Source organism: Camellia sinensis, chromosome 3 (assembly GCF_055761805.1).
Source record: "Camellia sinensis isolate YWXY chromosome 3, ASM5576180v1, whole genome shotgun sequence".
NCBI lineage: Eukaryota > Viridiplantae > Streptophyta > Magnoliopsida > Ericales > Theaceae > Camellia > Camellia sinensis.
Window position 1 is genome coordinate 46,333,647 of NC_138963.1, and position 72,089 is coordinate 46,405,735.

A 72,089-nucleotide genomic window follows, 5' to 3' on the forward strand; every position below is an offset into this window, starting at 1 on the left:
CAAAATCAAAACCTATTTGGATAAGGATTCAAAATCAAATTTAATGGTCATGCCACATGGGCGCCCATTACTAACATTTTTGGTGTGGCTGCTGGGATTGATTGATTAGATTCTGGAAGCACGTGATTTATCCACGAGGTTTTAGATCACAAAAGGTATGATCTGTTGAGACTTTGACCTTGCTCATTAGACTGTGGATAAAATGCTTTATTAGAAGCATATTAATTTGCTCATTGTAAAATTCAATGCGCTGGTTGGGCGCATCTGCGCTAGTTGGGCGCATTAAGAATGAACGCAAATTGGTCACCAAAAATATCTTTAGAGAGGTTATTGCGCAAGAGGTAGTGATCTTAAATCATTTCATGTGAGGCGCACATGGTGGATTCCGTTGTATATACTTATCGCAAGAGGTGCTGATATGGCTTATGTTTGGAATCCATAATTGCGCAAGCTGTGGTCATTTTTTTTAAATCGATCACTTATTTTGAGATGATGGGATGTTGACACTATTATGGTTTGTGTCATAATGATTAGCAGATGATGATGTCAGCAGGCAAGATTGGCTCACTCACACGAGCAATCGCCCTTGGCGCTTGGGAGCGAGCAAGGATGAGACTGGTGGTTTATTTTATTCGGAGCCAAGAGAGGCTTAAATCATCCACTATGTATGTCGCCTTGGTTATAACCAAGATGAGGTCGTGTTAAGGACCAAACATGGATGTTAGTACCCACTTTCCATGTTGTGCCTGTTATGATTAGCCAGATTCGAGATCTCATTTGACGCCTAGAAGGCGAGCAAATAGAGAATTCGGGTTAGGCGCTAGAAAGCGACTAGACTAATATCTGTACGGTGTATCGAGTATGACGTCACTCTTTATGGAAGAGTTACTCCACCGTAACATATATTCATACTATATGTGCTTAGCGACCGAGTAATGAGGTGAGAGAATGGATCCCTGCTTCCTCACCGTGTGAGTCTTACGAGTCATTATTGATATGACTTTCATTTATGTACCCTTTTGTGACTTTTGACTATGTCATAAGGTAAGGGGTTGATGTTCTGCTACTTTGGTATGTTGCCTGCGGTCATGCATGATTCGGCCTTAAGGGACATCACTGGGAAAGCGGTCAATCCTAAACTAAATGGCATGAGTGCAAAGGGAAGATCATCTAGTATTACACCACTGTTGTATATTCACTGCCGGCAACTCACATCGCTCTGTATGAGAGGCGAATTGAGTGTGAATATATTGCAAGAATTGAGAGGGTCAAACATGCTCTTTTTGAGGGATTAGAGATGTTTTTTGGACCGGTGTAATTAGATGGGTCTGGGGTATATGAGACACTATTTCTTTTCTTTTTGGGTTGATGTCTCTATGCTGGCTCATTTTGAGTTTCTAGTATAGAGCTCCCACATGCAGGTGTTCTCAGCAGTCGCACGGTGCAGTGGCTAGTATGAGATTGTTCGTTTTTGGGGAGATTGAGATATAGATGTGGCAGTGTCATGCCAACTCATGTGCGAGTGGGAGATGTTAGTAATGGGCGCCCATGTGGCATGACCATTAAATTTGATTTTGAATCCTTATCCAAATAGGTTTTGATTTTGAAATCAAACCTATTTAGGATAACCACTCTTGAAACAGACCTTATCAGTTTGAACTGATATAGATAGATATAATATATATTAGATATTATCTGTATCTTAACTGATATGGATAGATATTATAATATATTAAAATATTTGTTATATGGTTATGGGTAATCCAAGAGAAACAACGTTGAGTCTGTTTCAACCCATATTCTGACTCTCTCCCAAGAAACAACGATCAAGTCAGTTGCACTGTGGTTTGTGTGGGTGATATTCACCATTGTAATATCACCCCACTGCTGGGATTGATTTATCAGACTCTGGAAGCACGTGATTTATCCACGAGGTTCTATCATCGAAAGGTATGATATGATTATTTTATCCGCTGCATAATTGTTTGTTTTTATTTACATTTAGTAATGGGCGCCCATGTGGCATGACCATTAAATTTGATTTTGAATCCTTATCCAAATAGGTTTTGATTTTGAAATCAAACCTATTTAGGATAACCACTCTTGAAACAGACCTTATCAGTTTGAACTGATATAGATAGATATAATATATATTAGATATTATCTGTATCTTAACTGATATGGATAGATATTATAATATATTAAAATATTTGTTATATGGTTATGGGTAATCCAAGAGAAACAACGTTGAGTCTGTTTCAACCCATATTCTGACTCTCTCCCAAGAAACAACGATCAAGTCAGTTGCACTGTGGTTTGTGTGGGTGATATTCACCATTGTAATATCACCCCACTGCTGGGATTGATTGATTAGATTCTGGAAGCACGTGATTTATCCACGAGGTTTTAGATCACAAAAGGTATGATCTGTTGATTTTATTCCGCTGCATGTTTTGTGTTATGATTTACATTGGTATCAAATTTAATGGTCATGCCACATGGGCGCCCATTACTAACACAGACCTTCCAGAATAGCTAATTATGACCTTTTTTTTTTTTTTTTAAATTATGATCTATTGTGATCTTAATTATAATTTGATTATGATTTTGATTATACATATTGTAGTATTATTTATGATTTATTGCGATATTAATTATGTTATTATTTTAGTTATGATCTAAGAACTAAGAACTCTTTGATTATACATTATGTGGTGTTTAGTTATAACTCTTTTTTGTTTTTTTTTTTGTTTTTTTTGTTTTTTTTTTTTGTTATGACTCCCATGAGATTGAATTATAACATTTCTGAGAATCAATCTCAAAAATATTATAATTTACATATAATACCCACCTCTTTGAGCATTACCCCCAAAAAAATATATAAAATGAAGTGACATATGGACGTACAATATTTATTATTTTTTTCAAATGCGGTCATATTTTTCAGCAATTATATTTTTTCATCGATCATATTTCTTCAACAACTATATTTTAAAAGTTGTATATTCTAATCCCACATTTCCCATTATAAATGAGACCATCTCCCCTCATTTAACTAGATTAGATAAGACCACTCAATAATATTGTTAAATATAATAGTTATATATTTTTTTATCATACACATCATATTATATTAATTATCATATTTAAATTTCTCTTCTCCTATATAAATAAGGCTTATATACACAAATATTAAATATATACATAATATAATATTATCTTTATCTCTCTTTTGAAACATGATATCAGAGTTATAGGTTAAACTCTTAGTGTTCTTTGTTTACTGACAGGTGACAACCTTATCTTGGCCACCCTCGGATCTCGACTCGATTCACTGCCATATTTTTCTATCAGTATCGTTTCATAATAATCTCCTCCTTTCTCCGTTAATTTCTCTATATTCCCCTATTACTAGCCAAAGTTCCGCTACATCTCCCAACTCCGGCCATAGCCGCCATCTCATACCGTTGCCCACAAACCCATTGCCATCTCAATATCATACTACATATTTTATTATTATTTTTTCATTACCTTCAACTGCAAATCCAATCGAACCACTAATTTTCTATTTTTCTCCTTAGTTTATCACATAAGTTTTGTTCTCCACTTTCATATTTTTACACATTATTTATTTATTTTTTTATTCCAACCATCACATGGGTTTGCTTCCACTAACCTATCCGAATTTTTTTATTATATATACGTAATATTAAATATATACATAATATAATATTTTCCTTCTCGATATTATAACAAATATAAATAGATTAAAAAAAATTTGAGAACAGCTAAACTGGCACCTACTTTGCAGAAAAAAGAAATAATATTTATCACCATATTTGTTTCATCCACTTGCTTCATTTTCTATAGGTATACCTCAATTCGAGGCTGAATTAGTCTTAAGTCAAGAAATCAAAATTTTCACCTCATGTTTTTTACATGCCGAAAATTTTAGGCTCTGTTTGGTTGTTAATTGAAATCAATTTTCAACACGTGAGCTCGCGCATGACGTTTGGATACGACGTTAAAAAATTGATTCCGCGTGTTAATTCAAATTACATTTTGAAAATCTGTTTGGTATCTCGTACTTCAGTTCTCCGATTTCAATGTGTCTGTCTTTTTCCTCTTTTGCGATAACTATTCAACTCTTACTAATCTGGTAAATAAATTCTTCATCTATTATGTGCAAATGATTTCAGACGAGTCGAAATTAGTTCTCAAATCTTTTTGTTTAAATTTGTAGCTGACTATTTTTTTTTTTTTTTTTTTTTTAGATGTTTTCTGATTTTCCTGAACTGTTTCAACCTTTTGCCCGTTAATCTGGTAAATCAATCTTCATCTGTTATGTATAAATGATTTCAGAGAAATTGAAATCAGTTCCCAAATGATTTCTGAGAATTTGTAGATGAGTTTTTTTTATTTCAGATCTGTTGGTATTTTAAATTGTGAACTGTTGAACCTTTGCACGAAGAGATACCTGGGACACCCGACCGGTCGTCCCCCGGGTCATCCGGCCGGTCGACCTACCGGTCATCCCCTGTGGCCAGCTTGCTTTTAACTGTTTGAACCTAGAACTATTTGAACCTTTGCACAAAGAGACCCCGTACCTGAAAAAAAATTGATAATGTTTTGTAAGATTTACGTTATGATTTGTATTTTAAAATATTAAACTTAGTGTATTTATGTTAATTTTTATTAATATGTATTCTCAAAAGTTGTTGACTTTAACAAAATTTAAAAAAAAAATTAAATATGTATTTTATAAGATGTTTGTACAGGCGTAAAAAATGAATTGATAGAAAAATTAATTGGCACAAAATAATTGATATAGGTTTATTTTAAAATGAAAAAATTATTTGAAAAAAAAAATTATTCAAAAAAATTACTAAAAAAAATTTAATTGACAAAAAAATCAATTTTTAATTTCAGTATTTTAAAAATAGTTTGGTTATTATTGTTGATAAAAAATATGGATATTGATAAATGCGTTGTGTGTTTAATAATAAATTATTGGTTGAATTAAGTTTTGAAAATTATTTTCAAAACACATCACCAAACAAATTTTCATATTTCACATGTCACATCAAATTTTTAAAACTTAATTCAAAATACATCTTCAAAACACAATTCAACACTCTATTTAAAAATCATAACCAAACAAATTTTCTACACTCAAATCATAATTTTACAACTCACAAACTAAAAATGCAACTCATACTCTCAAATCACATTTACAAAACACAACCAAACGTAAGCTTAAGTTCTATCAAAATTTTCAACTTTGAACGTTGCATTACAATACACCTGAGAAATTATATAAAAATGAATTTTTTTAATTAAATATTTAAGTAATATGTCATAGTAGTGCGCCGGTGGTCCCATGCGCTGGGTCCACCATGAAATTGAGACGACTCCATCCGTTGAACATGTTGATTACGTTAAAAATTATTCAAATAAACAATAGCAAAAACTTTTTTGAAAAATGTTTTACATCACTAATTTAATACTATTAATATATCACTAATTTAATACTATTAATATATCACTAATGAGGTGACATTATATGGACCCTGTCGTTTATGTGATGGTTTGACTTTATTTTATTTTTTGTTTTTGTTTTTATTTTTTTTTTCCTTACACTGTCAACTTATTAGAGCTAATATTAGTGTTACAATTTTAATAATCTATATCACCACTGAACTTTTTTAATAATAAAGACTTCAATCTAAGTTTGCATAATAGCAATTTTACACTAGATGATAAATTTAAAATAAATATTAAATTAGTGCACAACATTATGGCCTCGTTTGTTTTCAGAGATAGAATGGAGGAGATTAATAGTAAGAGAATTGATAGTGAGGAATTGTTAAATTATTTTTATACAAAATAATAAAACAAATAAAAAAATTAAACATTATATTTAAAAAAAATAAAAAAAATTCTAATCCCCTCACTATTTTTCTAATACCATCTCTACCTCCTCCTTACTAATCCCCCTTCCAAAGAGACTACTAATATCAAGGGATTAATAGTTCCCTCCCCATCTCTCAAAACAAACACCCCAATTAATAATCTCAATCCCCTCCCTATAACTCCAAACAAACGGGCATATGGGGTTATTGAAGCAGGGGAGACGTTTTAGCGGGTTTTTCGCAGTAGTAAAATGGAAAGAACCAGTTTGTGGTAGACGCTCTCAGGCAAATAAACCCTCTGCACTTATATATACTAATAATAATAATAATAATATTAAAATGATCATATATTTGGGTATCATAATTAAATACAAAATTATTTTGGGAAAATTATAAAAAAATTCCGAGATTTGAGTATTGTAACAAAATAAATCATGAATTATTAATTTTATTAATTTAAATCCTAATCTTTTGATTTGTTTTAAATCTAAACAATTCATCTATTTTTGTTTAGTAAAATTAACATAAAAAATATTTTAGTCATTAAACTCAATATAGGTACACATAGAATGTCTAAAATATTATTTTTCATTGATTTTTATGACTAAAATATCATTTTTTCTGGGATAAATTACAAATAAACTCCATGAGGTTTGATTAAACTACAAATCGCCTCCTGTGGTTCTGGAAATTACATTCACTTCCTGAGGTTTCTAATTTTCTAACAAATCGCCCATTTTATTAATAAATTATTAAGTTAATTAATAGTTTTTAATAATGTTATAAATATGTTTCAATCAATAATTTAGGTAATTTTATTATTGTTTAGGAGAGTGATTATGAATTTCTTTTTTTTAGTTAATTTTGTTAAATAATTTTTTTTAACAATTTGTAATTTTTCAAACTACAGCAGACAATCTGTACTTTAAGGAAACTTCAGTGGGTGTATTTGTAATTTACCCTTTTTTCCGTGAATTTTACTTAATGAAAATAGGCAAATAGTTTATATTAAAAATAAATTAAAATTTTAAGATTTAAATTGATAAAATTTAAAACTCAAGGTTTAATTTGTTATAAAGGTTAAACTCTAGGATTTTTTTTTGGTAATTTTTTCAATTATTTTTGATTTGTTATTTAACTTCAAAAATTTAAAATCATTATATGATAATAGTTTGAAAAATATTATCTTAATCTTGAATACGTTCTAAGCATGATAGTTTTTGTTTTCAAAATTAATTACTCTAGAAGATATTTCTAAAGTAAAGAAAACACTCGAATTTATTACTGAATTATATATAAAAATATATTAGATCTATTCCCAATGGTTGCATATATTATTAATAAGGGATACACTCCTCTCCAGGCCGCCAATCGGTGTTGTTGAGAAATAGTGGGCTTTGATGTAGATCCATCTCAACGATACAAATAATTTATTGTATAGAGTTTGTCGAGTATATTATTCTTGAAAAAAATATTAATTGAATATCAATAGACATTTGATCAGATTATATTTCTGTCAATAACAAGTATGATTTTCAAAATAAATTATTGACAGACATATGATCTGATCAAGTGATTATCGATATTTGATCAAATTGATTTTTTATAGGTATGATGTACTAGATGGGTCTTAAATATTACATAGTTTGAATTATCAAAATGAGCTTAAATTAGGACCCACCATAATCTAACAACACCCTCCGATCCATTTGCAAACAGGAGAAGAACATGTCCCTATCGATAATACTTGTACTTTGCCAAAAAAAAAAAAAAAAAAAAAACTAAAACTAAAATTGATAAAATCATACCTAATATCAACGTCACAAGAAAATTAAGTAGGCCTCGTTTGGGAACAGACTAATTTAGTAATTTTTTAGTTATTTGGCTAAAATATGAGCTAAAAAAACTTGTATGCTTGGTATGATTTTTTGATTTTTTATAAAAAGATGTGCAAAAAGTATAGAGAAAATAGAATCTTTGAATTTTTGGTATGGATTGTTAGCTTTTTGACTTTTTTAATAATTTTTTGACTTTTTAACTAATCCAGCTGCTTCCCAAATGAGGCCTAAATTAACTACAATATCAATTGGAAGGATATGTCAGAAAAACTTGCATTCAAAAACTTAATTAGTTGTTTTATATCACAAAAAGCAAGATTTATATGTATGATGTGCAAATGTATACCGGTGATGGTTTGGTAATTATTCTTTTATTTTTTTATATTTGACGTAAATATATAAGGGTTGTTTGGTAACGATTTTTTTTAATTAACTTTTTGTTTGTTTTGTTTTTTTAACTTTTTGGTTTTAGAATGACAAATTTTTTGTTGACTTTTTTGACTATTTGGCTTTTTTGATTTTTTTTTTTTTTTTTTTTTGGTCTTTTTGTGATTATTTAGTCTAGGAAATTTGCCAAACCAGGGCATAGTTGCGGATCTCACTTTTACATAATAAATATTTTAATAACACATTTTAATTACACTATTAAAATAAAATACTCTCCCTCTCTAAGGTTTTTTTTTTTTAGAATATAGAAAACATTTATATTAAAACAACAACCTACAAAAACAAGATCTCAAAGGACCATACAAACTATACAACAAACGGAAAACAATAAATAAATTCTTCAAAAAAACCAATTATGATATAAGAAAAATCACTGATTTTTTCAAAGATGTGATCTAGAAAGTAAGATCTACATTACACCAAGCAAGATTTTCTTGAAAGCCCGTTGTCCCTGTTACATCATCCCCGTCGCCACTGCTCAACTCCGCTGCCACTATCATACTTCGGACATCACTGGGAATTAGAGTTGAGAGGAAGGATACCTATAATGGTATAAGAGAAGGCTGGAGAGAGAAGAGAACTATTATGGATGTCGAAAATCTAAAAATCTATGTCAAAATCAAGAAAAAACAAAAAAAACTCAAACTCCTATTTCAGACATAAAAAAATTCAGATCCATACCTATAAATTTATATTTTAAGAGTATAAATCTACGCACAAAATTAAAATACACTTATTATTTTCTATCAGATAACACATGTTTTACAAAATTTCTAACTACCCTATTAAAAATAGGGAAATTTGGCTATAAACCCCCTTTACCTTCCTTTCATTATTAGAAGGATTAAGAAAAAAATTATACTTTCTAAACCCCCTCATAATTATAAAATCTTGCATAAAGGAAAAAATTTATTATTTAAATATTTTACCAGACTATTATACCCTCACATATACACAATCCAGATACAAAATTTATCTTCTCTCTCGTCTCTCACTTCTAACCTTAGCTTCCTCTATGGCCGGAGCTGTGTCATTCCTAAGCTCCGACGATCTCTCTCTGCATCTTCTCAACTCTCCTCCTTCAACTCTCCTTCAACTGTTCATCTTCTATCTCGTCTCTCTCTTCTAATCCTAGCTTCCTCCATGGCCGGAGCTGTGGAGAACTTGCAAATCGCACTGATACATATATATATATATATATATATATCTATATATATGTGTGTGTTTGTGTGTTTTGAGATTTGAATTCGAATATATATGTGTTTTGAGATTTGAATTCGAATATATATATATATATCTACATATTCTGATCTGTAATATATATATATATATATATATATGTGTGTGTGTGTGTGTGTGTTTGTGTGTTTTGAGATTTGAATTCGAATATATAGATTTTTGAAAGCTCAAAGTTTGAAAAATCTGTAAAATCTGAAAAATCTAAAGAACCGGGGTATGAAAAATTGAGATTTCTCTAAAATTTTCAGATTATAGGCCTGATTCAAGGATTATAGGCATGATTCAATATTTTTCAAAGTAAACATCGATTGATTCAAGGATTATAGGCCTGATTCAAAGCTCAAAGCTCAAAGTTCCATCGATTTTTCAGAGTAAACATCAAATTTCATTTGATAGAACCAGAGTAAAATTTTACTCAGGTTCTATTGCTCTGTTTTTTTCATTTGACAGAACCAGAGTAAAATTTTACTTTTATACAGAGTAAAATTTTACTTTTAACTTCAGAGTCTTACAGTTTATTTATTTTTCAGAGTAAAATTTTACTTTTATACAGAGTAAAATTTTACTTTTAGTTTCAGAGTGTAAAATTTTACTCTTATTCATAGTAAAATTTTACTTTTATACAGAGTAAAATTTTACTTTCACACAGAGTAAAATTTTACTTTTAGTTTCAGAATGTAAAATTTTACTTTTATACAGAGTAAAATTTTACTTTCATACAGAGTAAAATTTTACTCTGAAATATATAGTGAAGATGACTTAGGGGTCGTTTGGGAAAGGCTTCCGAGCTAAATTAGCCACTAAATGCCAAAAGAGGCTAATTTAGCCAGTAAAGGACAAAAGAGCCACAGTTGGTTGGCAGCAATAAACGGTCAGGGGAATTTACGAAACTACCCCTCATGAAGAGGGGCATGCGGCAGCACAAACAAAAAATAATTTTTTTTTTTCCAAAAAACACATTTTCCCAGAACAAACAAAGTTGAAAAAAAAAAATTAGAAACATTTTTTTTTTGTTTTTTGTTAAAATATTTTATAAAAATAAATTCAAACTCTATTTTATAAAAATAGTTTTAAATATTTCAATTTTTTTGTTATGTATTTGGTTATGATTTACGTGTAGAGTTGTAAAAGTACTGTGGAGTTTCAAGTTATGTGTTTAGTTATGAGTTTTAAAAATAATTTATTACTTAAGTTTTATTTTATGTGTTTGGTTATGATTTGAGTGTAGAGTTATTTTTAAATTTAAAATATTAACATTTTAAATTATTTAAATTTTTTCGATTTCAATTTTATGAATATTTATTTTAATTTTTTACTTATTCAATTTTGTAGATTATTTACATTATTTAAATATTTAAAATAAAATATTACGATTTAACATATTCTGATTTGAGTGTAGAGTTGTAAAAGTAGTATGGAATTTCGAGTAATGTGTTTGGTTATGAGTTAACTCAATAATTTATTAATTGAGTTTCATTTTATATGTTTGGTTACAACTTGAGTGTAGAGTTGTTTCTAAATTTAAAATATTAACATTTTAAATTATTTAAAATTTTTGAATATTTAAATTATTTAAATTTTGTTGTTAAAATAAATTTTTTTTTTATTTTGATATGTGTTTGATACGGCTCATTGATTTTTTTTTTTTTTTAAAAAAAGAAAACATGAAAACATAAATTACCATTCGCCACGTAATTAAATAAGGCAATAAATATAAAAATAAATAAGGCAAAAAATAAATAATTAATGTATAAAACAATAAATAAAAATAAATATGGCAAAAAAATAAATAAATAAGACAAAAATTAAATATTACGATTTAAATTTCAAATATTACGATTCTTTTTAAAATATTATGATTTAAATTTTAAAATATTACGATTTAAATTTTAAACACTTACGATTTAAATTTTTTTAATTTTAAAATTTTTTACAAAAAATTCAAACCCTATTTTATACAAATATTTTTTAAATATTTTAATTTTTTTGTTATGTATTTGGTTATGATTTGAGTGTAGAGTTATGAAAGTAGTATGGAGTTTCGAATTATGTGTTTGGTTATGAGTTTTAAAAATAATTTCTTAAAATACACAGGACAATAAAATAAAACCTCACTTTTTATTATTTTACAGAAAATGAAAACAAATTGAAATTAAAAATAGAATAAAAATAAAAACCACATGAAAAACTATTTGTAAAAAAAAAAAAAAAAAAAAAAAAAACTTAGCCTGGGTTGGTGACGTCACTGTCAGGACAGCCGCCCAAATAAAAACAAAATTTAATACCAGGGGCAGTTTAGTAATATTATATATGGACACCTCACCAAAAAGCTAAAAAGTCAAAAAAGTCAAAAAGTCCTTCCCAAACTAGACTTTTTAGCCCAGACAAAAATAGCCAAAAAAGGTAAAAAAGACAAAAAACCAATCCACTTCCCAAACGAAGGCTTAATAGGAGAGCTGATAGATATGAGAGTAATATAGTAAAAGAAACAAGTTTTAAAATATTAGGAAATTTTGAAAGTACTTATATAATTCTTATCATTTTGAAAGATAAATTAGATAATGAGGGACTATCACCAAATCCCCCTTAAAAATACTCTGAAGTCAAAAAGAGTCAAGCCGCCTTGCTTTACTACCTGTATTCTAAAGAGTATAGTCTTCACGACCTAAAGCTGTCAGATAACACTTATTATTTATATTCAGATCTATACCTATAAATTTATATTTTAAGAGTATAAATCTACGCACAAAATTAAAATACACTTATTATTTTCTATTAGATAACACATGTTTTACAAAATTTCTAACTACCCCATTAAAAACACTCTGAAGTCAAAAAGAGGCAAGCCGCCTTGCTTTACTACCTATATTCTAAAGAGTATAGTCTAAAAAATTATTCAATTTTTAGACAAGAAAATGATTAGTTAATATCAATCAATTATTTACTTAACACATCAATATTTTATAAAATGAGTTTAAAAAATGAATTTATATGTCATTTTCTACGCTAAAACGGTCAATGTGCGGATATTCTCGGCGGATTGTTTAATATAACAGTGGTTATCCCACCAAAAATTTAGGTAAATATTAGATGTCACATTCATATTATTATTTTGAGGTATTTTATTTTGAAAAGTAATATGAATTAGTGGAGGTAGTACGATTTCATAGAGTGCATCACTGATCAGGGATGTTGTTTCGATAATTTAAATTTGTTTGATTTTGTAGAGTTTATCATATGTTTTGTTTAGATAATTTAAATTATTTATTTTATTTGTGTATATTATTTATAAAAGAAAATATCGATCCAATAATTGTAGGGATACTGTTTCATAAATCTCTTTTTTCCTACTTATGTTCCATGTAGTGTACATTATTTTTTTATATTCTAATAAATCCTACGGGTGACATAGTTACCAAAATACCCCTAATAATATTTACATTTATAGTGTGAATGTTCTGTGATATGAATGTTCACACCATCAATGTGAATGTTAATATGTCAATGTGAATATTCACATTGTAAAATATGAATGTTTACATCACCAAATTGCTAACTGTTCAAAAAACATTTGTAAGGATAGTAATGTCTATAAAATATCTTAAATATGAGAATTAGTATTTGGTGGATCAAATGTCTAAATAATAGGACTTATTAGAATATAAGAATATCTCATAGACTAATTGGGATAGAAACACTTGAAAATGAATTTTATAATAAATTTTCCATAATTGTAACATATTTAATTTAATGGATGATTTATTTTTAAAAATATAATTGTTGTTCATTTTTTTGTTGTGATAATTACAATAAATCGAATAGGTTACGATTATAATCTCTCTATAATATTTTTAGAGATGATATACATGAAATTGCCAATAAAATAAACGATTCAAACTATCAAAATGAAATTTGTGATGAATTTGACAGGCCCAAGCAGTGCACTTAAGTTCAAATTATAGAGGAGAGGAAATTTACCTCCCTTCATTTTATGATGGAGGCTACAATAATATTAATTTGTCACAAATTATTGAAACTTTGACCTCTTTTAGGAAGAATATAAAAAATTAAAAATCAGCTTTTAATTTATTTTGGGTCATATAATCATCTTTAATTTTGTACACATTTTTTTTTTTATAAATAAAGTTAAAAAAAAATTACAAAGTCAACTTTTAATGAATTTTCAAGTCTTTGTTCATGATGGTCGTTTATAGAGGAGAGATGAAGTGCAGTTTTAGCGACAAATGAACTCATCACCAAAATGTTTGTAACTAAAAACATTTGTCTTTCTTCGCCCCCAATACTATATATATATATTTTTCAATAGAAATGAATATTGAAAAAAAATAAATAAATTTATAAGTATGAAAAATATTATATCATCAAACACTATTAACCCACAATAGCTAAAAATTAGGGAACTTACCGGTAAGTCCCATGCACAAAATTCAAAACCCATTTAGTCCCAAAACAAAACACTTGCATCAATTAGTCCTGTATGTTTTTAATTATTACAAAAAAAATTTATTTTATTTTTAATTTATAGACGCTCCTACATCCTACCACCACTGGACCTTCGTCAGGCAGTCACTGGAGACTTGTCAGAATTTTCAATATCACTGGGAAGTCGCCGAAGTATCATTAGAAGTTCGCCGGAGTGTTTTGAAAGACATTGGAAGTCGCCAAAATGTCCAGAACGTTTGCTGGATGTTAAGAATATCATCAGAGACTCACCGAAATATCCAGAATATTGTCGGAAAAAAAAAAGAATAAATGGAGAAATTAGAACAAAAAATATAGCGAAATGTACTAAATATTGATAAAATGAAAAAAAAAAAAACGTAACAATAACAAGCAACAACAATATGAAAAAATATATATTATTTTTCAATTTTTGTAGTATTTAAGCAAATAATCTCAAATATTGATCAAACTGAAGAGTAAATTTTGATACTGTAAAATGTTACAGTTTGAAAGCAAAAATCTTTTAAGCATTTATCCTTATTAATTAAACTGAAAAACATGTTATGAAATTGTAAAATTTTATAGTTCTAATGAATGTTATGAAACTGCAAAAATTTTCAATTTTAAAGCATGATTCATTCTAGTACTAAAAAAATTGAAACTGTAAAATTCTATAGTTTTCACCGCCTGTAACTAAAATTTGTAAACAACTTGTTCAGAATTTGAAAATTTTCTCCATTAAAACAATAAAAGAGAAGTGTGTAATATAGAAAAAGTAGAAAAATTGAGAGATCGAATAAGAGAAACATATATAGGAACATGATTGTACTCCGACAACTATTTTTAGTTTAGATCGAGTTGGATTTGATATGGATCTACTCATTTTCTTCGCTGGAAATTCATCTCCTTCGTCATTGGTAATGGTGAAGTAAGGAGTTGGTGGTCGGTGGTAAACCGCAATCGATGGTGGTCGTCAGTCATTGGTCGCCAATAACTATATATCAGGGAGAGAAAAGAAGCAAGATGCCCTGGTTCAATACTATTTTTTTTTTTTACTGACAACTACATGTTTTTATCGTCAAATTACCTAATTAGCAACTAAAATTTACTCTAAAATTCCCGCAACAAATCTCATCAGTCACCAAATTCAACTAATGACCACCAAAATACCTACTACCACCTAAAAAGTCATTGAGCCAAAAATTTTTAAAATATAAGTTTCGTGCTTTCCTGTACATAATTTAGGACACCTGCAAAATAATCCAAAACTAACACCATATCAAACATCAATATCAAATCTAAAACAAACCAGCATAATTACGAATTCTATACAATTCAAAACATTAAAACATAAGTACAAATGTAGATTCATCTGAAGCATCCAAGCCACAAACCGATACAAAACATAGTGTCAAAATATATCTAAAAACACAAAACAAAACAAAACAAAATCCTCTGATGACAACCCAAGCCATTCCTTGGAGTACTATCAAAATAACCCCCTAGCGCACCATCCAAGTTGCCCCTGGCTTACTCAGTCATCTATTGCCATCATTGTTCAGCAGCATGTCATAAATTATGTGTGTACCACGTTTGCTGGTTCAACATCCAGTCTCTACATCGGTTCAACATGACCCCACTACAACAAAAAACACATTTGGTGACCCAAAAATTTGTCGCCAAAAGTACAAATTCCGTCGCCAAAAGAATCGGCGACAAATATACAACTTGTCGCCAAAGGCCTGTCACTAAAAGTATTGGCAACGAAATCAGAAGTTGTCACTGTATGTAGACATTTAGCGACAAGCAAAATTGGTCGCCAAAAATCATATATTGTTGCTACAAATTACAATTTGTTGCTAAAAGGTTAAAATTTGAATAGGTTATGTACTTTTAGCGACAAATAAATGCGTCGCCAAAAGTACTATTTAACGACAAAATTAATTTGGTTGCTAAAAATCACGTTTTTAGCGACGAGTTAGTTTTGGTTGCTAAAAGTTCTTGGAATAACCACCAACTTTTAGTGACAAAAACAATATGTTGTCGCCAAATATATTAACAGCGACCAAAATACCACCTGTCACTAAAAATTCAGTACATAAATTTTGATTTTAATAATTTTCCTGTTCAAAATAATCCAAAATACTTGTTTTCCTGTGCACAATATATACACAAATGTAATGTAAATAATAATACACCTATGCATGACATTCATACTAATTCAAAATTAATAGCTATGAAAAATCCCAATAAACATAATTACAATTCTCTGACAATCTAAAACATGCATACCAAAGTACTTACAAACTACTAATATCAAACCCATAAATACATTACCAAATCCTATCTCAAAATATTTTCAAAATTACAACCAAATATTTTGATGTTAAACATCTAACCAACAAGTCATTTACTAAAATCCTATGTCAAAATATTTACAAAAACACAACACCAAATATTTTGATGCTAAACATTTAATCCATAAATCATTTACCAAAATCCTATGTCAAAATATTTCCAAAAACACAAAATCAAATCTTCTGATGCAGCCCAAACTATTTTCCACCATTGCCAATCTGTCACATGAAAAAAGAAAAAACAATATTAGATTGACAAAAAAAAAAAAAAACTTGATATGAACTTCACAATTTTGATTTTAATTTTGTAACGGGAAGTCCAATCGGGTGCTGTTTGCTCATACAACTCTATTTAGGCTTGAACAAGCTACCCGTGCCAAGTTCGGTGGTTTCAGTGGTCATTTTGCAATTTTGGCCCCCGAACGGGCCTTTTAAGTCTTGTGTTTTACATTTTTTCTTCTAATTTTCTAACCGGAAATCCAATCGAGGTCCCGTTTGTTCCTACAAGTCTATTTAGGTTTGAACAAGCTGTCCGTGCCAAGTTTTGGTGGTTTCGGTTGTCATTTCGCAATTACGGCTCCTGAACGAGCCATTTAAGTTTTGTGTATTACAATTTTCCTTCTAATTTTCTAACCGGAGATCCAATAGAGGTCCCGTTTGTTCCTACAAGTCTATTTAGGCTTGAAAAGGCTATCTGTGCCAAGTTTTGGTGGTTTCGGTGGTTATTTTGAAATTTCGGCCCCCGAACGGGCCTTTTAAGTCTTGTGTTTTACATTTTTCCTTCTAATTTTTTAACCAGAAATCCAATCGATGTCCCGTTTGTTCCTACAAGTCTATTTAGGCTTGAACAAGCTGTCCGTGCCAAGTTTCGGTGGTTTCGGTGGTCATTTCGCAATTTTAGCCCTCGAATGGGCCTTTTAAGTCTTGTGTTTTACAATTTTCCTTCTACCTTTCTAACCGGAGATCCAATTGAGGTCCCGTTTGTTCCTACAAGTCTACTTAGGCTTGAACAAGCTGTCTGTGCTAAGTTTCAGTGGTTTCGGTAGTCATTTCAAAATTTCGACCCCCGAACGGGCCTTTTAAGTCTTGTGTTTTACATTTTTCCTTCTAATTTTTTAACCGGAAATCCAATCGAGGTCCCGTTTGTTCCTACAAGTCTATTTAGGCTTGAAAAATCCGTCCATGCCAAGTTTTGGTGGTTCCGGTAGTCATTTCGCAATTTCGGCCCCCGAACGGGCCTTTTAAGTCTTGTGTTTTATTAGGAGCTTTAGAATAAGAGGGTTGGTCGGATTAATTTGTCCAATTCGTATCAAATTTAACCCCAAAGACTAAAACTTGCACATTTGAGTTATTTTAAATGCCCAACTCATTTAAACCCATCATAACTCATACATTAGAACCTCTAATTTGTCAAACTTGCTAATTTCAAATTACACACTTCATCTTACCAATGCCTTTGTGATGTTCACACAGAAAATGAACTGATAAACTAATAATGAGGAATGAGGTGATAAAAAAAGGCATGCCCCTGAATACCAAGTTAATTCCTTCATCATAAAAGATAAAACAATGAAAAAACACATGGAACAAGAGCAAATCATGTCCATCAATCACACAATAATTATAGAAAATAGAAATTTGTACAAAGTTTTAACAGACTTTGGCATTAAAAAATCTTTCAGAAACTAAAAATTATGAAAAATTTTAAATCAAGATGCACACAGTTTTTTTTTTTTTTTTTTGAACAAAGATGCACACAGTTTGACTATCAAGATTTTGCCACATAATTTCAGACTACACAGCAAAAAAATAAGCTTTTACACAGACTACACTCATTCTAACAACAATTTCAGGTTAAATGGTGGGAAAAGGAAACTCAACTCTGGCTAGGAAACTCAACTCAACTCAACTCAATCTTCTAATCCGAACTCTAAAACAAGCAGTAGAAATAAATGTTTCAAAAGAGTGATAAAATGGAATTCCCTCTTTGTTTCCTATGCAAATCTCCTTCAACTTATCATCAATTATATAGTCTTTGAATAATTGTTCTTGCAGGAAAAAGGAAGAGGCGTTTGGTGGTGGTATGACTGGAGAGAAGACAGGATCCACTAACCATATAATAATAGAGTATTTTGGCTGATGTGACACTTTTGTATTGGCTGTCCATAAATCCTTCATTAACGGGACAACCGTGTACAATACAATCTCTACATCTAAAGAAACTTCTCTTATAAAACAAGTGCTAAAAATCAGCAGTAGTGTGCTGAAAATATGTCGCAGAATATAGACAATCTATATGTTGAAATCAAGGAGAAGAACTAGTCAAAGATGAAGCTCATGAATGAGAATCTTGTAGTTGACTCCTTATTTATCACGTGCTAAATATGTACAGAATTTCAGTAAATTATGTATGATTAAATGTAATTCTTGTATATAAATATAGTGCATCTCAATAAAAAGGTCTCATAATTCAAGTTTTTTCAAAACTCTATTTTTAGAAATTCTTCATCCAAAACTAGATAAGAAACTGAGGAAAAGAAAAAAGTTCAAGAATAATGAGTATGTACTATTATATATCTAAAATAATATCATCTAAAGAATCTATATGAAAAAGAGTAAAAATTGAAACCCCAAAAAATATGAGAGTGCTCTATGATAATCAAAAGTTACATCAACTTGTAGTAACAAATGTTTTCACAGAGAACACTTGATGTGAATAATTAGCCATTTCAACAAATTATAAAGGCTAGCCAACTTATTTATACAATGAGAAGAAAAAAGCTTTATATATAGATAGCATTGGCTTGTTTGCTATGTGTATATTAATATATATATATATATATATATATATATATATATATATATATATATATATATATATATTATTAGGGAGTAATCAAAAAAGCCAAGAATCCAGTACAAAAATTCAAATTCTAGTTCACATCCACAACCCAGAAAATATAAAAACAGAAAACAATGAAAATGACTCTAATTAGTCACATAGTCAAAGAAATTGCTCATTCAAATTCTAGTCCACTGCAACTTTTTGTCTCTTTCAAACCAACACACAGACACGTGGTGGGTGTGAAAACACCACTTACAAAATGCACACCAAAAAACAATTACTCAAGATCACCTATAATTACTCTGATGTCTCTGAAATCATCAAAATTTCAAAATATTTACCAAAATCAAAGCTTAATGCCTAGCACAAAACATTGGTTTAACAAATGATCAAACTACCAAACTCAAACCAGATTTCACAAGAATCAAAATCTATAAGGTGATATATCGAAAAATCTGAGCGCACCTTTCCATGCCAGCAAATTTGTGCGATCGATACCCAAATTATAATATCAATCCCCAAAAAAATACAAAATCAGTTACAAAATCAGTCCGAAATTCAGAATATACCAGTCCCGAAAATCAGTTCCAAAATCAGTCCAAAAATTAGAATATATCAGTCCGAAAATCACAATATCAGTCCGAAAAATCAGAATATCAGTCCGAAAAATTAGATTGATGAAAAAGAAGAAAAAGACGAAGATGAGAGAGTGTGAGAGTGTAAGGGAAAAATCAGTCCCATTGATTGTGTTGTGTTCTGCAATGCCGAATGAAATTGATGATAAATAAGAAAGAAAGGAAGATGAGACAATGTGAGAGAGTGAGAGTGAGAGTGAGAGGGAGAAGGAGAGGGAGAGGGAAAGAGAGACGAAGAAGAGGGAAAGAGGACATACCTCTGTCTTCTGTTGTGCCGTTTCAGGTTGTGGAATGAGAAAACGAAGAAGACTCATTTTAGGTCAATCTTGTTTATTCGGTCATTAAAAAAAAAAAAAGACAGATTCAAAACGATGTCGTTTTGACAAAGAAATTTATTGGCGACAAAAATTATTATGTTGCCATAAATATCATTCACCTTTCAGCGACTATTTTAATTTCATCGCCAAAAAGTCCAAATTGGCGACAAACATTTTTGTCGCCATATATTAATTTTGTTGCCAAAACTTTTTTAGCGCTCCCGCGCAAAAAATTAAATTGGCGCCAACAATTTTTGGCGACGAATTGAGATATTTGTTGCTAATGGTGTATTTTTTGGCAACGAACACGTATATTGTCGCCAAAAACATACAATTGGCAACTAAATTTAATTTGGTTGCTAAAAAAAGCCGCCAAAAATGCTTTTTGTTGTAGTTCCCTGTAAATTGTTCTGACATTGATTCCGGTCAGTTCCTAGAACGGTTTGGCATAACCCCATAAACTATCCCGACATTTATTTCAGTTAGCTCCTACAATAGTCCGGTACGACCTTAAACTGTCCCGGCATTAGTTCTGACCAGTTTGTATAATGATCCAGCAAGACCTTAAACTATCTCGGCATTAGATCTGCCCAATTTCTACAGCGGTCCGGCACGACCTTAAACTGTCCTGATATTAGTTCCGGCCAGTTTCTGTAACGGTTTGGCACGACCTTAAACTGTCTCGGCATTAGTTTCGGTCAATTTCTGTAACGGTTTGGCACGACCTTAAGCTGTTCTGGCATTAGTTCCGACCAGTTCCTACAATGGTCCGACATGACCATAAACCGTCTCTCGGTATTAGCTCCAGTCTCTAATCTATCTTAAGTGCCCTTGCGCTTCCGTTCGGATTTTGCAATCTATTTACCTTTTATTTTATTTAGTTTTATTTCATGTTTTAGTTTCTCTCTCCAAGTTCAAGATGTTTATCCTCCTATCTTGAGTTTGAGGGGGGATGTTACTGTATATATAGTATATATTTTTAGATATATTAGGTATTGATTTTCTAGATATATTTATATTGTCATAGTTATGTTGTTTATAGGATACTTTTTCTCAGTCTATATATACAGGTCTTCTATTGTATATGATTAATTAATTGAATACAATACATATTAATTTTTCTCTCTCTACTATTCTAACAACTAGCATGTATACTCAACCAAGAAAAAAAGAAGAAGAAAAAGAAGAAGAAGAAGCCTCAATCAATGCCAAGTTCTTTTTTATTTTATTGTGGCTGATGATGCCACAAGTGGTGAAATGTTAAATTTGCACATAATATATGGTGCAACCGATAAAGGTGAAACCAAAACTTGTTGTTAATCTCCTACATGAAAGACTGAATTCATTCAAACCAACAAATCAGCATGATGTCAAATTTTTTTAATTAATCATTCTTAATTTAAGAACCATGCTGATTCAATCTCACTTTCAAATCCACATGTTAGAATGCTCTAAATTCTATGAGTATTTCAGCCTTAAAAGTGAGCCACTTCATGAACATACAAATGAATTTTATTTAATTAAGCCAAACACAAGTTAAAAATAGAGTTGCAGTGTATTTTACATAAAAAGAACGGTGTTGTGAACAGCAGAGATACAACAAGCTGCATTTTTTTTTTTTTGCAGCACATCAACTCTTTGAAGTCTTTTGACAGTCTTGACTCCAAATTAAAACTGCATTTTATTCCAGTCTCCAGTATCCGCGAGCATTAATCCTTCATTAAAAACATTAATATAATTATAAGATCCTTAGTGATCTGTTCACATTTGGTTCATTAAAAAAAAATGATAGACAGTATATTACAAATGAAGAAAACTTACATGCGAGGGACGAAGGCTCCCACTCATTGGTGAGTAAAATGTTGCTTCCCAACCTTTTTTTAACATCTGCAACAAAATCCGGCGACATGTTTGTTAAAAGTAATTCCTTCAGGGCAGGCAGGTGCTCTAATCCATCCAACTTTGTCAATTTTTTGCAACCTCTAATTTCTAACTCCGCAAGTTGGGGCATGGCACCTCCCTCCAATGTCCACTGAACTAGGTTTTCTAGCATCCACAATTTCAAGACGTGGAGTTTAGGGAAGTCCCCCGAAACACATCTCATTTCCGACCTTAGATAAGAGAAAACAAGAATCTTGAGGACGTTCAGTTGAGGCAGCAGCTTCCCTATCACCGGCATTGGATCTTCTGTGAGTTTTGACATTGACAATGTTAGGACTTTGAGATTCAGGGGAAGGTATTTAATCCCATCCTTTATCACTCCAAACAAATATAAGTTCGAAAGAGACTGATGGTCCTTCAAAGGACTCAACTCGAGGTCTAAAGGTTGACCAAATCGATCTTTTGATCTCAATCTTAAGGTTTGGAGTTTGTCAAGTCCTGATATGCACTTGGTTGTTTTCTCTGCTGATTTTGGATGGCATGATACTCCCAATTTCAGAAGGCTGGTGAACCAGTCTAAGCCGTATTCATAAGGGTCCTTAGCACCAAGCAGGAGCCCCATTAAGGTCTGAAGGTTTGTCGCTGAAGACTCTTTTGATGATGGCTTCGCAATTGACACCTCGTTCATAAAGAGATGTCGAAGGTTCTTTGCCTTCCAAATGGAACCCGGCAAAGTGGTTATATTAGTATACTTCAAATCTAAAGTCTCCAAGCATGGTAGATCCCCAATTGTTTCCGGACATGATTCTAGACCGGTCCATCGCAAGCCTAAGTATCTTAGGTTCTGTAAGTATTGGCCGAGTTTCTCGGGTAGCAAAGGTTTGTAGACACCCTCTAGGTCAAGCACTTTCATCAGGACAATACCTCTAGATCTCCTCTTACTGATTATTGTGTTAAGCAATGTACCGACTTCTCTGTTAGATGTACCTTGTTTTTGGGCTTCGAATGAAACAAACGAACATAGATGTTGAGTATGAGACTCCAAAGTAGACTTGACCCCAACATAATGATCTGCAAGCCTCCGAATAATCTGATTAGACTCATGTACATGTGAATTGCAATGGCGGATTTGAAGAAATCCTATATCCTCGGCTTTTGGCAAGAAGACATCGTAAAGAAAGCTCGGCATTCGACACGTTTTGGGGCTTCCGTCTTCTTTCCATGTCGCTATTTCAATCATGTTTCTCGACACTAGTTCTTCCAAATATGCCTTGGCCAGATCTTCAGGTTCAAGGACACTAGTCGTGGTAGTAGTTGATATTTGAATAAATCCCTCGGCAATCCACAACTGCAACAACCTCCGCATAGGAATCTCATACGCTTTAGGGAAGAGAGTCAAATAAAGGAAACACGGCTTTAACACATACGGTAGCTCATGATAGCATAAAGCTACGATAGTCAAGAGATCGACTGATTGATCATCATCCCCCAAGTACTGCGAAAGATGATCAATTACACCGGACCACTCATCATTCGGTTGTATGCTCGACAACAATCCTCCAAGCAGGACAATTGCTAGAGGCAAACCGCGACATATTCTGACAATTCCTACCTTGAAATTGTTCAAATTATCATAATTTGCCCCATTTACCACCTTCACGAACAATTCCCAACTCTCCTCATCAGATAACCTCATGAGTTTCAATGGGTGACCCCACGGGTCAACCTCGGATGCAACCTTAGAGTCGCGAGTAGTGAGGATGACTCTGCTTCCATTCGCGGCATCAGTGAAGGGACGTGCTAACATGAGCCAGACATGATTGGTGCAGATACCATCCAATACTATTAGAAACCTGAGCTCCATTAAAATCTGGAAAAGCAAAGCCGACAGTTGGTGCTCGCTCATAAGCTCCACGTCAGCCAATACGCCACATATTGGAATCTGTTTGATTATTGCAAGCAACAGATCCTTGTATGTGAAATCTTTGGCGACGTGGAGCCAAGCACGGCACTGGAAATGCTGCCGAATGTCTACTCTGTTGTAGACATTCCTTGCCAGTGCCGTCTTTCCAAGCGCTTCTTCGCTCACCAGAGAAATCACACGGAGGCTTTTCTCCTCCTCGTTGTCGGTCAATCGAGCTATTAACTCCTTCTCGACATCTCCACGTCCAACAAGTACATCGTGCTGCATTTTTTCGTGCGTTGCGAATGTTTGATTAAATTTCTTATGATCGAGGATATTGTATTGGTCTGTTTGTGTTGCCGGTCGATGTTGATGTGGGAATAATTGAGTGGATACATCTCTGAAGCTCCGTACAATTTTATTCATTTTGTAGGTGAACTGGATTTGGATCCATGGTCTCTTTTGTTGGGTGTTGAGGAGGAAAGATTCGATGATATATTCTGCAGAGTAAAGAGTGCGAAGAAGCCGAGGCCAAAGACGAAGCCGAGACTCATCGAAGCCAGTGGTATTGTTGTTTTCGGCATGGAGGAAGATCAAAATATGTTTGAGGGGTGATGCTATGGTACATTTAGATGTACCATACATTTAGTTATGAACTTATATGATTTTATATCATAACCTATACCATATTAGTCATAACTACCACCATATTAACTCATAACTTAGTTATATTCAATTATTTACTTATACCATATTACTTCATAACCAGGTCATAACTAAGTTATTAAATAATTTTTCTCTTAAATTAGGCAACCGGTGTACCCGGTTACCAAACAGAGCAAAGTCAGAGTAGTCCAACAGTCCCGAAGCCAGTTGGCCTCCCTCTCTGGCTCGTGCTCTTGCTCTTGCTCTTCTCTTCTCCTCCCTCCTTTCTTCCACCATAGTTGGAGCTTCAGCCATTGCCGAAGACCACCAGCCCCGTCGGCGTTGGGACCACCATTCTCTCAGTGTAACCTCTCACTCTCTTGACGTCAAGAACTAGAGTTTCTTCCATTCAAATCAAATATTTCCAAGAGATATTTTCTGTGGCTCATGTTTGTTTCTAACTCTAAACTTCATTTACATTAGGGCTTTTGATTTGAAAACCCTAACCCTTATTGAATATCTGATATTAAGTTTGGTTCTCAATGAAAATTAAAATCTATATCCAATAGCTGTGCCACTTTGATTTTAGAACTGAAGAATGAATATCTGATATTAATTTTTATGGATGGTTTAGATCAATGGGTGTTCCCGCCATATGGATGATTTGTCTGTGTTTATATCAGTATCTACTCTCTGTCTCCCCCATACCCTGTGTCTGCCATCTGTCTTCCTTGCTCTGTTTTTGTGTTTTTGAGTTATATGGTTTGAGTTATACGGTTTGGATTTGGATTACCCGTGTGTGCAGATTTTATTGTGTGCATATTTTATTATGTGCAGATTTTATTATGGTGTGTGCAAATTTTAGTGTGTGCAGATTTTATTTTTGAGTTATTATGGTGTGTGCAGATTTTATTGGATCTTGAATGCTTATTGAGTTATACGGTTTGCAGATTTTATGGTGTTTGCAGATTTTATTGAGCTATACGGTTTGGCTGTGATGAACTCCTTTAGCAGTTTGTTCACTCAGCTAATGTGTTTCATACTTGAACTGATAGCCACTTATAGCTTATTTCTTCCTTTCCTTTCCTTTCACTACTAGAAAAGTGACCTTTTGCTACTATATAATTGTGACCATTTGATTACCCGTCGCAAATAACCAATTCATTCCTTTTTATTTTTTATTTTTTTTACCCTTTTACCCGTTTTCCTTATATTTGCCCTAGTTCTAGAAAAATTCAAACACCGATTGTTCTCTCTCTCTCTCTCTCTCTCTCTCTCTCTCTCTCTCTCTCGTATCACAAACCTATATAGCTTTGCTCTCTCACTCGCTCTTTCACTCACCATTGTCGTCTGAGATATCCGGCGGTATGAATCTCTCTCTGTTCCTCTCTCCCAATTTCTATCTCTCTCAATCTCTCTCTCTGCGCCTATACATACATATTTACATGTATCTATGAAGTATGACTCAGATTGTGTAGTGTGAAGTTTAAATGTTAGTCGGTAAAGATTGGGTTGATGTTGATATAAATGTGTTTTGGTGAATTTGATTGAGGTTTTTGTGAATTGGATTTTGAAAATTGAATCTAATTGCTCAAGGTTGTGGAATTGTTTTAGATGGATTTGAGTTTGTCAATTTCTAATTTTTTTTTTTAATGTGAAATTAGTATTGTTCAATTGTTTTTTGTGTTAATCGAATTGTGCTATTCTGAGATCTGTGTTCATGTAGAATGTGAAATTTGAGTTTTATATGTATACACCTATGAAATATTCAGAAGATTCGAGTTATATTTGATTGATGGAGATGTTGATTTTATGACTCCTCTGTTTTGCTTTAGTGTTCTCTATAGAGGATTGATTTTGGTCCTATGTGGCAGACTCTTTTAAAATTCACATCTGAATTTTTTTTCTCTGATATTTTTTATCACAAATATTTCTGTTTTAGCTCCATGTTTATTATTATTATTTTTTTTATCACAATGCATTATTCTGATAATGCATTCTTCCATATTAACTAAGAAGGCTAGTGGAAATGTTAAAAATGTTTGTTAAAGTGTATTATATGACAAAAAGTGGAGTCCAATTTTGTATGTTAAGGGTTTGTTCATGAAGTAGTTTATATGGGTGTTCCAATGGAGATGTTAAAATGTGTTGTCGTCTTAGCCTCGGCTACTTCAACTCTGCACAACCTTTTTATTTGTGGAACATTTCCACAAAGCTTAAAAATGACTAACCAAAATAAAAACTTTTAACTTCTTTGTAAATAAATTCATAATATACTGAATTTATCCCCGTTATGGAGTTTTTTACATAATCTTTCATAACCATATCAGTTCTGGCTTGTTTTCCTCTCATCCAAAGTGTCATGATTCATGAATTGAACATTAGGCACATTTGCTTTGCAGACGATTTCTTTGTTTTTTGTTATCCGAATGATCAGTCCTTTTACATAGTTTTTAATGCTCTTCTTAAATTCAATAAATTTTCTGGCCTTCCGCCAAAAAAGAGCAAAAGCAAGATTTACATTATTGGTATTGATGATCAATCTAAGATAGTTTTTTGCAATTTAATTCGGGTTCAACTTGGTTCCCTTCCGGTCAAATACTTAGGAGTGCCCCTTATTTCTAGTTAGCTCTCAGCTGATAATTGTAAAGGTCTCATTGATAAAATTAGTTTCTTTCCTACACTGGTAGACTTCACATTATCCAATCTATTCTCTTCAGCAAGTTTTTTGGTCTATGCACTTTATCCTCCTCAAGTCAGTATGCTTGCATATAGAGCAATTGCTCAGGATTTTTGTGGACAGGGACCAACTCTTACCTTCATTCTAATAAATTCGCTTGAGGGACTCTTTGCTTGCCCAAAATAGAAGGAGGTCTTGGCATAAGAAATCTTCTAGATTGGAACCATTCTTATTTCCTCAGGCATATTTGGATCATTTACTCTAAACATCATTCAACTGTGAATTCAATTAGGGGTGTAAGCGGTTTGGTTCAAGGGAAAGTTTAGTACCAAACCGAACCTTTCAGTTTTGTTGGTTAAGGAACCAAAGCAGACCACATTCTACGGTTCAGTTTTCTCGGTTTGGTGTAGAGAAGGGAACATGAGATTTTAAAAGGGTTTTTATAAAAACTTGTACAATCACACATTGAGAATAAATGAAGTAAAATAGTGAAATTTGCTCTATAAATGTCTTCCTCCTTAATTTTTATTAGAAATTGTGTATTGTTAGTCAATTATCTTCTAATGCTCAAATTTTTTAAATATAATATTTCAGTCGTTTTAGTTTGTATGAGTGTATAAAATTTTAAAACCACAACAGATCGCACGTTATGAAAAATAGATCACAAACCAAAATTTCAATTGATCTTGAGCAGTCAGTCTAGTTTCATTGGTTTTTCTTACACCCATAAATTCAATGGTGCTATAGATATCTTATTAGAGGCAAATGCTTTTGGGCTTTTACAGTCCTTTCTGACTGCTCCTGGACTTGGAGAAAGGTTCTTAATCTTAGATCCATTGCCAGACCTTTTGTTAAGGATATCGTTGGACCTGGCTTTTCCCTCCCTCTGTAATGCCTTCCTTTCAGCCCAATTGTTCTAGAGATGATGAGGTTCAGTGCATTATTTCCTCCTCTCTTAAATACAAAGCTACAACACTTGGGATGCTATCAAGCCTCATTCCCTTTCTGTGATTTGGCATAAGATTATTTGGTTCCCTAAGTACATTCCCAGACACGGCTTTGTTTTTGGATGGCCATTAGAGGCAGGCTTAGGACTAAGGCAGGCTCAAAGATTGGGGGGAGATTGATTCACTACTTGTCTCGTTTGTCCACAAAGACGATGAGTCTCTTTCTCATATTTCTTTAATTGTTCCTTCTCTAGAGCAATTTGGGAGCAGATTTGCTGCTTTTCTAAGGCTCAACATTCTAGGGATAATTAGATATCATGGATTACTAACCAATTTAGTGGGAATTTTTTTTTCCATATAGTGAGGAAAATTGTTTAGGCTGCAACGGTATACTAAATCTGGCAAGAGAGAAATCATGGGCTTTCAAAGGATGTCATAGGCCTACATATTTGATGAATCAGATTAGTTCTAATATTAGAGTTCAATGTTCTCAGTTTGCATCTATTAAGCAATCTTACTCTAATCTACTATTGTGTAAAAACTAGTAGATTTGTGAGAGAATTTTTGCTCCAAATTAGTCTAGCTGCTTCATGTTTTTCTTGATTTTGGTATTTGAAAGGTATGCCTCCCTTGATTTTTGTATTCTTTGTTTCTTTTAATGAAATTCTCACATACCAAAAAAAAAAAAAAATATTCATAATAGGATGACCTTAAACTAATTTTAAGCTTTTAATTGACTTAAGTGCAATTAAATGGCCATTCACTTAAGTGTAAATTTTAATAATCCCTAATAAAAATGAAATGCCCAAACCAAAACTTGAAACACCTAATTCAATTCATTCAATTTGATATCACTCTGCATCACTACTTAGTGCCTTTATGATGATTGAATTGAAGCTTGATTAACGAGCCCACTTAGAAAAAAAACAAATGATATATATATATATATATATATATGAATATATATATGTTTGTATACTCACCAAAACTGACCTTAGTTCACTAGTCTGCAACAGACTGATTAACCTCGTGGGCTATGAACTCATAAACATGTAAAACACTCTTGCTTCAAGTTTTAAACCTTTCACTAAATATTTGATTCATATTTCTAGTACTCTACATAATTATGTATATTATATGATCAAAGATTTTGAAATTAGGTTTGTATTTTTTTCTCCCACGGATAAAACTATTGGACTGATTCATCTCACCTGGACTAAGATTCTAAAGCTAAAAGTTGCAATCATTCACCATGAAATGCTTATGGATTAGCTATCTCCTATAGTAGAGACTAGAGAAAAATGTGATTAGTTTTGAAATGTTCCATATGATACATGATTAGGAGTTCAACTTTCGTTGTCATTTCTTGCTATTGGTGGAGCAATCCATGTTAGCTGAAATTCTTTTAGCTCTCATTGTTGCTGATTATTTGTTTTCATTCTAGTACTTCAAAGATCTGCTATCAAATTATAGAAAGGCTTGTACTAAATAAATTCTCAAATTTGAAATGCATCAAACAGAAAGTGACCACTGCCCACTGGCATTTGGCACTGTGTAACAATTGACGTTATTGAAGTAACAGAAAGTTGAAATGATCAACTAATTTATACTTCTAACATGGATTGTCAAATTATATGGTAACAGAAAGTTGAAGTAATAGAACAATACATGTTTAGTTGATTCATTTCGCTGACATGATTATTTGATTCATTTCGCTGTCATTTCTCATCATTCCAAATTAGTAGTAGACCCGGGAGGTACGTTCATTGCAGTGCGTTGCTCTCTTTTTATTAATGTTTTAGTAATAACTCATAATGATGTATGCTTCCCTGTGAATGATGGTAGAGAGTGCTCTGGATGAGAGAAGTCATCGGAGGGCAGCACTTGAAGCATCTCTTCATGAGGTTTTATTTTAGATAATAAAATTTGTGAATGGGAAAAAAGATCACATTCCACCCATACCGAATCTTGAAGGTGTCTCCTTTCTCTATGAAATTGCTGTCTCAAGGTGAGCTGTTTTATCAATGACATTGTTCTGGTGATTATTTTTCAATACAATTGTAGTTGTTTCAATATTTAGCACCTTTCTTAAAGGGTAGCTGTCATATTTCATTTTCTCTGTTGAATTTTACAGGCTTCTACCTTCCTTGTTTCCTTTTCTTTTTTATTGTTATTTAATATATTTTCATGTATTGATGTGGTTTTATTTTTAATTTTGTTTTTTCAATGCATTTGATATGTTTATGAAAAAAGAAACATTATGCTTTTGGAGTTGTTCTTTGTGTGCATGGATTTTGCATTTGTACCAACTCAAAAAGAAGAAAAAAAGAAAAGACAAGGAAAATATCTTGTATTTCAGAGTACATGCAACCTGAACTTTGTTTTTGGCAGCTTTTTTGTTCAAAGGCAACACTTCTTACTGGAATGGTTGTGTTTATGAGTTCTCGTGAAATGAAATCGTGAGATTTTATAGTTGTGTTTGTGGGGATGGGTTTTGGACCCTAATTTTCCATGCAAGGTGTCTTCCTTAACCATACACTTTGCAAGATGCAAATTAATCTTTTGAGTTGTTGCAATGTGTTTAGTTGATTAATGCATCCAAATTTTTAGTTCTCATTATTGTAAAAAGATCACAAGATTAACAACCTTGGAATGATGGATGATAATAGTTGCAGATGTGCTACTTACTCTGCAACAGTGGCATTGCCTCATCCATCACCATTTCTTGAACTCCCCATATATATGACATAAGGCTGCATTATGATATTAATAGCTCTAGGTAGTGATTAAATACAAATTTATTCAGCATTTGTATGGTGTCTGATAGGGTTATGTGCTTGGACTATTATTTGAATGCCCCAAAGTATAGATATAAATTAGTAGAAAATTGACTTGCTCTGTTCTTTTTTTTTTTTGGCAGGATGAAAATCGGGCAGCTTGGATTTAGCCCACATACATAGCATTTAACTTTTCTAGGAACCTAAGAAGAAGATTTAAGGTACACATTCTAGAATAGTGAACACAAGCATTGAATTATTTTGCTGTTTTATTAAGTTTTCTTTATTTATTTGCAATCTCTGCCTTTTCTCCGCTTTGCTTGAGGCTTTATGTCTAAAGAAAGATCTAGAAATTGGATACTCTATGTTCTGATCTATTTCTCCTCATAATGTGTATTGATCAGGTGCAAGCTTGGATTTGAGGAACATATATCTCCATGGTTACAAATTAGAACTCGACTGGTACCTTGTACAGTGGTGAACACCAGCATTGTAAATTTTGACTTTACTAGCATTTTATCTGGATTGTATATTTTTCATAAAAGAACTTTTCCCAAGGTTTTAGTTGTAATAACTTTCACATATGGCTCCAATTTTGAGACTCAAATGGAATGCCTGATTAAACTAGAATGCTATATTGTCTAAATTCTTGTCATTGCTATTCCTAGAGTACTTAACGTTGCACTTTTATGTTTTTTTTTTTTTTTTTTTTGTTTTTGCGATTGTAACAAGATGGTCGCCAAAAATCATGTGTTGTTCTTTGTTTTTTGCGATGGCAAAATAGCGGTCACCATAAGTAGTTTAGGCGGTCGCAAAAGTATTTGCCACCCCCACATTTGCCACCCCCATTTGCCGTCGCATGGGCCGTCGCAAAAAGTCTTTTGTGACTGTTTTTTTTATTATTTGCGACGGTTTACAACGGTCGCAAAAAGTGTTTTTTTTAGTAGTGTTTCCTCTCCTATAGCTTTTGGACTAGAAGCAACATTAAGGAATCCTAATTCTTCCTAACTTCCTTATGTTGTTTTGTGAGCAGTATGTCACTTCAACTACAAAAAAAAAAAAAAAGATTAAATTTTAAGTACTTCATTATGATGAAATTCTGGGTTTAATGAATCAAAATAAAAATTAATCAAAACACTTATGGTCTGAAAATTGCCTATACGGATGACCATTGATAGGAAACTTTACAAAAATCACCTGGCAGTGCCAGTTGTGCCCAAAACTCCTTGCATTCTTGGGCCAGGGGTGCCAGGTGGTACTTTACATGTGCTGTTATTTAAATACTTTCAATGTTTGCTATCTTGATGAGCTTTTTTATGTTCTTTTGTTGATTGGTAAGAAAACTGTCTTCTATACTACTGGTTTTGTGAGTAAATTTCCAATTGAATAGAATGTAGTTTGCAGTTCAAGGTGTGGATTAAGACCTTAAAATTTTGCTACCACAATAAACTCCTTTCTAGCAAAAGTATGGTGTACAAATCTATTAAATAGAAGGAATGTGAAGTATGAAATGCATTAGATTTTTAATATCTGTTTTCATTATCAAGACTTTAGCAGATTTCCAGCAGATTTCTTATGGTGTTAACTTGAATTTCTTTTGCAGCCTTCATTATTGATATTAACAGATTTCAAATCTATAATATTAACAGGCTGCAAAAAATGTATCTCAATATTATTTCTTTCCAGCAGTTAACTTGAATATTATAGAATTTCTTTCCAGCAGAATTTCTTTTCTTTTTCTTTTCTTTTCTTTTACTTGAATTCAAACATAAAATAAGCTAAACTTCTTCTTGAATTTTTTAACTTCTGCACAGACCAATCTATACATATATGGAAAAGTATTATTAACTTCTTCTTGAATTTTTTTTTCCTCTCTCAGCTTTTGCCTTCATCAGAGCTCCCGTGGATCACTCTGACCACTCTTACCGTTGTTCACTCCGGCTGCGACATCACTTCGGCTGCTCGACATCCTGCTCGGTTAGTTTAGAAAATATTCAATAGACTACTATACTTCTATAATTAGTTCTCTATACTGGTATAAGACAGTATATAATCCTTGAAGGTAAGCTTCTATATAATTCTTGAAGCATATTGATATTAACTACCGCTGTTTGGCTCCCATTTTTTTCTTCGGTTTTTAATTTTAGTAAATTTTATATGCAAACATATATATAGGTTGCTAATATAACAGGTATGGATCCAAATTCATTAAATCTACATTTCAAGCTCCTACTTTATCATCCCAAATAGATAGATAAAAGATGTATATTCTACATTTATATCTGGAGGGATTGTAAGCACTTTGTACAAACTTCATTTCCTTCCACCATCAATCTACTTAGTGACAAGTAACAAAGGGTGTAATAGAGATTACATTTTCCCCTCCCCTTATCAGACTACATTTTCATGTCCTAAATACACTAGAAAATTGGCATTTCAAAAAAAACAAAATCAGTTCTCAATTCAATTTCCAATAAAACTGCAGAAAATTGGGTATCTTATATGATTTCACAATTCTTATTTTTCTTTTCAATCATCTTCGTAACAACAAACAAATCATTTTTGTATTGTAAAACAAAATGGTAAATGAAGGACCAACCTCAAAATGAATCAACCAATTGTTAATTCCTGCTCCAAACCCCTCATCAAGATGGTAAGCCGGGGGAGACCCATCCAAATAAACTGCACAATATCAGAATCCCAAACACATTATAGTCAAGATTGTAAAAAAAATTTAAATTGGCTTATTATGAAGAAGATTTTAACCTGCTCCTTTTGCAACAGCATTCTGAACATAAGTTATGCCAACATAGAAGCCTTCTGTTTTGAGCAATATTAGTACACAAACTAGCATTTGCAACCATTGTCCTAATCTCCCATTGGCCATTATGCACCTCTGTTAAACATACCATACCATTGAAATTCTAAGAATTATATGGAAATAACAGAGAAACCCAAAAAAAAAAATAATAATAATAATAATTAATTTAATTAAATTACAAGGAATATATTGGGAAATTTGATAGAGAATAAATTGTTTTATTGATAGAGAATAAAACCCAGATGAGTATTATAGCGATCCCAGGTTTACCCTTGTTGTATAGTGATCCGGACATGTGTCCGTGGATGTTGGTAGTTGTTTATTATCTTGTTTACATCCTTTCTTACTTTGTATTTGAGTTATAGGATGTGTTGGGCGGGTTGGTTACAGGTTGGTTGAGTTTAGAAACCAAAACTAGTTGCCCAGATTTTTGGCCTGTCCGCTCGAGCGGAGGTGTTGGCGCTCGAGCGGGGAATTCATCCATCCAGTATCTTGTTGTGCAGTGTTGTGAGCTCGAGCGTAGGGTTGGGAGCTCGAGCGGAGGCCTGGTTCTGCAAAAGTGCTGGGCGAGTGCATTTTGCGCTCGAGCGGGAGGTTGGCCGCTCGAGCGGAAGTCTGTGAGTGGCCGCTCGAGCGGGGTGTTTTACGCTCGAGCGGAGACCTGGGTTAAAGTCCCGAAATTGTGACTTTTCAAATCACTTTTTCACTCTCTCTTCTCTCTCTTACTTTTCCAAAATCACCATTGTTGAGCCTCTCACTCTAGACTCTACCTTCTCTCTAGGTTTTGATCTAGTAGGAGTGATTTACTCACCTTTGGCCTTTACAAAAAAGTTGTTGATCGTCGAGGGCTTCATTTTAATCTGAAAATCTCGGGTTTTGGAGCACGTTGGGTTTTGTCGTCTTCTCCTTTGGGACTCCGAATTTGAGGTAGGGATAACCTACTCCTCTCTATGGGTTTTGTCTTTAAATTTTGGTATTTTGAGATGTTGGGCTTGGTTTGGTAATCTTGTAAAGGTTTGGGGCTTTTGTGTAATTTTACAAAAGTTGGGGTTTTATTCATAATAAACCTAGATGCATGTTTGGCATAGAAAAATGGAATGATTGTTGAATCATTGATGAAAATGGGACCTAAGGGTTGAAATGGTAATTATGGAAAATGGCCTAATTACATTGTTTAATTAATTGGGATAATTAATTGGTGAGAAATGAGGAAATGAAATGTTGATTGAATATCCATTTGTGCATTTATTTTCTGTTTTAGAAATAACTGCTTTGGGCTATCGGTGGAGGATAGTCGAGATTGTTGTAGACAATGCATGATGATTAGGTAAACGGAAACTAATCAATGGAATGTGTCATGGAACTTGACGATTGATAGAATACATTAATTGTATGTATTGTGTGATTGTATATAGAACCAATGTGTTTATATACGTTTTGTGTAGAGGAGGAGATAGGGGATGTACTCCGCGGTTTAGGGGAAGATAGGGGATGTACCTCTAAACCGGATAGGTATTGGGAGGAGATAGGGGATGAACTCCGTAGACAGAGCTCATATGCTTGTCTAGAGAAGTGAAGATAGAGCTCATATGCTTATCTTTGGGAAGTGTGGATACAGCTTGTATGCTTATCTGTGGATATTGTTGATATACATATCTGTTGTAGAGTGTGGATACAGCTTGTATGCTTATCTGTGGATATTGTTGATATACATATCTGTTGAGAATGTGGATATAGCTTTTATGCTTATCTGAATGTGAGATATAGTTTTTATACATATCTGTGGAAATGATGATAGAGCTAGCATGCTTATCTGTTGAAAAAGGGGAAATGAAAAGTAATTGGGACTTGTAAGTCGTTGACATAAATATGTAATTTATGTGATTGTATCAGTGTTGACCAACTATCAATTGCTGATGTTTTAGTCATTGTCCATGGTTGGTTTAGTGTATTTCTACTGGGCTGTGGCTCACCCTATATGGGAATATCATTTTCAGGTACAGGAAGCATGCCACCTCCAAGGACATAGCTGGGAGGCTTGTGGCGGGCATAGTTTTGTCGTTTTACTTTGATGTATTACATGTAATTTCAAGCCAAGGGCTTAATGTGTAAACGAGTTAGAACTCTTTGTTGTAACCAAGTGTTAACTTGGAAAGCTGTAAGCCCGTAGGGCATTTTGTTATGAGGTTAAACATGTAATACTTATGTCTTAGAATTCTGATGAATGAAAGGAATGCAGTTAGTTTAAATGTAAATTCATGTCTTATCTGATGGGTTTATTGTTATTATTTTGAGGGCGTTACAACTTGGTATCAGAGCGTACCGGGTTCGAATACTTTGGGTACGTGGGAAGTGATTAGTATCACAATGGGTTTGTCTCGCTTGGTAGAGACTTAGATGTGGTATCATATGTTATGTGCTTAAGTGATAACATGCTTATGTGACTATGTGGGTATGGGATTTAATTTCTAGGATGTTGATTGGATCCTTGAGTTTCTGGGAGTCTTGTTGGAAAGGCACTTGATCAATGCTGTTTCTAACCGGAACTCTAGTAACGTCTCGGGACTATCATTATCCGGAAATGAAATTCGTAAGTGCTTATGTGTTTATGTGCTGATGTGGAGTGAATCACAGTTGTCCATGCATTAGGACGTGAGTGTTTAGTTTCGGCACATTTATGAATGTGCTAACGTTCTGTGTTGCCTTTATTAGGATGTCAGGACGAGGAAGAGGTGCTAGGCGTGGTAGACCTGCGAGGCAGGAAGTACCGTTACAGGGTGAGATTCCGGCAGTGCAGGAGGGAGTTGGGCAGGCCAATGTGGCCGAGCCAGTAGGTCAGCAGGCTATGGGTGCCTTGGCCAGAGAGATAGCAGGAGCTTTAGGTATTCTTAGAGCTGGGAATCAGGCAGCTGAGACAGGGCCTTCCTTCTTGAAGAGGGAGTTCTTTCGGTGTAATCCGGACGAGTTTATCGGGGATCCTAAAGAGCCGCTTAAGGCAGATGAATGGCTCGAACAGACAACGAAGACGTTTGAGATGCTTGGCATTGAGGACGGAGCACTGAAAGTGACCTTGGCATCTTTCCAACTGAAGGGAGATGCGGGTCAATGGTGGAAATACGAGAAAGCTCGTGTTGGTGGTACTTGGGAGGCGTTTGTGAATGCTTTTCAGGAGAGGTTTTTATCAGCAGCAGCTAGGGAGAAGCTGAGGGATCAGTTTAGCCGGCTTAATCAGCAGGGCTTGTCAGTGGCCGAGTTTGAGGCTACTTTTACCAGTCTGTCTAGGTTTGCACCTGAACTGGTGGCGTCTGAGGAACGCCGTTGCTATGAGTTTGAGCGGAAATTGAGGCGGGGCCTTAAGTTGAGAATTGGTGGGTCTTATATTCGAGAATATAGACACCTAGTGGACGCTGCAGCTCATATGGAGCTTATGATGCAGGAGGAGGATGAGGGTCAGAGAGGCTCCAAGAGGAGCCAGGATAGTCAGAGTGATGGTAGGAGGCAGAGGGGTTATAACCCTCAGCAGTCTCAGGGTGCAGTCTCTAGATCGACCTTTCCAGTGCCGAGTGTAGGCTCGGGGAGAGGTGGTCAGGGGGATTTCACTTGTTACAAGTGTGGCCAGATGGGTCACAAGGTTTCTGTTTGCCCGCAGAAGGGTGGGGGTCAGAAAGCTGCTTCTTCTTCAGCTAGACCGCAGAGTCAGAGTTTGGGCAGGGGGCAGCTCTTGACTTGTTATCAGTGTGGACAACCTGGGCACATGAGGAGGTTTTGCCCACAGTTGAGTGCCACTTCGGGAGCGTCTGGTTCTAGGCAGACGCAGGGTTTTCAGCCAGCTCAGTCTGTGCAGGCCTCGAGGGCCAATCCGGGAGCTTCGTCATCCCAGTCTGTGCAGCAGTCTTTTGCTCCGAGAGGTGAGCAGGTAGACCAGGGGCCTACGGGGCGCGTGTATGCTGTTACCGCGCAGGACTTAGTACCGGCTCCATCAGTAGTGAGAGGTACTTTTCTGTTTTGCAACTCAGTTGCTAATGTGTTGATAGACACGGGTGCATCTCATTCTTTTGTATCTGCTGCATTTGCATCTGTTTTGGAATTGGAGTTAGCACAGTTAGCATCTCCTATTTGTGTGGTATCGCCTTTGGGTGGTGAGTTGATTCTGAAACAGGGTGTTAGAGGATGTGATATAGAGGTCGCCGACTATAGGCTTCCTTTTCCGTTTGTTGTCATGCCCATGAAGGGTTTTGATGTTATTTTGGGTATGGACTGGTTATCGTCATACCGGGCTGTTATTGATTGCTACCGCCAGAGGGTTACATTATGTACCTTGAGCGGGGAGTGGTTCCATTTCTTGGGAGACCGGGTTGGTAGTGTTTTGCCACCTGGGTATGATTCGCGAGGGCGAAGTGAGCTTAGTGGTCTACTTGCTAGCTTTGAGAGTAGTAAGTGTGATGAGACACTGATTGTGTTGCCGAGGGTGGTTTGTGAGTATTCGGATGTTTTTCCCGAAGATCTTGTTAGTTTGCCACCTCACCGAGAGATAGAGTTCTCTATTGATTTAGTGCCTGGTACGGCGCCGATTTCTATGGCACCTTACCGTTTTGCTCCAGCAGAGTTGGTTGAGTTGAAAGTTCAGCTCCAGGAATTGCTCGATAAGGGCTTTGTTCGCCCTAGTGTTTCACCGTGGGGAGCACCGGCACTCTTTGTTAAAAAGAAAGATGGTGCCTTAAGATTGTGTATTGACTACAGGAAGTTGAATCGGGCTACGGTTAAGAATAAGTATCCTATGCCCCGTATAGATGATTTGTTTGACCAGTTGAAGGGTTCCCGTTGTTTCTCTAAGATAGACTTGAGATCGGGTTACCATCAGTTGAGGGTCAGGGAGGAAGATATTCCTAAGACGGCATTCCGTACGCGGTATGGCCATTATGAGTTTTTGGTGATGCCATTCGGACTTACCAATGCACCGGCAGTCTTTATGGACTTGATGAACCGGATTTTCCGGGAGTTCTTAGATCGATTTGTGGTTGTCTTTGTGGACGACATCCTTATCTATTCGTCTTCTGAGGAGGAGCACGAGGCACACTTGAGAGTGGTGCTTGAGTTACTTAGAGCCCATAGGCTGTATGCCAAGTTTGGGAAGTGTGAGTTCTGGCTGGGAGAAGTCAAATTCTTAGGCCACGTGGTATCCGGGGAAGGGGTGTCTGTTGATACATCCAAGGTTGAGGCAGTGCAAGATTGGGCACAGCCTAAGAGTGTGTTTGAGATCCGCAGTTTTCTGGGATTAGCTGGGTATTACCGTCGGTTTGTGAAAGATTTCTCCAGGTTAGCGTCACCGTTGACTAGACTGACTCGGAAGGGAGTCAAGTTTGTGTGGAGTGAGACTTGTGAAAAGTCGTTCCAAGAGTTGAAAATTAGATTGACCACCGCTCCGGTGTTGATTATTCCGGAGAGAGGGTTGGGTTATGCGGTTTATTGTGATGCCTCACGAGAGGGTTTGGGTTGTGTGTTGATGCAAGAGGGGAAAGTGGTAGCTTATGGCTCACGTCAGTTGAAAATACACGAGAAGAATTACCCCACACACGACCTAGAGTTAGCAGCTGTGATCTTTGCCTTGAAAATTTGGAGACACTACCTTTATGGTGAGAAGTTCGAGGTGTTCTCGGACCACAAGAGTTTGAAGTATCTGTTTACCCAGAGAGACTTGAATTTGAGGCAGAGGAGATGGATGGAGTTCATCGAAGACTATGATTTTGAGTTACATTATCACCCGGGAAAGGCCAATGTTGTGGCCGATGCCCTTAGTAGGAAGACCATTAGTGATGTTGCTAGTATAGCCATCCGGGAATGGGTGATGTTGGGAGCACTTGGCGAGTTTGATTTGCTACTGGGCGAATCTGTTGAGGCTGCGGCCTTGTTTTCTGTTGTTGCGCAGCCTACACTTGTGACTAGAGTGTTAGAGGCACAGAGAGCTGACCTTGAGGTAGCATCCCTCTGAGAGAAGATCTCTAGTGGGAAAGTTGAGAAGGGTTTGACGGTGTATCCCGACCTGAGTGTGAGATACCGAGACCGTTTGTTTGTATCGGAGTCTTGCCGAGAGGAAGTACTCCGAGAGTTTCATCATTCGCGCCTTGCGGTGCATCCGGGAGGTACTAAGATGTATCAGGATTTGGGTCGCCAATTTTGGTGGCGGAGTATGAAGAGAGATGTGGCTGTTTTCGTGTCGAAGTGCCTTACTTGCCAGCAAGTGAAGGCCGAGCATCAGAGGCCAGCGGGTTTGTTGCAACCCTTGCCTATTGCCGAGTGGAAGTGGGAGCATGTCACTATGGACTTCGTTGTAGGTCTTCCGAAGACTCAGCGGGGTAGTGATGCTATTTGGGTGGTTGTAGACCGGTTGACTAAGTCGGCGCACTTTATTCCTATGCGCGTGAGAGATTCGGTAGATCATCTTGCCGATTTGTATATTCGGGACGTAGTGAGATTGCACGGGGTCCCAGTGACGATCGTCTCAGATAGAGATCCTCGTTTTACTGCTAGGTTGTGGCAGAGTTTGCAGAGTGCCTTGGGCACTAAGTTGACTTTTAGTACGGCTTATCATCCTCAGACTGACGGACAGTCCGAACGTACTATTCAGATCCTCGAGGATATGCTTCGGGGTTGTGTCCTGGACTTCAGTGGGACGTGGGAGAGGCACTTGCCATTGGTAGAGTTTGCCTACAACAACAGTTTTCAGTCTAGCATCGGTATGGCACCGTTTGAGGCCTTGTATGGCCGACCGTGTAGGTCTCCAGTTTGTTGGGCCGAGGTGGGTGATGCACCTTTGTTGGGTCCGGAGTTGGTTAGGGAGACGACAGAGAAAGTTGAGCTTATCCGTAAGAGGCTTGTTACAGCCCAGAGTCGACAAAAGAGTTATGCCGACCGTAGGAGGAGGCCTTTGGCGTTTGAGGTAGGTGATCATGTCTTTCTGAAGATATCACCTAGGCGAGGTCTGATGAGGTTTGGGAAGAGTGGGAAGTTATCCCCTCGGTTTATTGGTCCTTTTGAGATCCTTGAGAGGATTGGTGAGGTTGCTTATCGATTAGCCTTACCGCCGCAGTTGTCCGGAGTGCATGACGTGTTTCATGTGAGTATGCTTCGGAAGTATGAGCCAGATCCATCACATGTGTTGGATTGGACTGATTTAGAGGTAGATGAGGATGCCTCGTATGAGGAGAGACCGGTTCGGGTCTTGGATAGGCGGGATCAGGTCCTGCGTGGTAAGACCATTCCTTTGGTGAAAGTCTTGTGGAAACATCACGGAGTGGAGGAAGCCACTTGGGAACGTGAGCTGGAAGTCCGTGAGAAATATCCGGACTTGTTTGTTGATATGTAACCTTGTGTTTAAATTTTGAACTATTGTAGAACTTAAGAGCTTTGATATATGTCTTAAGTTGTGAAACATTGAAAATGTTTTGGTTATTGGAAATATGTTTTGGGAACTTGCCTCATATGGAAGTTGAATGTAACACTATATATGTTGAATATATTGTTGAAATTGGAAAGGTAATGCGTAATGTTGATGCATGTTGGAAGTACATATGTTGTTTACATATTGTGAAATGTCTCTTGTTAAAGGGATGGGATGACCGGTAATGGGTCGAATTGTTGAATGTTAAAATGTAACATTGTTTAAAATGGAGGAAAACTTGTTTTTGAAAACTTGTGTTTAATTTCGGGGACGAAATTCTTTAAGGGGGGGAGGTTATAGCGATCCCAGGTTTACCCTTGTTGTATAGTGATCCGGACATGTGTCCGTGGATGTTGGTAGTTGTTTATTATCTTGTTTACATCCTTTCTTACTTTGTATTTGAGTTATAGGATGTGTTGGGCGGGTTGGTTACAGGTTGGTTGAGTTTAGAAACCAAAACTAGTTGCCCAGATTTTTGGCCTGTCCGCTCGAGCGGAGGTGTTGGCGCTCGAGCGGGGAATTCATCCATCCAGTATCTTGTTGTGCAGTGTTGTGAGCTCGAGCGTAGGGTTGGGAGCTCGAGCGGAGGCCTGGTTCTGCAAAAGTGCTGGGCGAGTGCATTTTGCGCTCGAGCGGGAGGTTGGCCGCTCGAGCGGAAGTCTGTGAGTGGCCGCTCGAGCGGGGTGTTTTACGCTCGAGCGGAGACCTGGGTTAAAGTCCCGAAATTGTGACTTTTCAAATCACTTTTTCACTCTCTCTTCTCTCTCTTACTTTTCCAAAATCACCATTGTTGAGCCTCTCACTCTAGACTCTACCTTCTCTCTAGGTTTTGATCTAGTAGGAGTGATTTACTCACCTTTGGCCTTTACAAAAAAGTTGTTGATCGTCGAGGGCTTCATTTTAATCTGAAAATCTCGGGTTTTGGAGCACGTTGGGTTTTGTCGTCTTCTCCTTTGGGACTCCGAATTTGAGGTAGGGATAACCTACTCCTCTCTATGGGTTTTGTCTTTAAATTTTGGTATTTTGAGATGTTGGGCTTGGTTTGGTAATCTTGTAAAGGTTTGGGGCTTTTGTGTAATTTTACAAAAGTTGGGGTTTTATTCATAATAAACCTAGATGCATGTTTGGCATAGAAAAATGGAATGATTGTTGAATCATTGATGAAAATGGGACCTAAGGGTTGAAATGGTAATTATGGAAAATGGCCTAATTACATTGTTTAATTAATTGGGATAATTAATTGGTGAGAAATGAGGAAATGAAATGTTGATTGAATATCCATTTGTGCATTTATTTTCTGTTTTAGAAATAACTGCTTTGGGCTATCGGTGGAGGATAGTCGAGATTGTTGTAGACAATGCATGATGATTAGGTAAACGGAAACTAATCAATGGAATGTGTCATGGAACTTGACGATTGATAGAATACATTAATTGTATGTATTGTGTGATTGTATATAGAACCAATGTGTTTATATACGTTTTGTGTAGAGGAGGAGATAGGGGATGTACTCCGCGGTTTAGGGGAAGATAGGGGATGTACCTCTAAACCGGATAGGTATTGGGAGGAGATAGGGGATGAACTCCGTAGACAGAGCTCATATGCTTGTCTAGAGAAGTGAAGATAGAGCTCATATGCTTATCTTTGGGAAGTGTGGATACAGCTTGTATGCTTATCTGTGGATATTGTTGATATACATATCTGTTGTAGAGTGTGGATACAGCTTGTATGCTTATCTGTGGATATTGTTGATATACATATCTGTTGAGAATGTGGATATAGCTTTTATGCTTATCTGAATGTGAGATATAGTTTTTATACATATCTGTGGAAATGATGATAGAGCTAGCATGCTTATCTGTTGAAAAAGGGGAAATGAAAAGTAATTGGGACTTGTAAGTCGTTGACATAAATATGTAATTTATGTGATTGTATCAGTGTTGACCAACTATCAATTGCTGATGTTTTAGTCATTGTCCATGGTTGGTTTAGTGTATTTCTACTGGGCTGTGGCTCACCCCATATGGGAATATCATTTTCAGGTACAGGAAGCATGCCACCTCCAAGGACATAGCTGGGAGGCTTGTGGCGGGCATAGTTTTGTCGTTTTACTTTGATGTATTACATGTAATTTCAAGCCAAGGGCTTAATGTGTAAACGAGTTAGAACTCTTTGTTGTAACCAAGTGTTAACTTGGAAAGCTGTAAGCCCGTAGGGCATTTTGTTATGAGGTTAAACATGTAATACTTATGTCTTAGAATTCTGATGAATGAAAGGAATGCGGTTAGTTTAAATGTAAATTCATGTCTTATCTGATGGGTTTATTGTTATTATTTTGAGGGCGTTACAAGTATTTCGATATAAACAAGCTTTGAAAACCCAAACCCAGTATTGATAAAACAATAGTCTTCTACAGAAATAAGAAGTGGGCTTGAATTGAATTGATACACTAGTGTCAGTATATATATATATATATATGAATTGTGTGGTGTGTTTGGTTTGGTTTTATTCTTTTTATTAACCAAAAGAGAAGAGAAGAGCCAACCGACAAGAATTGGCTCCAAACCCCGTAAAAAAACAGAGGCACCAAAAAGTGAAACCCAAAAAAAAGCTGTTGCGATGCGAGAAAGAGAATTTGCAGCACAGAGAATCTTATCGGTTTACGTGCTCCTCTTTCTAGACTCTGCAATTAATGAATTACAGGTGGATAATAGTGATTACTGTTTTTTCAGGGGTTAAACTTTCAATTTCACTAGACGTTGTAATTTTTTTATCAATAACAATCATTAAATGGAGGTATCTCATCACATCATGGGTGATGCTATGGTACATTTAGATGTACCATACATTTAGTTATGAACTTACATGATTTTATATCATAACCAATACCATATTAGTCATAACTACTATCATATGATCAAGCCCAACCATGTTTGGAAACCCCCTATGAGAGATTGTTCTAAGACGTAAGAAATCCCTAGTCAACCCATCATTGCCACCTCCACCACCGCCGCCTTCATTACTTCCCCTCATTGCCATCCCTTTGGCATTACATGGTCTAATTTATTTTTTTTATCACCCAAGTAGAGAGAGAGAGAGAGAGAGAGAGACAGCTTAATCCTCCAAGGTGATCATAAGGAACGAAAGAGCAACAAAAAGCACAACAAAAGATAATGACCTTCGATAAACCCCTCCCACTTCCAACTTAGTTACTCCCACTCTTCCTAGCAGGATTAGCAACCATCCTTGGCTTCTTTTTCTTCTTCTTCTTCTTCTTTCTTTTTTTTTTTTTTTTTTTTTTTTTTTTTTTTTTTTTTTTTTTTTTTTTAAGGTAAGTAATAATGATAAACACAAGCAAATTAATAAAGAAAATATAAAAAAATAAAAAATCATCTGGATTGAAATAGAGTGACGATAGGATTACCTCCAACATTCATGTCAAATAACACATCTGACCGCATATCGAACTAGCAAATACACACATCTTGATTTTCCATTAAATAATTAAAAAAATATCAAAATTACTTGATTCGAGAAAAACCTATTTTCATTCAAAACCCTCAAACTTCAAAGACACTAAATTATTAATTTACTTCTTATTTTTCTTTTTCTTTTCTCCCCCCCTTCTTTGTTGTTTAAGGCTTTTTCTACAAAAGCATGAAGATACATGAAACAGAAAAATGCCTTTAAAAAATTATTGTTCTTCTATTTTTGGGGTCTTTGATTTATTGATTCATTCCAAACTAGAGTTTATATGGGTTTATGTGTGGTATGTATGGTCATGCTACTACACCCCTTTTGAGATGTGTACCATATGCAAATTATAACATTTGGCCTAATTTCCAAAGGATTTACACTCTAACATGTATCCTAATTAATACGCTATATACTTATTAGAGTTCTATAAACCCTCATGTGTAATTGTAATTATTTTACATCTTTTCATCACTAATGATGCCCTTTCATATATGCTATTTTCCCACCACCTCATTAACTCTTTTACAAATAACAACTTCATTTTGGAATTTTTAAAGTTTTGACATGTTGGTTTATGTCTTTTAATTTTTTCCCCTCTCCCTTAGTTTTGTGTTTTGGTTGAAATGCTTCATTCCTTATTTTTGGCAGGTAAAAGGAGAGGCCAATACCTCTTACATCTGTGCTTATATTTCGATCGACGGAGTACACTACAGCTATTGACTTTTGGTTTGCTGGTTGTGTTGTTGCTGAACTACTTCTTCGGCAGGTACATATTTTTTCCTACAAGGTCCTCTATGCTTCAATATATTTAAATTATATGGTATGCGTGATGACCAAATTAAAAAGCAAAATATTTATGATATAACTTGTACAGTCACACCCTCATTCATCACAGTTTTTGTATTAAAAAAAAAAAACTAAGACTAAAAGTATAAGGTCAAAGTTAAAAATTGTGACCTTTAACCAATTTTGTAGTAGTGCTCATATATTAGTATTATTTATTATGAATCTAAAGTATCAATGACAGAATAAATATAAATAATAAAATCAAATAATAAGCATAGCATTAATACAAGAGAACCTCTATTCACAACCCAAGATTCAATTGTGAGTGGCAGTGGGTATAGCAGTATGCAAGGGTCCTTAGTGCATCAAATCTTTAGTTAGTGTATGTATATTACTGAATACAACTGTATCAAATCATTCTCCCATTTTCTAATTTCTTGTATTTTGTATTCTAAAAAACAAATTTCTTTCCTAAACATTTATAATTTTCAAGTGCTTTATGTGGTTCAAGCCATCCCCAAACCCATGCAGAGAATAAAAAAAAAATTAGCAAGATAAAATATGGGAAAGTGAACCACAACATAGTTAAAACCAAAGCAAGTAAAACCAGTTAATAAAGATATTCAAGCTTCTGACTGTACACCTAAAGTGAGACTTGAAGGAGCAAAGGAGCTATACATAACCATGACATCGTTTTTTATTTTTTTCTACAATAGTCCCAAAAATAAAATAAAAAACAATGTCGTTTTTATTATCAATTCATATGGTGCCAAAATATTTGGCTCCTTTTTGCGACAAAAAAATTTCCTTACCAAATTACAAATTTTGTCCAAAAAAATTAACTTCTTTAATCTATTTTTTATGGTAATGTGACCTAAGCTACTGGGGTATCATTTTTTGTTTATGATTAGAATTTTTTTTAGTGTCTTTCCTTTTTACATTGGAAACATAGTCTTTGTTAACTACATTATTATAAAACAAATCCATTCATGTGTGCATGTCGTGCATTTGATGAATGTACTATAACCTTTAAGATTTTTGTTTGTTTGTTTTTTTTCCTAATCAAAGATATTATGAGTTTATTTTTCTTGTCTTTCTTTACAAGGAATTCTGATTGAAGCCTAATGGATAAGCCGACTGATCCTCCAAAGCGCCCGATCACTCCATTCATTTTCTTTTGGTATTTCGTTAATATCTATTTGTATGTAGTTATATATTTTCCATTATATGAATTCTTATATTCATTTTCATATGTTTATAGCCAAGAACAATCAATGGAGTTAAAAAAAACCCAAATGAAAGTAGACGTGAAGGTAAGTGCAACGTATTCTTGTTGTTTGTAGTATTCCTTTTGTACTTGTAAGCTTGTATGTAATTGTTCGTATGATTTTATGCATGTAATGTAGGATATTGGGGACAAATGGAATCAACTTCCTGAAGAAGAAAAAAATAAGTATATACAAATGGGAAAGCTGCAATCTGAACAATATGCCCAATTAAAAACTGTGGTCCAATAAAAGCCTCCAAAAGTAAAAATTCAAACCCGAATTGAGCTTACATCAATTTGTAAGATTATTAGAAGGTTGGACAAAGCACAACAACAAGCAGTGAGTGATATGGGGTTTCATGGCATCCTAAGCCTTAGGTGCACGCACATAGATCATGACTTGTGTCATTGGTTAGTTCAGAACTTTGATCCTTCAACTCATTCATTGAATGTCCACGGTCTTCGAATGCTTCTCACCATAGAAGATGTTCATGAGTTGATGGGATTACCTTCCAATGGTCTACCTGTGAAGTTAACAGAGTCCGTAGATGAAATTACAAACCTATGTGATGAACTTGCGATGAAGAATAAATTTGTTCCGTTCACATCTTTGAAATCTTATCTGCTTGAAACAAAAGATGCTGGAACTGAATTTAAAAGGAAATTTGTCTTATACATCATTGGAGCCCTCTTGTGCCCCACCACAAAGGCATGCGTACACCAATCATTCATTAAAATGGTTAAAAATGTTGAGTCCATCAGTCAATTCAATTGGGCAAAGCACACCCTTGATTTTCTTGTCGACCGCATTGCTATTGCCAAGGTCAAAGAGCGGTCTACTATGTGCGGCTGTTTGCTTCTTCTAATGGTACTTCCCCTTGATGTGTAATTATTTCATCTATTATTTTTTATTGTATATTGTCTAACACACATTAAAATGACTTCTTTTTTTTATTTTTTTTCCCATGTAGTTATTTTACTTGGAACAATTTGCTCGCAAAAGGGAGTTGGTGGCTACTTCCAACTCCATTCCTCTCTTATCCTATTGGGGCAATTCAGAAATTAAGCAGGGTTTGAATCAAATTAAAGCTTTGGGAGGATATTTAAATGTTGAGGTAAATATTTACAACACATGACTTTTATAATTATAGCTCAATTTACATTACACCTGTGACATTAACAAGTTATTGTATATCTGTGAATAGGTGGCTTTGCCTAACATTGGTGAAAAGTCCAATGCAGTAACTCTTAGCCAGGGAAGAATTGACAAGAATGATGACTCCCGATTGGCTAAAGTTGAGAAACAAGTCATTGAAATTCATGCCCTTTTGGTCCAAGGCCACAAGGACACAAGGCAAGATGAGGATGAGAAACGTCTAACCAAAGTGGAGAATCAAGTTGAAAAAATTCTTGAGTTGTTAGAAAAACACATGCCAGTTGATGGAGAACAAGTTAAAACACCACCAAGCAAACTACTTGCGGAGCAGCGACTGGTCAAAATGGAGAACCAAGTTGGTCAAATTCTTGAGTTGTTAGAACGACGCATTCCAGTTGATGGTGGACATGTTAAAACACCACCAAGAAAACTACATGAGGAGCATCGAATTGACAATGAAATGGTTGGTCTCAATGATAGTGGTATCGAAAAGGTTGCAACCAATTCCCCGAAGTTTGTAGATAAGGATGAGATAAGGAATATGAATGACAAAAAACCAATGGAAACTTTGCATTTGAGAAAAACAAAACCAATCCTCACACCACCAAATGCAAAGGCAGTTGCAAAGAAACGAGCCAAATTGGTTGGTGGGAAAGCATTAAATAATGAACAACTTTCTATTCCACAAAAGGGGCGATTGCACGCAAAAAAGAGCGATACAAAGGCAGTCGAAATGAATGCTATAACAATGTCATCATCATGTAGTGTTGTTCGTGGTCCTCAGACTCGAGGGACCCAGAATTGCAAAGCCAGTCAGTGGTTGCGTACACCTTTTGTGAAATTTGATGTAAAGAAGAAAAGACCACAGTTGAAGCCATCATCAACTGACAACAACGTTGACAATAATATTCATGACAATCTCGATGAAGTAAACTAAATGATTGTGTCTCAAAACATATTTGATATATGTGTAACAAATAGTGTTTGTTTCTTACTTTTCTTTTACTTGTATCAGCTATTTGATAATTTACTTGATCAACTTGGGGGTAATGTTGTTCCTGAAATCCCAAAGGTTTGGAACTAACTATTATAGTATCTTTTGTATATGTGGTTATTTTGCGCTAACATACACTAACCATCTTCATGAACATACACTAACCAAGCTTGATTTGTTTTATGCACTATTCTTCTCAATACCTTTACAAGTCATTCGTGCCTTTGCCAGACCCATTAAATGACTATGACAGTCTCGTTCTACGATATGCATTTGATGAATCTCTTTCAGAAGGATACAATTTGACTACCTTTAACTTGTTATGTATGAAGTACTATACCTTCTAACTCACGTAGTTATCCATGTGCTAGGGAATGTCTTGTACGGATGAAACTGCACTACGTGGAAGCACAATCTGCCACGCGGAAGGAATTGTGGTCCTTGAAACCATATCAGTGGATATCCTCGTGTGTAAGACTTTTCTCCTTCTCTTATTTTATTTGCTACCATTCCATCATCCAAGTTACTTTACTTTGCCTATTCATAAATTTCATATATTTTGCACTGCAGATTATAAATCTCATTGTTGTGAAATTGACAAATAAACAAAGGAAAAAGTTTCCAAATAAGGATCACAAGTATAGCGATCCCGGTTATCCCTTTACTGTTCTGTCATTTTCCGGACGCGGTTCCGTGGAGTTGGTAGTTGTACCTATCATGTTGTCAACCTTTAAACTCTTTTGTTTGAGTTTTAGAATGTGTTGGGCTCGGTTGTTTCAGGTTGTTAGAGCTTTAGCTCCCATTGTTGTTGCCCAGTTTTTGAATGGTCCGCTCGAGCGGGTCTTCTTGCGCTCGAGCGGGGTTTTCACAGTTTCAGTATTTCGTGCTTCTACAAAACTTCTGCAGATGTGCTTTCTGCGCTCGAGCTGGTTTCTTGTGCTCGAGCGAGATTGGTAGCGCTCGAGCGGGTAGTGCCTTTTTGGTGTAAGTTCTGGGAGGGGGAAATCTACGCTCGAGCGGACTGGTTTTCACGCTCGAGCGGATGTGCTTTATTCTTGTGTCTTGGCGCTCGAGCGGGACTTTTTGCGCTCGAGCGGACCTAGTTTTTGTTCTTGACGCTCGAGCGTTGTGTTCTCCGCTCGAGCGGGAGAGTCGTATATCAGTTGACAGCTAGGCTATTTTAAATCACTTTTTACATCCACACTCTCTCTCTTACTTTTCTAAAACCCGTTTTTGAGAGCTCCTCTCTCTAGAATCTCCCTTCTCTCTAGGGTTTGATCTAGCTAGGGTGTTCTCCTTACCTTTGGTCTTTTTAAAAGTTGGGTTGATCGTTGAGGGCTATCATTTGATCCGAAAATATTGAGCTTTGGAGCACGTTGAGTTTCTTCGTCTTCTCCGTTGAGAGCCATCTTTTGAGGTAGGGATATCCTACTCCTCTTTATGGATTTTGTCTTTAAATTTTAGCATTTTGATACGTTGGGTGTTGTTGGGTAGATTTGAGAAAGTTTGGGCCTTTTGTGTAATTATACAAAAAAATTGGGGTTTCGTTTGGAATAAACCTATGTGCAAGTTGGATGATGGATTGTGGATGAAAGTGGAACTTTAGAGTTGTTTTCTTAATTAAGGTAATTTGCCCTAATTCTTTAATTTAATTAATGTATATAATTGATTAAAGGAAATAAGGAACTGAATTGGAAATGTTGAAATTGGGAATGTATGGGACTAAAGGGTGTAGTTAAATCATTTATTGCTCACCTAATTGGAAATAATTGCTTTGGGCTACCGGTGGAGGGTAGTATTGATTGTTGTAGACAATGTATGATGATTAGGTAAACTAAAACTAATCAATTGGATGTATCATAGAGCATGACGGTTGATAGAACGCATTAACTTTATGTGTTGGTTGATTGTGCATTTGGCCAATGTGTTTATATGCATTGTGTGTGGACAGTTGATAGAATATATTAACTATATGTATCGATTGATTGTGCATGTGATTCTGTGTTTATATGCATTACTTGTGTATGGGAGGAGATGGGGGATGTACTCCACGGTTTAGGAGAAGATGGAGGATGTACCTCTAAACCAGTTAATGGTTAATGGTTAAGGGAAGATGGGGGATGGACCCAGGGATGCAGCTCATATGCTCTCCCATTGAAGTGTTGATACAGCTCACATGCTTGTCATTGAAGTGTTGATACAGCTCATATGCTTATCTGTTGTAGTATTGATGTAGCTCATATGCTTATCTGTTGTAGTAGTGATATAGCTCATATGGTTATCTATTGAAAAGTTTGTTTGATTTGATATAGCACTAACATGTATATCATCATCGTTTGTGAAGTATGGAAGTAGCTTATGTGTTATTGATACAACACCAAAATGTGTATCCACCTTGAATTTCGAAAATGTTCTAGAGATGAACTATAATCTCATCAAATGTTTTGGCCAGAGTACCGAGCCTTGTTTTCAAACTCAAAGTTGAATAAGAATCGGAAAGTGAATTGTAACATAGACTTGACCGTCATGGAATTGTAATAAGATGTAAATGGATGTGTAAGTATCGACCATCCATCAGTTGCTAATCTTTTAGGCATTGTTTATAGTTGGTTTAGTATATCTCTGCTGGGCTGTGGCTCACCCTATATGGGGACATCATTTTCAGGTACAGGTAGCATGCCACCTCTAAGGACATAGCTTGGGAGGCTAGAGGCGGACATACTTTGGCTGTCTTATTTTCCTTGATTGTATTACATATAGTTTCAAGCCAAGAGCTTAAGGTGTAATTGAGTTAGCACTCTCTTTTGTAACCAAGTGTTAACTTGGAAAGCTGTAAGCCCGTAGGGCATTTGCTTTTGTGTTGTAAATATGTAACATTGTTGTAATAAAATACCCTGATGAATAGATGAATGTGGACCTTTATGTATCAATGCATGTCCCTATATGGATGGGTTTAATGTTATTATTTTGAGGGTGTGACAACAAGGTTTGGTACTTTCCGACCCATGTATCGGTAAGTATTAGCCATACCTAAAGACTTTTTTTATTTAGGCACAAGTTATTTATATGTTAAAATTGAATATGCAGCAAAAGATTTTGTGTCAACCTTCTGATGACACAATGAAAGATATAGTAGAAGATTATTTTGGAATTTACAGATACACCGGCCCCCTTCATGCTTGTGAGGAGGTAACATGATAAAATACTACTATTACCCAATTTCCAAATTTACCATGCACAATAACATTTGATCCATGTTATGTATTTATTTATTTTTTGCATGTACATTTGATGTTATATTTTTAGATTTACATGCCCTTCAACCATAGGGAAAACCACTGGTTGTGCTTGAATGTAAACATGGAAAAATGGGTTGCCTATCTATTCGACTCCAGCAGATGTATTGACACCGATGAGGATCGAAAAAATCAAGCTACATTATTGGTAATAGAATAACCATTATGATACCCCACTTGTATCCACTTTTTTGTTTCTTGATCTATGTACCTTACTACCTACCACCAACAGGTACAATCATTGCATAAGCTGCTTCAATATGCGCATGGAGAAGATTACGTTCAAGATGTTAGTTCGTTTGCATTTCAATGGTTGGAAGACATGCCACGCCAAGACAACAAGTAATACACTACATTATCGTTCTTGATTTTTAAATAAGCATTAATGTTATAATCTCTAAGTTTGTTGACTCTATTGTTACAACTACATTCATTCCTATAGCTATGATTGTGGTCTTTTCGTCATCAAATATATGCAAGGGAAACCTTTGCCTTCGGGTGTAATCAAGGTACTTACATTTATACCCAACTGTCCAGTTATCAGTATCTTATGTTTTATGAAGACTAATTTTATAATGTGTGATGTTTTTACGTACTCACTACTTTTGGCATGTAGTTTGACTATTTGCATAGGGCTCGCTTGTTACTTGATCTTGTGATATACAAGCATAATTCAGCTCCTATTGTTGGTGATATCGCGCAATATAAAGTTGGTGATGCTCTATTCTTTTTTATTTTTCATAAGTTCGTACAATCAATGACGTTATCGCATTTCTTAAACTCATGAACTTTGAGTTTATAACTCAACCTTTGTTATAAAATTATATTCTCGAGTGTGCTACCTTGTGCAGAACTCAGAGCTAGGGGTGAATTGAAATGGAAGTAGAGGCTATACGACTTTTGTGATCCTGAAAGAAGGAAAGATAGTGGATAAGGTTGTGGGAGCGAACAAAGACGACTTTGATTTTAATTGATGTATTTAAAATTTGAACATGAATTGTTTCTATTCTTGGGTATGCAATGCATTGTTTTTTTTTTTTTTTTTTTTAATTTGAACATGAATTTTGCTTTCAAGCTTTAGTTTATTTATTAATTTAATATACATCAATTATTAGTTCTTAATAATTGTTTATGACAGGTATAAATATCTATCGCTATATTTAAATGTCAAGCTTAGCACAATTAAAAAGAAAAGAAAAGGCTATGGCAGCGTTTTTTAAACGTCCCTATATCCCAGCCCCAACGGTTGGATTTTTAAAATGTATAAATATCTATGACGGCGTTTCAAAAGCGTCACTAAATATCATAGTGACGTCATAGTACCGTTAGGGTAGGACATTGGGCGGCGTTTATTTTTCATGATTTCAAAAATAAAACTAATCATTTTTACTATTATGCAAAAACAGTTTTGAAAAATTCAAATAACAACATTAAAGTTTCTTATAAAAAGTATACTTCAAAAAAAAAAAAAAAATGTGGTCCGTTTTTGTTTTTTCTATTTTCGAGAATACAAAACATTAAAATAAAACAATACCAAAGTGTTTTAGCTTGTGTCTATTCATTTTTCTCTAGGAACCATGCAAGAAAAATAATGTTTTGAAAAATTCCTATGCATTCTTCCTTGAAACCCAACTAGGTTGCAAACGAACCGAATCAAAATTTTCAATGTTTAAGCTCGTTTATTAAGAATTAGTCGAACTCGAGCTTGAGCAAGTTTTAGTCGAGCTTCAAAAATCGAACTCAAGCTCAGCTCGTTAAATATTTGTTGAACTCGAGCTCGCTCAATTACATAAACGAGCCAAGTTCAAACTCGAACTTAAAAATGAATTAAATTTAAATTAATTTACTTATTAAAATTAAAAAAATACAAAATTATTATTAAAATATATAATAATACTTATATTAATAATAAATTTCAATTCGTTAGCAACCCTAAACCCAGCCCAACCAAACCCCAGTAAGAAATTTTTGCTTCTCATTTTTTTTTTAAATTAACTTTTTTCTTTCCTTAACAAATTCAAGAACCAAAAAACGATCGAATAATGACCTTCAATTTTCTATATGCACTTGCTGTTGTGCATTTGCTTCGAAAATGAGCAAAAACACTAAACAAAATGGCTTTATAGCCTTTGCTAGTGCAACTGTGGTCTAAAATATATATTAAAACCTTACACATATATGCATCTTAAAGAATTGATCCATCAACGATATTAAAACCACACACATATATACATCTTGAAGTGTCTTTTGATGAACCTGGACGGAAGATCAACAATATTGAAAAGCAAGTTACTATTGCAAGGCAGTGTAGGATTTCTTACAACCTCGTTTGGTGAATGATAATTCCTTACAAATTCTTTCTTCAAGGAAAAAAAGAAGTGTGCATACAAAATATGAACTTCCATACAGCAAAACAAATATCCATCAACCATCATTTAAGAGTATTTATACAAAATACTAACAGATTTAAGTCCTCAAAAAAAAAAATTTAAAAAAAATCTTAGTTTAGCTTCCAATATCACCCGCTCGATCATATCAACTATTACCCACAGCAACACCTGCAGAAACAAATTATATTGTCGTTAAGGTTTGTTCACTTGAAATCTATGATTCAAATCATAACAAATTGAATTTTGATATATTGGTCATTACACACTCTTTTGTCATTTTCTGTTCGTAAATTATTTATTTCCATAATCAAGTTGTAAACATCATAATCAGTTATGACATCTAAATGTTCTAGCTAAAATCTATCTTGGCATATCAAGAAATTAGAATTAAGCAGCCACACATAAAATTTGCAAAGCAAATGTAAACAAAATGAACATAATTTGAACTGAAAAAATGCCATAAAAGTAATCACCTAGAGACGTATCCGCATCAGTGAACGCTGAATTTTGGACAACTTGTGCATCACAACTACGCAAGTCATTAACATCCTTGCTCAACTGCACTGGAGACGTATCCACATTAGTGACAAAAAGTCGTCTCTTCACAGGGTGGATCTTACATGGCCTCATATTATTCCTGGGATGCTTCGGTGTAAAAGGGGTGGGAGTACCAATTGGATCATAATCATCGTATTCCTCAAACAAATTGCTACCCACTTGTCCCGTTTTATGATCGTTTTGGGGGCAAGTTCTCCTCGTGTGGCCGACGACCCTACATTGTCAAGTAAATCACCAATCATTAAAGAGAACAAAAATGCCAAGACTACCTCACAATAAAAAAATTAAGACACAAAGCACAATATAATGTATACCTGCAACATTGGCATCGCCTTGGCTTTCGAGGTTTAGCCATGTAGGATCCCGCAGTATTCCCCTTCGTGTTCACTACTTTCGGATCCCCAACCCCAAATGGCGGTAGTGAACTTTTTCCTTCATCAACATTAGTTCCCTTGGCCATGCAAAGCTGCTTCATCCGACATGTCATAGTGAAAAATGCATTCCTAGCCTCTTCAAATCCTTCAGATGTTTGTGAGGCATAGTAACACATTTCAGTAAAAAAGGAGCAAAGAACCCCAAAGCGTGTCTCCTGTGTGAGAGTGCTAGAGAATTGGGCTTGGCAATGTTGTTCACCAACCTTTCTTGCTTGCTTTGTCCAATGATGCATCACACAACCTGGGGGAATTTTAGTCATGTGTTCACATTTCATCACAGAAATCATATGGCTGCAAGGAAGTCCAAAGAACTCAAACTTTTTGCAACTACATTTCATTATGCTAGTTGCGGGATGGTATGACACTTCCCATGTGGAACCAAATTCAGTGTACTTTGAAAATTTGTATATGCGATGATCGAACTCCTCTTTCCTTCCATCAAAAATCAACAATGCTTCCTCAATTATTTCATTACGGAACATTAAGAACAAACGTCTGGTAAAGATGGTTGCTGCATGTTTCTCTAGAGGCTGAAGTGCTGTGGTAAGACAAGGATCACTGTTGTCAGTTTTTGCCTCGGCATCCGCTTCTTTGTTCCGTAACCGATAAAGGGCCATGTCAAAACATCTAACAAATTCGAATAGTTTCAGTTTTCGTTTGAGGCACTCATTGAAAAAAGCATGCATACCCTCACAACGCTGACTGCTCTTCATTCCAGCAAAAAAATGACCACACAAATATGACTGAGCCCACATGCCTTTGTTGTTGTAGGTGTCTGATACCCACTTGTTATTTTGAAGGCCATATTTTCTAACCATCTTACTCCAAGCTTCCTCAAATGCAACCTCATTCGCATCAAGATCCATGAGATGCTTGAAATGTCCCTCGAATCCATCAACTCGAACATTTCGCTTGGCATTTCTGTGCATATGCCAATTACATAGACGATGCTTGGCACTCGGGAAGACTTTTTGTATTGCCTCACGCATGGCCATATCCCTATCTGTCAACACTGACACCGGTCTTTTGTTATCCATGGCCTCTAACAACTTCTGCAAAACCCATGTGTATGTTGCAATTGTCTCATCAACAAGCAAGCTGCATGCAAATATGGTGGTTTCAAAATGGTTATTGACCCCGGTGAAAATAACAAAAGGTTTGTTATATGCATTCATTTTATAAGTTGTATCGAAGACCAACACGTCACCAAATGCAGCATAGTCTAGGCGAGACCTTGAATCTGCCCAAAACAATTTGTCAAGCCGATTCTCTTGATCCTTGTCATACTTGTAAAAGAAGTAAGGGTCAGCATCAGCTTTTGCACATAAGTAAGCCAAAGCACACTCCGCATCACCATCCTTCATTTCTACTTTGCGCTCGGCTTGAATATAATTGTGCAAATCCTTGTGAATAAAGCCCACGTTCGCGAAAGACCCAGATTGTTGCACCAACAAATCCATTATCTGGCTTGTCTTGACACCAACATCGTGCAAAGACTTTACTTGAGCTTTGTCGGGGATCTTTACAAACCTATGCGACCGGAGAAATGGCACACATGGTGATGTTGCCAATGGATGGTTATGTTCCATGTTAAAGTGAGTGACAATGTATTTGCCTACATCCAGATTGTACCTTATGCGGAAATGAGCATCACAACCAACTCTAGTCAATGCCCTGGCAGCTCTTTTTCGATCAATACGGGCCAAGTGTTGCTTTGCTCTTTGGCCTTGCCTTGAGCATACCCATTTTCTACTAAGAACCTTTGTTGCCTGCATTGTTCGCGTGTCTTTCCTAATGCTAAATCCCACAACTTTAGCATATTGATTATAGAAATCATTGGCATCCTCTTCTGAATTGAATTGCATTTCAAGAACATCATTCTTGGTTAAACTTTGAAAAGGGTCATTTGCATGGGAACCTAATTCTTCTTTATTCCCACAAACTTCGTCATCTTCAAGCTTGCGCTCAAATTTGGTACATCCAAAAGGATCCATGATAACTACATCAAAAACAATATGAAAAGAATAACATTATCTTATAAAATGAATGAAAATTCCTAAAATCACATAAGAGAATTTTGTAAAAGAGCAAATAACAGATAGCAAATAACTAATCAAACTTATAACTTTATAGCAAAGAATTAATAAAACAAATAAAAATAAAATGAATTTTATTTCGACTATATATAATGTTAGTAATTAGAATTCACAGATTTTTTTTGACTTATCCTCCTTGTACAAGTTAAGATCTATTCTTCAATATCACGGAACGTCTTTTTTTCTTAAGACTTCAATAAAAGATTATTTTGGAAAACAAGGAATAATTCATTATGAATTAAGACCTAAGAAACTTCGGAATTCTGGACTAAATCAATGGAAAAACTAGTTAAAAGGTCATTATCAATACCATTTATCTCAAATTAGATGGTCTAGATTAATAGCAGCAAAATGGAAAAATAGAATCAATCAACGTCGTACAATTCAAAATAAACACTCTAGAGGATTCATGCTTCGTCTGTGATGGGTGGCTGTAGGCAAAAATCTCAGTACAGAATTTTCAAATGTCTATCAAAATTAATGAATTTACTTGAACCAGACTCTCTTGTGATGTATTTGCCCTAGAGTTCTTTCTTTTCAAACATGTACATTTCTCTAGTCCCTCAAAATTATGTTTATTTTTGTCGTGGGTGGGAAGCAAAAGTATCAGTTCAGAATTTCCAGACATTTACATGTCATTCAACCGAAAATGAATTCAATCTTTCTCTTGTGACATCATCTCCCTCTAAAAAAAAGACAGTACACCCGCAAATATCCTACTATCAATTAAAATAAACAAACAAAATAAAAGCACACCTGCTAGTGCCCTGCTATCAATTAAAATAAACAAATAAATAAAAAAGACAGCACAAATAAATTCAATAGCACACCCACCAATGCCCTGCTATCAATTAAAATAAACAAATAAATAAAAAAGACAGCACAAATAAATAAAATAGCACACCCGCCAGTGCCCTGCTATCAATTAAAATAAACAAATAAATAAAAAAAGATAGCACAAATAAATAAAATAGCACACCTGCCAGTGCCCTGCTATCAATTAAAATAAACAAATAAATAAAAAAAGACAGCACAAATAAATTACGTAGCACACCCGCCAGTGCCCTACTATCAATTAAAAGAAACAAATAAATAAAAAAAGACAGCACAAATAAATAAAATAGCACACCCGCCAGTGCCCTGCTATCAATTAAAATAAACAAATAAATAAAAAAAGACAGCACAAATAAATAACGTAGCACACCCGCCAGTGCCCTACTATCAATTAAAAGAAACAAATAAATAAAAAAAGACATCACAAATAAATAAAATAACACATCCGCCAGTGCCCTGCTATCAATTAAAATAAACAAATAAATAAAAAAAGACAGCACAAATAAATAAAATAGCATACCCGCCAGTGCCCTGCTATCAATTAAAAGAAACAAATAAATAAAAAAAGACAGCACAAATAAATAAAATAGCACACCCGCCAGTGCCCTGCTATCAATTAAAATAAACAAATAAATGAAAAAGACAGCACAAATAAATTCAACAGCACATCCACCAATGCCCTGCTATCAATTAAAATAAACAAATAAATAAAAAAGATAGCACAAATAAATAAAATAGCACACCCGCCAGTGCCCTGCTATCAATTAAAATAAACAAATAAATAAAAAAAGACAACACAAATAAATAAAATATCACACCCGCCAGTGCCCTGCTATCAATTAAAATAAACAAATAAATAAAAGAAGACAGCACAAATAAATAACGTAGCAAACCCGCCAGTGCCCTGCTATCAATTAAAAGAAACAAATAAATAAAAAAAGACAGCACAAATAAATAAAATAGCACACCCGCCAGTGCCCTGCTATCAATTAAAATAAACAAATAAATAAAAAAAGACAGCACAAATAAATAACGTAGCACACCCGCCAGTGCCCTGCTATCAATTAAAATAAACAAATAAATAAAAAAAGATAGCACAAATAAATAAAATAGCACACCCGCTAGTGCCCTGCTATCAATTAAAATAAACAAATAAATAAAAAAAGACAGCACAAATAAATAAAATAGCACACTCGCCAGTGCCCTGCTATCAATTAAAAGAAACAAATAAATAAAAAAAAGACAGCACAAATAAATAAAATAGCACACCCGCCAGTGCCCTGCTATCAATTAAAATAAACAAACAAATAAAAAAAGACAGCACAAATAAATAAAATAGCACACCCGCCAGTGCCCTGCTATTAATTAAAAGCAAATAAATTAAAAAACACACCTGCTAATGCAACCGCTAGAGACGAAGGGATGGAGGAGGTATAGATAAGGAAACCAGAATAAGCAGAAGCTGGATTAGCAGAACCAGACAAGGCCAACAGTTGAGGCCGCACCAAAACTAAGGCAAACAAAACACCTCAAGTAGCAGCAACACCAGAATGGCAGTTCAAAACAACAGAGCCTACGTGAAATCAGAACCCAGAATAGTTCACCATACAGTAAACCAGTACAGCAAGGAGACTGGCAGTTCACCATATAGGAAAAGTATCATACTTGATGTTAAAACTAGAGTCGGCATTGGATTACCTATACAGGTGATCTTCAACTTATTTCTCATATCAATAAAACTTTTCCTAGTAGCAAAACTATTAAAAACTACTCTCAAATTTATTTTATTTTCACATTTTATTTATTTATTTATATTATTTATTTATTTTTTGTGTGTATAGTACTTCTAATACTTATTTTATAGATAATCAATGTGTTCTCTTTCACTCTCTTTGAAGAATAATAGGTGACTAAAAAATTGGATAACATGAGATAAAGTAAAGAATGTTCGGTTATTGGAATTTTACCATAAGATGCCACTTTAATATTTTTTCGTATATATTTTCATCTAGGTTTATTGGAATGTTAGTCTAGTTTCCAACATTTTGGAAGTCATCTTCATGATAAATCACGCAAATTTGTGCAAATATTCATATATTTATCATGCCATCATAAAAAGAATTATATAAAATTTTGAAAAATTACTATGCACTTGATTTTTGATACTACAATTCCCCCTATGATTCTGCCACAGAAAAACATGGACTTTACACTCAAAGTTGTAGGTGGGGAATTATCAGCAATTCTCAAAATTTCTGATGCTATTGAGGTTTCAGAAATTTTATATTTTTATTTATTTATTATTTGTTTCACACTAAAATTGGAGTTAAACAAGCAAGTAAACTTGTGTACAACACTATTGCATATGACATATAAAGAATAAAAACAAAATGTACAAGGACAATAAAAACAATGTAGATTTGATATTGAAATGAAATTTGTGTAGGACCTACTAAAAAAGCATAAAGTGGTTGGCCATTGGCTCAAAAATGGTTTGAGTTATATATAATACAATACTAAAAATTATATATATATTTTACGAATGTATGTTGGTTGTACCCGTATCCTAATTTTTAGGTCTTTTCTCTATTTTTCATTTCTTAGTTTAGAAGAAAATCTATTTCACTAACACAAACAATTCATGAAGAAAAAATTGTTAAAAGAATGACAAAACTTCACAAGCGAAATCCATTTGCAAAAGCATGAGCTCTGAAATACAAAACCAACCTAGGCAGAGAAAATCAAATAAAAACAAAACAAAACCACAGAACCCAGAATTGCACGCTTAAGACAAAACTGACGTGAGACTCTTACGGTAGATACCCAGATACAGATGTTCCACATAATCCAGTAATCCTATTTGCACTTCTCAGCACTCGGAGCCATGAAAATTAAAAAACTGAAATGAAAAAAGAAAAAAAAAATGCAAATTCCAACTATATTACTGGTAGATAATAAGAAATAGGAGCCAATGATGATTGCATAATCAACCTACACACCAACACACAGATAACACATTAAACCCCATCACAAATCAACAATTAAGTAAATTGGAGTGCCTATAAGACCAATTCAACTTGCATGTTCAATAATCTAAAAAAATGCATGGGTTGTAAGATCAACTTTGCATAAAAAATGCTCTGGTTGGAGCAGAAAAGAGATATGAAAACTAGACTAGGACTTTTGTATAGATGCTGACAATCAATGTCCCCAAATGGTGGATGTAAGCCACCAAGTCCCCCAACTTCTCTGATTTTCTGGCTTTGATTTCATTTCCCAAACCAAGTTGGTGATAAATTTTGAAATTTGAAGATTTAGAAGGAAAAGAAAACTAAATCAAAATGTTATTTTTAAATGGTGAGTTTCACCTTTTTTGTGTCACATCCTAAAAGGATGCTTGTGATTAGAACATTGCATTGCAGAGAAAATTAAGGAGAAAACCAAAAAGAATGAGATTGCTAAAGGTAATACATCAACCAAAAAAAAAAAAAGAAGGAAAAAAACAGAAAAGAAAAGAGAAAAAAGAGTCCAGTCATATATTGAGATATGACAATGATCTCAAAACCATTTTCCAAGACCTCCTAAGAAGCTTCATGGTGCTACACCAAAATGGCCAGCCACCCATATTGATTGTTAGCATTGATATCTTAACATAGTCGAAAATGCATACTTTCCAACATTAATGAGTATAGGCACAATAGTCATGATGTTGTGCACAATCATTCAACATACCCTATACCAATCAACCTAACATGGCATTATATTTTGCCTGCATACATCAATGGCATATAACAGTTCTTGTAGGACAAATATCAGATAAATGAAAATCGAAAAAATAATTACCTACTAATAGAGTATAGATATGTATTCGGTGCAAATGAAAATTAAATTTTGAAATTTGCAATTACTTTATCTATTTCTTATTTATCTGATAGTCTCTCATTCTTGTAAGAGACATGAAGGATCTAGACCCTAAAATGAGGTTGCCTTTTCATGAAAAGCATTGGATTCCATTTTAAAGACCAAATCAGAGTCATCAATCCCCCTTTTCTATCTTTGCCTGTTCCTATCAAATGCCTGACAAAACCTGTCCTATAGAATTCACCATCCTAGAAAAGACTTTTGTTTATCTGAAATTTTGTTAGAAATTAACCTAAATTGATATTACTATTGAAAAAGGTACCCTACATTACTTGCCATTCAATGGAAAGAAAATATGTATTGAACATTTTTTACATCTCAAAAAGAAGATAATCACACATGACAGTGCCAGATTAATGACATAGGTGAGCTCACAAATTGCCCAACATATTTATTACTTCAATTCTTGTATAGTTCTCTACAATTCCCTCAAAAACCAAAACAAATAGATAATTCTAACCAATCTCAAAAGAGAACATGCTAAAAATTTAAAGAAGGTCGAGATTATGAACACTACACCAAAGGTCCAACAAATTTATGGCCTGGATTATGGAGGCCTAACCATTTAGATGAACTATCTTAAATGGGTTTGGTTCTTAGTCAAATCAGGGTTGAGAAGGCAGAATTTAAACAATCAATCCAACAGAAAAGAGTCATAGACAACTCAAAATGCAAGGTGAGGGGGTAAGAAAGAAAAGAAAGGAAAAGTAGCCCTAAACTAAAAGGTATATATCTCATGGACCTATTTTAGTAATCTCTCAACTGATTATAGCACAAAGACTTCTTTTGTTTAACAAATTATTTGAATTAATAGTAATCTATGTTCCTAGTATGGTGCCTCAAATCATGATTCTTCAAAGTTGGGTTGCAGAACAAAAGTCCAATAAGCAAATAGGGTATGTTGAATGGGTTTATATAGTAACATCAAAATATCCATTCATTTCTCAGTTTATACAATTCCCAGAAAATTGCTAAAGGTAATATATCCAAACCACTTTAATTTTGTTTCTCATAGGAAAATCAAGCCACCACAAGAGTAATTGTTAGAAAAATAAACAGATTTCAATAAGCAAATAAAAAATTAGTCTCATATCAGTTACATGGTTACAAAATTCAATTACCAACACATTAGATTTCACACAAGCCAAATTTCAAGTGTATATATATATATATATATATATGGAATCAACACAAGATAATGCATTAAAATACAAGACATCTAACAACAGAAAGGGAATTTCTATTACTTAGCAAATGAGCAATTCTGGCATGAATTTAGACCATGTCTAGCAGGGACATCATTATCATTTATCATTCATTACAAGAACCAAGGATGTGAAATGCAAAACAAGGGCATCATTGTCATTTATTAGTCATTATCCTTACAATAACTTTGTGATTGGAGAAAGGGGGGGGGGGGAGGAGATTAATATGATTTTATAATTATCCAATCCTACTGCTCCTTTAAAAAAAAAAACGCGAACAAAACAATAAAGAAAAAACTAGCCATTGTGGCATTTTATCAAACACCTAGCAGACCCAAAATCAGAAGCATGAGACTTTACTCTGTGTGTGTGTAGAATCACCAACAATTCATTCACTTTAATGATTATATTGGGTAGAATATGAATATCATAATCAAAATACATAACATGTTAATCATTCTGTTTTCTATATTTTTTTTCCCAAATTAAAATCATTCAAGTTGTTCATGGAACCCTTTAAAGTACAGAAGTTTTGGAGATGTTAGAACTAACGAATGGAATGACTTTAATCTCATCTTAACAATGAATTCCATTTACAGAAACACGTCCGAAAACAGAGTGAGGGTAGAGAATGAGAAACCCAGAGACCAGAAGAGAGAGAGAGGGGTAGAGAAAGAGAAACAGAGACAACAAACTGACCTAGAACTCACGGTGGTGCTGTAGCTTGATGTCGGTGCAGGAAGAACTCACGGTGTGGAGGATGAACCGTCCTCACGGTGGAGGATGAGCTCATGTTGTTCTCTGCTACAGCTTTGTGAAAGAACTATGGATAGATTATTAGGGCACAAAGTTCTAACCAAGGAGTTGAAAACAATTTAGGCGCTAACCCAAATCAGAATTTTTTTAGTGCTTTAATTTTGGGTTTATGTAAAGACATGGAAAAATATCAAAAAAAATAAAAATAATTCATAATTCATAAATTGGATGGGTAAATCAGAATTTTTTTAGTGCTTTAATTTTAGGTTTATGTAAAGACATGGAAAAATATGAAAAAAAATAAAAATAAATCATAATTCATAAATTGGACGGGTAATGTGAAAGTATTCCTGCTAAAAAATAAATGTGTGTTTTATGAATTTTTTTAATCGTTAAAATTATAATTTGTTGTAGTGAGAGAGAGATATGAGAGGAAACTGATAAACACACACACAAAAAAAAAAAAATAGTAGAGTATTTTTTTTTTCATTACTACCCAATTTGTCAAAATTTTCCATCCAAAATTAGTGACAAAATAATTTCCTCAGTAAAAGGTCTCAAAATATTAAAAATTATTAGTAACGAAAATATATTTCTCACCAAATAATCTTAAAATATTTAAAATCAAGTTTTTTTTAAAAACAAAATGTAAAATTATTGGTGACGAAAATATATTCCTCACTAATAATTTTATAATTAGTGACAAATTTTTTCCTCACCAAAAGTCTCAAAATTTTGGCGCCACCAAAAAAATTTGGCAGAAAAGCCTTCAATGACGAAACTTAATTTTTTCTCACCTAAAAAGAAGTATTTATTGACGCAAATAAATTTCGTCACCTATTATTTTTAGTTTTTTATTATATGTGACAAAATTTTATAATTCGTCACAAATTGTTCTTATTTAGTGACGAAATTTATTTTCTTCACTACTTTTCATCACCATCGGTTACTTTTGTTATAGTGAAAACAGTGTAACTAAGCATATGAGTAATGAATTTTTGAATACTACAACTGTTAGAATACTCACTGGATTCAAGAATCCCCTCACAGAAGTTGCATGGGCATGTTGTAACTGCCTATTAGGAATTAAAAATGTAGGTGTAAAGTTGAGGAGGCCGACGCTGCTGCTGCTCCGACGCTGCTCCTCCGCCGCTCGACGTCGATCGATCGAGAGAGAGAGAGAGGGGTAAGAAGAGATTAGGGATTTTTGGGTTTGAGATTGGGGATTTTTTTGTTTTTTTTTTGGGGGGGTGGGGGTGATGGGAAAAAAAAAGGGAGGAACGGGAATGGAAAAAAAAAGGGGCCGGGAATAAAAAATAAAAATATATATATATTTTTTTAGTCACAAATGAAATTTAAATAATAAAATAACGTCGTTTAATTTTTATTTTTTTTTGCGGCAGGGGTTGTCGTCATCAAAAAAATTTATTTTTTGTTAAAAAATATATTTTTTTGTAGTTAATGAATTTTTTTAAAAATATATTATTATTATTTATTTGGTAAAAGTAGGGGTAATATTTTAATGAAAAATATTTTTCACTAAAATAAAAGTTAATTTTTTGTAGTCAATGAAAAATATTTTTCTGCGGCCTTTTTTTTTTTTTTTGTTACTAAAAATCATGAACTAATTTTTTGTGGTAGAGGAAAGGGAGCGGCAATAGTGGTGAAGATGGTGGATAAGAAATGATGGTGATGGTGATGGTGATGGTGGAAGAGATTAGTAGTGAAGTTGTGGTAGTGGTAGTGTAAATGGAGTGACAGGGGTGAAGAAGAGGTAATGGTAGTAGTAGTGGCAGTAGTGGTAGTGGTGGTAATGAAGTGGTGGCGATGGCAGTAGTAATGGTAGTTGTAGAGGTGAAGTGGCGACAGTGGAAGTAGTGGTGGTGGTGGTGGAATAGCGTTTGTAGTAGTGGTGAAGGTGGTAGAGGAGATGGGTAGTGAGAGAGATAAATGAGTGAAAGACAGATAGAGGAGAGAGAGGAGAGAGAGAGAGAGAGAGAGAGAGAGAAAGAACGCAAACATAGTGGGAGAGAGAGAGAGAACAACGCAAACAGAGAAAACGAGAGTGAGAGACTGAACAACACAAACACAGTGGGAGAGAAAGAGAGAGAGAGAGAAAGAAAAAGAGATAGAGAGTGAGAGACAAAAAACAGACATAGAGAGAAGAGAGATGAACGAGAGAGATAGAGAGAGATAGAGAGAAGAGAGATGAGCGAGAGAGACATAAAGAGAAGAGAGATGAACGAGAGAGACAGAGAGAAAGATAGAGGGAAGAGAGATGAGCAAGAGAGATAAAAAGAAGAGAGATGAGCGAAAGAGACAGAGAGAGAAAAGAGATGAGAGAAGAGATAGATGACTAAGAGACACACAGAGAGACAGATAGACAGACAGACAGACAGATAAAAGTGATGAGTGAGAGAGAGAAAGAGAAGAGAGAAAGGAAGGAAGATAAAAAAATAAATGAAAAGATATAGACAGAGAGAAAGAGAGAGAGAGAGAAAAAGAGCGAAAAGAGATAAACGAGAGAGAGAGAGAGAGACAGAGAGAGATGAGCGAGAGAGCGAGAGAGATAAAGAGAAGAGAGACAGAGAGAGAAGAGAGATGAGAGAGATAAAGAGAAGAAAGATGGACGAGAGACACAGAGAGCAAGAGAGACAGACAGACAGACAGAGAAAAGTGATGAATGATGAGTGAGAGAGAGAAAGAGAAGAGAGACAGACAGACAGAGAAGAGTGATGAATGATGAGTGAGAGAGAGAAAGAGAAGAGAGACAGAGACATAGTGTAATAACCCACATTCATGTCTTAGTCATGCTCATGTGCATTTGCATGATTTCGTCTTGTTAAGCTTGCATTTGTGTGGTTGCGACTTGTTTTGCTTAAGTAAGTAAGGTCCATGCCTTGTTTTGTGGCTACGTGAAGTGTCTAAGTGTTGCTCACATGCTTTGCTCCTTCCTTGATGTGAAGCCTAAGTTATGTTAGCCGATGTTATGCCAAGCCTAGGTTATGTTATGCCTAGATCATTCCAAGCCGAGGTCATCCTCAGTCTAGAAGTATCTTGGAACCCCTTTGTTTGACCTCCACCTTTGCTTTGACATATTGGCCGAGATGTCATTATCTAGGCCGAGGTGTGAATCACCAAGGCCGAGATGTGTATTATCTAGGCCGAGATGTCATTATCTAGGCCGAGGTGTGAATCACCAAGGCCGAGATGTGTATTATCTAGGCCGAGATGTTACCTTTGCACCTGAGCGATCTTGTCCTGGAGTGGTATGACCTAGACCGAAGTGTGGCACATCTAGGGCAAGGTGTGGCACAGCTTAGTCAAGTGTTGTCCTTCCTAGCCGAGGTCATTGTCACCTTAGTTTCCGAAGCTTTGTCCTTAGCCGATGTTATCACTTGCCGGAGTGCCATACCGAGTGGCTTGTTAGATACGCTTTGTCATTGCCTTGTCTTGTCAATCTATCACCTTTTCGAAGAGAACCAACCAGCCGTTGCCACGTGTCCGAGCTGAGTGTTAAGTCAGCCGGCAGAGAGAGAAACCCATCATTTGTTGTATATTGTTTTGAAGAGTAGAGAGAGAAGCTCTAGAAGAGGGAGAGGAGTTCTTGAGAGGAGATAGATCTCCAAGCCTGATTCCTAGAGATCGAACCGTTAGATCCGTGTTCTAAGGTTAGATTCTTGATCTGCTCATGTTGTTCTTTATGTTTATGTTATCGCATTGCATGATTGAATATGATTTGTAAGCCATGCATTGCTTTGAAGTTCGGTTTTAGAAAGAGAAAATGGCATTCATGTGTTCTTCAAGAAAAGTCATGTTTTGATCCGAAAGCTTTTGCCTAGACTCATGTTTCTGTGTTTGTTTTCACATGATTTTCAAGTATGGGTACCCAGGTCCATGTTTTCGAACTCATAGCATGAAATCCCAGATTTTGTAAATAAAGAAGTTATGATTTTGGCATTCATGATCTTCATGTTCTTGTCTTTCTTGTTCTTCACGGGTGGAAGCCCAGATCTCCAGACCTCACTTCTCAAAGTGTAGTCGCCGAGATCACTCTCACCTAGACCTCACACTTAGGCCAAGCATCGTATCTCACCTTGGCCTACCTTTGCATGATCACTTACACCTTTAGTTGTCTTGTGTACACCTCGGCGTGCAGCCGCATGCCGAAGCCTAGGTAGCCACACCTCGGCCAGAAGGTGTGGGACCTCGGCAAAGACCTGGTTGGTACCCAGCATGTCTTCCTGACATGTAAAACAGTGTTTTGACTTCCAGCATGTTTTTCCGAGATCATTTGCATGCATGTTAGACTTGTTTTGAGAAGTATGTTCAGTATGCTTTGCAATGTGTTGTAGGACTTGGACCCTTGCCTTGACCCCGACGTCCCAAGAATTAATGTGAGTGGTATTTTTAATAAAGTTATGTTCTTAAGGTTTTGATAAAGCTTTGCCTCGTTTTGATAAAAGTATTTGTTAAGCATGAATGATATCCCTATTTTATGTATCAAGTATAAGCTTCGTTTTGAATGGCAATGTATCAAGTAAGCTTTGTTTTGATGACCTTCTCGGATAGTCCTTTGTGCTGGAGGACTCTAAACTTTCGCAGTACTAAGTATAAGAGGATACGGTCCTTTCTTGGAAAGACTACTGTGTTAAAGCGGGCTACGGGCCTAAGTAACACTAGTCTCATCGTGTTAAAGCGGGCTACGGGCCTAAGTAACACTAGTCTCGTCGTGTTAAAGCGGGCTACGGGCCTAAGTAACACAAGTCTCGTTGTGTTAAAGCGGGCTACGGGCCTAAGTAACACTAGTCTCGTCGTGTTAAAGCTGGCTACGGGCCTAAGTAACACTAGTCTCGTCGTGTTAAAGCGGGCTATGGGCCTAAGTAACACTAGTCCCGTCGTGTTAAAGCGGGCTACGGGCCTAAGTAACACAAGTCTTGTAAGTAAGTAAGTTTTGAAGGACCAAGGTTATGCCGAGGTTATGTTATAAGATTTGACGTATGTATGTAAGTTTTGTAAGATCAAGTTTGATGAACAAGATTTATCTCATGTTTTGTACAAGCTATGATAGGTATGGTTTTGACAAGGATATATTATGTATTGTTTTGAAAGACCTCGGGAATCATTCATTTAACCCCTTTATTACTTATACCATTCACTGAGTATCCAAGCTCACCCTCCCTATGTATATATGTAGGTAACAAGCAAGAGGTCGGCTACGCCGAGATGTGTGTTTTGTGTGCATGTTATGTCGGCTGTAATGATGTCGGCAATCCTGAAGATTGTGTTCCATGATTTGTAGCTCAAGTGTTTTGAACTTGTCGGCTTGAGGAGCCTTTTATCAAGATGTAACATGTATTTTGTACTTTATCTTATTCGTTTTCAAATTGTAAAGCTATGTAAAGATGTATGCCATTTCATTTGACTTATGCACTGCTCTTATGGACCACTTGTATTTTAGATTATTGCTTCCGCACTTGTGACCCCCTTATATCTATACTCTGATTTTTGTGTGAAATTTGGAAGTTGGCCTTCGGTAATCACGGATTACTGGCCATCACAGCACCAAACTACTAGGGGCGGTTTGGGGGCGTGACACATAGAGAGAAAGAAAGAGACAGACAGACAAAGAAGAGTGATGAGTGAGAGAAAGAGAGATAAGAGAGACAGAGACACATAGAGAAAGAGAGAGACATATAGACAGACAGAGAAGAGTTATGAGTGAGAGAGAGAAAGAGAAGAGAGACAGAGACAGAGAGATAGAAAGATGAAAAAATGGGTGAAAGGAGAAATGTTCAAAAGAGTAAGATGACGTCGTTTTTATTTTTTTTATTTTTTTTTTGGTAATAGAAAAATACCATTGCATTTATTTAAACCATTTTATGACTATATATATATGAAGCCGTCTCAAAGCCACAATATATATATTTTTTAAACTTTTTTTTTTTTGCAACGGTACGTATTACGATCGCAAAAAAATTTTTCTTTTTTTTTTTTTCGACTGCAGCTGGTACCATCGCAAATACTCTTTTTTTTTTTGCGACAACAATTTCTATCATCGCAAATACTCTATTTTTTTGCGATGCCAAGTTGTGTCGTCTGAAAAAGTCACATTTTTTGGCGACGGCAAGTTGTGTCGTCTCAAAAAGTCACATTTTTTTGAGACGGTAAGTTCTGACGTCTCCAAAAGTCGCATTTTTTGTGACGACAAGTTGTGCCGTCTCAAAAAGTCACATTTTTTAGTGACGGCAAGTTGTACTGTCTCAAAAAGTCACATTTTTTGAGATGGCAAGTTGTGCCGTCTCTAAAAGTCATATTTTTTGCGACAGCAAGTTGTGCCGTCGCAAAAAGTCATTTTTTGCGACGGCAAATGTGACGTCGCAAAAAGTTCTGCCTCATAAGCTAACTTTTCTTGTAGTGTGGTGTGGTTATGAGATATGTGATTAGTGGTTATGAGTAAAGTGGTGTGGTTATGAGCCAAAGAATGTTGGTTATGAGATATGTGATTTGTGGTTATAAGTAAAGTGGTATGGTTATGAGCCAAAGAGTATTGATTATGAGATATATGACTAATGGTTATGAGATATGTGATGTTAATTATGATCAAAGTGGTGTGACTATGAGCCAAAGGGTGTTATGAGATATGTGATTAGTGGTTATGATATATGTGATGTTAGTTATGAGCCAAAGAGTGTTGGTTATGAGATATGTGGGTAATTGTTATGAGATATATGATTGTTGTTTATGAGTTATGTGATTTTGGTTATGAGCAAAGTGGTGTAGTTATGAGTCAAAAGAGTGTTTGGTTATGAGATATGTGATTATTAGTTATAAGATATGTGATATTGGTTATGATCAAAGTGATGCGGTTATGAGTGAAAGGGTGTTGATTATGAGATATGTAATGTTGGTTATGAGTCAAAGGGGGGATTGGTTATAAGATGTGGTTATGAGTTATATGGGTAGTAGTTATGAGATATGTGATTAATGTTATGAGATATGTGATATTGGTTATGATCAAAGTGGTGTGATTATGAGCTAAAGGATATTGGTTATGAGATGTAGTTATGAGATATGTGATTGTAGTTATGAAATATATGATATTGGTTATCAACAAAATGGTTCTGGTTATGAGATGTGATTATGAGATATGTGATGTTAATTATGATCAAAGTGGTGTGACTATGAGCCAAAGGGTGTTATGGGATATGTGATTAGTGGTTATGATATATGTGATGTTAGTTATGAGCCAAAGAGTGTTGGTTATGAGATATGTGGGTAATGGTTATGAGATATATGATTGTTGTTTATGAGATATGTGATTTTGGATATGAGCAAAGTGGTGTAGTTATGAGTCAAAAGAGTGTTTGGTTATGAGATATGTGATTATTAGTTATAAGATATGTGATATTGGTTATGATCAAAGTGATGTGGTTATGAGTGAAAGGGTGTTGATTATGAGATATGTAATGTTGGTTATGAGTCAAAGGGGGGATTGGTTATAAGATGTGGTTATGAGTTATATGGGTAGTAGTTATGAGATATGTGATTAATGTTATGAGATATGTGATATTGGTTATGATCAAAGTGGTGTGATTATGAGCTAAAGGATATTGGTTATGAGATGTAGTTATGAGATATGTGATTGTAGTTATGAAATATATGATATTGGTTATCAACAAAATGGTTCTGGTTATGAGATGTGGTTATGAGATATGTGATGTTAATTATGATCAAAGTGGTGTGACTATGAGCCAAAGGGTGTTATGAGAT

General features: G+C 34.9%; 3 protein-coding genes and 1 long non-coding RNA gene across 4 annotated transcripts; 2 read left to right on the top strand and 2 right to left on the bottom strand.

The window, feature by feature from the left end:
• Positions 1-21,552: 21,552 nt before the first annotated feature.
• On the bottom strand, positions 21,553-24,483 carry LOC145821476 (disease resistance protein RPP13-like). Its single transcript, XM_082917998.1, has 2 exons — positions 21,876-24,483; positions 21,553-21,769 (listed from the first exon to the last, which is right to left on the bottom strand). Coding segments are annotated over exons 1-2 (2,610 nt in total). The 3' UTR covers positions 21,553-21,767.
• Positions 24,484-32,766: 8,283 nt separating this feature from the next.
• LOC145820979 (uncharacterized) lies at positions 32,767-46,723 on the top strand. Its single transcript, XR_014363021.1, has 3 exons — positions 32,767-32,864; positions 46,515-46,589; positions 46,671-46,723. It is a non-coding gene; the product is annotated as an uncharacterized LOC145820979 (long non-coding RNA).
• A 5,184-nt stretch (positions 46,724-51,907) lies between these two features.
• On the top strand, positions 51,908-53,266 carry LOC145821477 (ubiquitin-like-specific protease ESD4). Its single transcript, XM_082917999.1, has 6 exons — positions 51,908-52,015; positions 52,133-52,270; positions 52,355-52,464; positions 52,565-52,631; positions 52,739-52,831; positions 53,261-53,266. The coding sequence occupies exons 1-6, from the start codon at positions 51,908-51,910 to the stop codon at positions 53,264-53,266; spliced, it is 522 nt and encodes a 173-aa protein (XP_082774125.1).
• Positions 53,267-55,768: 2,502 nt separating this feature from the next.
• On the bottom strand, positions 55,769-57,498 carry LOC145821478 (protein FAR1-RELATED SEQUENCE 5-like). The gene is made up of 2 exons (XM_082918000.1): positions 55,870-57,498; positions 55,769-55,795 (listed from the first exon to the last, which is right to left on the bottom strand). Exons 1-2 carry the CDS (start codon positions 57,496-57,498, stop codon positions 55,769-55,771), a joined length of 1,656 nt encoding a protein of 551 aa, XP_082774126.1.
• Positions 57,499-72,089: the final 14,591 nt, after the last annotated feature.

Coding starts and splice junctions, on each gene's coding strand:
- LOC145821477 (XM_082917999.1), top strand. CDS start 51,908: ATGCAGCAAAAGATTTTGTGTCAACCTTCTGATGACACAATGAAAGAT. Junction 52,016..52,132: donor CCCTTCATGCTTGTGAGGAG/GTAACATGATAA, acceptor TTATATTTTTAG/ATTTACATGCCCTTCAACCA. Junction 52,271..52,354: donor AAAATCAAGCTACATTATTG/GTAATAGAATAA, acceptor TACCACCAACAG/GTACAATCATTGCATAAGCT.
- LOC145821476 (XM_082917998.1), bottom strand. CDS start 24,483: ATGTATGGTACATCTAAATGTACCATAGCATCACCCCTCAAACATATT.
- LOC145821478 (XM_082918000.1), bottom strand. CDS start 57,498: ATGGATCCTTTTGGATGTACCAAATTTGAGCGCAAGCTTGAAGATGAC. Junction 55,796..55,869: donor AATTTGGTTCCACATGGGAA/GTGTCATACCAT, acceptor ACTTCCTTGCAG/CCATATGATTTCTGTGATGA.